Here is a 71,360-nt window from a genome sequence, read left to right on the forward strand (position 1 = left end):
AATTTCAATATTTGTTTATTTTATAAAAAACACTAAAATTGAAATTAAAATTTTAATCGTTGAAAAATTACGAAATGCCGTCGGCAAAATATTAAATTTTAATATGAAAAATCAAAAATATTCTTAAAAATATCTCAAGTTTCTAAATTTCTAAACAAACAGAAAATAATTTTTTTTTTTTAAATTTTTCACATGCCGTCGGCAAAACAGAAAATTTTAGTATGAGAATCAAAAATTTTGCTGCAAAATTAATAAAAAACATAAATAATTTACAAAAAAATGTTATATATTATAAAATTGTAAAATGCCGATAGCAAAACAAAAATTTGTAATATTTTTTTAAAAATTTTTCAATTGCCGTCGGCAAAACAGCAAATATTAATATGAAAAATCAAAAATATTGCTAAAAAATAAGTAAAAACATAAATATTTTACAAAACATTTATTTATATTATAAAATTGTAGAATGCCGACGGCAAAACAAAAAATTTTAATCTTTTTTGAAAAATTTTCAAATGCCGTCGGCAAAACAGCAAATTATAATATGAAAAATCAAAATTATTGCTAAAAAATAAGTAAAAAACATAAATATTTTACAAAACATTTATTTATATTATAAAATTGTAGAATGCCGACGGAAAAACAAAAAATTTTAATATTTTTTGAACATTTTTCAAATGCCGTCGGCAAAACAGCAAATTTTAATATGAAAAATCAAAAATATTGCTACACATATTTTTAGGATTATTATTAAATCATTATTTTCATTTTATTTGGATAAATAAGTGTAGCATATCCAATTTCTTTAACGTTTTTATGGTAGTGGAAATCTGCTTTTTACATTGTTGGCAATTTTCAAATTCACAAACCAAAAACACAAAAAGGTTGCAATTCTTGCTTTAAATTACAAAAAGGTTTGTGAATTAGACAACTAAAATCAAAATGTCCGAATTTTCAAAGCAAATTTCCACACCAAAATGAAAACCAACTGCTATTATTAAACAAATTTATAATTAAGTATAAAACAATAAAAACCAATCTCTTTTTTGAAAAATATTTGTGGCCCTGAGAAGGGCCGTTTTGTTGTAGTTGATGTTAAAGAAATTATTTATATAAACCATTTGTTGACAACAGCAAGGCAGAAAATTTACTTGGAGCTAGTGTATTTGGTGACAGCTTTTGTACCTTCACTGACAGCGTGCTTGGCCAATTCACCGGGCAACAATAGACGGACAGCAGTTTGAATTTCCCGACTGGTGATGGTTGAACGCTTGTTGTAGTGAGCCAAACGAGATGCTTCAGCGGCAATACGCTCAAAGATATCATTAACAAAACTGTTCATGATACTCATGGCCTTTGATGAGATACCAGTATCGGGATGTACTTGCTTCAACACTTTGTAAATGTAGATGGCATAAGATTCCTTGCGCTTACGCTTGGTTTTCTTGTCACTCTTGGTAATATTCTTTTGGGCTTTACCGGCCTTCTTTGCTGCTTTACCACTGGTTTTAGGAGGCATTTTTATTATTCACTTTTTTTTTCACAAACACTTTTTAAACACTGTTCACAAACTGTGAGTTTTTTTCTTGATGTGTGCGCATTATATACCTTTTTGGAATCCAACAAATACAATTGTATCTACAAAATGTATCTACACAAACCACCCTATTGTGTGTGTGTTCTTCTCAGAAAAAAAGTATAAATACCCATGGTAACAAAAAAATATTTTATCAGTTTGTGTTTACAGTGCTCTAGTGAAGTGTTTTAAATAATAACTAAAAAGTGAAAAATGTCTGGTCGTGGTAAAGGTGGCAAAGTTAAGGGAAAGGCAAAGTCCCGTTCAAATCGTGCTGGTTTGCAATTCCCCGTCGGTCGTATCCATCGTTTGTTGCGTAAAGGCAATTATGCCGAACGTGTTGGTGCCGGTGCTCCCGTATATTTAGCTGCCGTTATGGAATATTTGGCTGCTGAAGTTCTTGAATTGGCTGGTAATGCTGCTCGTGACAACAAAAAGACCAGAATTATTCCCCGTCATTTGCAATTGGCCATCCGTAATGACGAAGAATTGAACAAATTGTTGTCTGGCGTAACAATTGCTCAAGGTGGTGTTTTGCCCAACATTCAAGCTGTACTTTTGCCAAAGAAAACAGAAAAGAAGGCCTAAATTATTTTACACAACGACAACAAGAAAATGTAAAAATACTATACAGACCATCGTATTTAGAAGAAAACCAACCGTCCTTTTCAGGACGACAAATTTATTTCAAAAATGAGTAAAATTTTTTCAAAACTAACTTAAAACATAACAAAATAATAAGAATTTTCGAAAATTTACAAGTTTAAAATCAAATTGTATTGTCTTTTTATCGGTAAAAGGCATCAGTTTTGCTTATTTTCATTAAAATATGTATTTAAAACAAACATCTGCCTCACATAATCATCCCTCGTTTTAATTCTTCATAATCATCCCTCGTCTTATTTTTTATACACAACAAAAACTATGGTATACATAAAATCCAACAAACTAAAGAAAAACACATACACAACTATACAAATGCCTTTACATTTCAACAAACTTCCTCAAATAAGAATTTCTTGTGATTTTACAAAAACAAAAACCACTGTATAAACGAACAAACTAAAAAAAAAAAAAAAAACACTCACACAACTATACAAATGCCTTTACATTTCAACAATCTGCTTTTTTTCCACAAACAAAAACAACGATATACATAAAAACTAAGAAACTAAAAAAACACACACAACTATAGAAATTCCTTAACATTTTTTGCTTTAGTTAAAAAAAAACCAACAACAAACACATTAAGCAGATGTTCACAGAATAGTCTTGCAGTCGAGATTCCCACGAAGTATTTTTTTGTCTGCATAGAATTTGTTTGTGTTTGTCAGTATGTGATCGTTTTAAGTAAAAACTGGCTTGCTTCTTCTTTATTCTGTATGCGTTGATAATTTTTTGTTGTTGTTGTTGCGTACAGTTAGACTGAAAAGTTATTTTTTCATTTCAACTTTAAACATTGCATATTTTCATTTTCTATCAACTAATATTAACAATATTTTACTTTATTAAGTATTTTCTTCTATTTAAAACATTTTTTAGAAATTTTAGAACAAAAAAATAATTTTTTGCTAAAAAAAAGAAAAAAATTTTCTAATTTTCAAATTCCGTCGGCAAAACACTCTTTCATTATATGAATGTCTACTAAAAATCTAAAAAATATACTTTTTTTTGACAAAAAGATGAAAAAGTGTTTTGCCGACGGCATTTGATAATTTTTTCCTTTTATACGCATTTTTAGAATAAATTACTTTTTTTCTTTAGAAAATGTATTTTACCGACGGCATTTGATAATATTTTTCATTTATAAGCATTTTTAGTTGAAAAAGTGTTTTGCCGACGGCATTTTATAATTTTTTCTTTTAATAATCATTTTTTAGTAGATATTCCTTTTTTATTCTCATATTTCGGAAAAATAATTAATATAAACTAATATTTTCATTCAAAATATAACAAATATAAAATTTTTCCCAACATTCCTAATGATTTTCTTTGAAATCAATTTTTATGAATAAATAAACAAAAATACACACAGTAGAAGAAATAAACAAGCATGCATAAACAAACCACTATACGAATGCCTTTGCATTGTGATTACTCTCACATATTCTTGTTTTCGTTGTTCTCTTGTTAATACACAGTAGAGACTTTACCTAGAATTTGTTTGTGTTTTTATATGAAACTGGTTTCTTGTTTGTTTATATTTTTCATATGCGTACAGTCCCTACAAACATTTTCTATTGCGGAAGTTACCCGTGTGAAACTTCCAAACGTGCTAAAAGCTCGCCAGCGATGTTGCGGAAGTATAAGAATTCTTGTCACCAGTCGGGAAGAACTGATGCCGAGCTGGGGAACGTCTAATAGTAACTTGGAAGATACTTCTGGAAGACCCGCAGAAGAAACTTCTAGATGACTCTTGGAAGTAAGGTATTGCCAAAGACTCTTCTAGATGTGACTAGGAAGTCACTTCTTGAAGTGACTACCTAGTATCCTCTAGAAGTGTTCCTATCTTATCTTCTAGAAGATGAGTTTTCTCTTCTTCTAGAAGAAGAGTATTCTCTTCTTCTTGAAGAAGAGTATTCTCTTCTTCTTGAAGATGAGTATTCTCTTCTTCTAGAAGATGAGTATTCTCGTCTTCTAGAAGATGAGTTTTCTCTTCTTCTATTTGTATACTCACCAAAATAAAATCTATAAAAATAAATCTAAATAAAATGAAATTTTATAGTTTTTATTGAATTAATTGAAATTAAAATAGTAGAAAATATAATTGATTTAACAACTAATCTAAAAAAAGTAATATATGTACATTAGACCGACTCACAAAAAATGGTGCTTGAGTTACCCCCCTCATAATATTCGCTGTTATGTAATATGATGTTACCCAAAATATTTTCGGTTAAGTGTTGTCCATTCGTGAGCTGGACAGTTTTAAAGAAAATATCGTATGGGAACACGATTCTTCATGTTAAATTCAATATTTTATCCAGCTTCAAAAAATCTTTGTTATGTTTTATAATGGTTCCCAAAATATTTCTAGTCTATCGGTGGCCGTTCGTGAGCTGAACCGGTTACAAAAAAGTCCCTTTTTAGTTATTTTGTTTTAAATTATACAGCATTTCTTAAACAATATATACAGTATGTGGTATCATTTGAAAGGTTTTTTGAAGCCAAGTCTAGTGGTGCGCAAAATTTGCAAAATTGTGCATATATTTAATTTTTCTTAGTAAAAACCTAACAATTTTAAATATTTTGGAATATGACAATTATAAGCAAACGGTTATTTATGATTAATACATCATTGGACGCGACTTTAAAATACCTTTTAAACGATACCCCGTATTGGATATTTTGTTTCAAAACAAACAAAAATTTAAAAAAAATAATTCCAAAATACCTTTTTTTAATTTGGTTCAGCGGTCACTTAAAATATTTTGGGAATCATCATAAAACAAAACAAGGTAAATTTTGGGAGGGGTAACAAAAACACGTTTTTGCTTTCCATACAGAGGGAGTCGGTCTAATGTACATATGTATCAAAAATTTAGAATTATTACCTTATAATAAGATAATTTTCAGGGAATCTGTATTAATATTCCAACTGCTGACTGGTATACTTCCAAAAATTGTAAAACGTTGGACTCTAAAATATTTTTGTAGTTCTTCATCAATTTTATCATTAATCCATCAAATTGTAAGAGTTATATTATGGAACGCATTAATCCTTCAACGAAATAAACCAAAATATTGTTATAATTAATATTGAATATACATACTTTTGTATTTATTGAAATTACCAGTTATACTTTAGGAAGCAATAAAAATAGGATTCTCTCATGTCCAATACATTTACCACCAAAGTTTAAACGGTCAGATCCATTTTTTACATTTTATGCAAATAATCGACATTTTTAGTAGAACCACGTGATGAAATAAGACATTTATAACTTACCAGATCCCTTTTTTATATTTTAATTCAGTTAGAAGTATTTTAATATTAGCTACTGCTTTCTAAAAAATAAAATAATTAAAAATTAATTAATTTATTTATTTATTGTTTTGAATCAATAAAAACATTACCTTTCATGAACATTTTTTCAATAACTTGGAATTAAACCGTCTATAAAGATCTGAAATTACTAAGTCATGGATTATTTTTTAAATTATTTACAGTCACTAACGATAGAAACACCTTAACGACCCTAAACGGGATATTGCTTTTGACATTTTTTGTTTGCTCTCTTCTAATACTTAGGTTCAATATCTTGGGAACAGCATGCTAAATATTAAGAATATTAGTATCTTATGATAGGTCATAGAAAGACCTGGTGTTAATAACTAAAAAAGTACCTATAATTAGAATAATTAAATCCAAAGCTATATGGAAATTAATAAAATTGTATTTATTTAAAAAAGGTGGGTTTAAAACTATCTGATTTCAATATTAAATATCTTATATGGGCAATTTCGTGTCGAGTGACCCAAGTCAAAAAATAATTTATGTATAAAACAGTAGTATTAATTTCAATATAGTGATTCCAGACCTAAACGCGCAAATAGTTTTAAAAATATTGAAAGTTAAGATTTAACTCAAATAAATCTAAATATGTTAAAAATGCAATGTTCATCAAATGAAAGCCGAAATGTACAACTTGAAAAAGTCTTTAAATGCTTATACCTCCTAAACGAATTAAGAGAGAGTCGAAATTTAATATAAAAACATTTTTAATGAAACATATTAGACTTTTTTAAAAATAATGGAAATGGAAGCCGTTTAGAGTTGTTAACATATTCCTAAAATAGTATTTTAATATGACAACTTACTTTTTAATTTTATTTATATAATCCTTCCTTATACTTTTTGGTATATATTTAATACACTTCGCCAATTAAGAAAACCTTCATAAATGTTTATTAACAGTTGATTTTTAACACAACACTGTCATATTGTTTTTTATTACTTAAGATTCACAATATTTTAATTACACTATTTTTCTATGAACATTAAATTCAAGAACTCATTTAAGTTTTACGATGAATAATTAAAACTGAACATGACTGAACAAAACACAAAACATCACTGAACTTAACAAAATTTCTGCATTATTTATTTTTATTTTTTTTTCACGCTAAAAAGTCCGGAAGTAACCTAAAAGTATACTTCCAGACGGCGAAAACTAGAAATCAATGTATTTTGTTTTTGTAAAATGTGTGCTCTCGTCTGACAATTGTACAGAAGTGACTACAATCCACACTTCCAGATGAATAAAATACAACATTAATGTGAACACTCTTCAAACTGTCTTCCAGAAGTGACATAAACATACAAATCAAGAAGATACAAATTAGGAAACAATGTATTTTGTTATTGTAAAATGTGTGTTCTCACCCAACTCTCATACAGAAGTCACTAAAACGTATACTTCCAGATGAAAAAAATTCAACAGGCATGGTTTTTTGTTTAAGCAAAATGGATGCACTCTTCTAACTATCATCCGGAAGTAACTTAAAAGTATATTTCTAGAAGACGAAAATTCGAAATCAATGTATTTTGTTTTTGTAAAATGTGCGTTCTCGTCTGACAATCGTCCAGAAGTGTTTCTGACGTGGCGTCTGGGGTGATGCGCAATAGTTTTCTCTTTTAAATGTTTGAAGGGGTTTGACTAGAAAAATGTTTTCTTTTGGTAATTTTAATAAGTAAACAATTCATAATGATGATTTTGTTTGTAAATAAATGAAATTATGAAAAAATATTAAAAAAAATTGAAAATTCAAAAAATAAATGTAAAAAAAAAACTAAAAATGGTTTGTTTACCTTTTTTTTTTTTTAATACACATATATTTAAATTAAAAAAAAAAATTTAACCTATGGTAGTAAATTTTTGATTCAAAAATGCACTATCTCTTTTTAAATTTCATTTCGTGGTCCTGAAAAGGACCGATTGTTTTGTTGTTTGATGAAAAATATTGAATATTGTCGATGTTGTTGACTACTTTTACACAAATATTCTTCTCGATTATTTAACCGCCGAAACCGTACAAAGTGCGACCTTGTCTCTTCAAAGCATAGACAACATCCATAGCGGTGACGGTTTTCCTCTTGGCATGTTCAGTATAGGTGACGGCATCACGGATGACATTTTCCAAAAACACCTTCAAGACACCACGGGTTTCTTCGTAAATCAAACCAGAAATACGTTTTACACCACCACGACGAGCCAAACGTCTAATAGCTGGCTTGGTAATACCTTGGATGTTATCACGCAACACTTTACGATGACGTTTAGCGCCACCTTTTCCCAAGCCTTTACCACCTTTACCACGACCAGTCATTTTTAATCACTTTATTTTATTTTTTCACTTTTAAACACACTTCACAAAAGATTCACAAGAACTAATAATTTTCGCCAAGATTTCAAGATTTCAAGATTTCATTTATTTACCCATTAAAATTCATTACATAACATTTAGGTTCTCTTACAAAACTAAAACAATTAATACATTCTTCCTACATACTACGGTATTAATAATGGACTTTCCAATATTCTCATAAAATATAGCTATGCTATGACGCTTACTAAAACATTCTGTTCACTCTCGATACATTCCCCAAAAAAGGGATTAAAAAAGGGATACATTCAAAGCTTACTTACTAAAACTTACATCTAATAACAAAGAACTTACAAACTAGAATAAAAATATTCACAAAAGGATAGACAGATAAAAGATATTTACAAAAGACAAGAAATAGATAAAAATTATATACAAAAGGAAAGACAATCTCATTGTGCGGTATTATATACCGTATCACGAATATCCAGAGTGTGGATTCTCCTATGATAAAATAAGAGGTCTGCACTCTCATAGAGGAGGCCAGCTCCCCTAAGGGTCAACAAATCCACCGGCGATAGATATCTAAACATCCGAATGGCCTCCAAATCATTCGCCCTATCAAAACATGCCCTTACCAGACTATTCTCCAAAAAGCGAGAACCCTCCAAAAATTTAACTGCCAATTCAACCATAAAGATATCAATCCTGTTGAAATCTATGGCCCTGTACACCGACAAGCAGGATGGCCTGCGGAACACCCCATCCGGTCCCAATCGGCGCGTCAAACCCAGACAAGCGACCAGCACACCTCGCTCCCATCTCCTAAGCCTCTCCATCTGAGATGAGGAAATTCCAAACCAAGCTGGAAAAGCATAGGAGATGAGTGGGCGAATTACCTGCTTATACACCAAGAGTCTCAACCTTCTGTCAAGACCACCCTTGCGCTTCAGTATACCCTGATAGGTAGAGAACATTCTCTTCGCCTTCACCAGAATATTGTCAATATGACGATAATATTCGAAATTCTCGTGAAAGATGACCCCGAGATACTTCAACCTATCAGAGACACTGATAAGCTGACCGCCTATGGTCAACGATGGTATATATGACCTACAGTTAGGAAAAATATACTTGCGTCTACCCTTTATCATCATACACACAGTCTTACCCATATTCAAGTTCAGTCCCCATATCGAAAAATAGTCCGAAAGTAATCCTAAATAGTCATTCAGTCTTCCATTCACCGTCCGTGCACTAGCCCCCGAAGAGGCAACAAGAATATCGTCAGCATAAATCAAAAGTAAGTGACCCTCAGGTGGTTGAGGTATATCAGACATAAATATATTATACAACACTGGGCCAAGCAAAGACCCCTGCGGCACACCCGCAGTAATAGATCCTTCGTCCGATAAGACCTCCCCCACCCTAACTCTATACGTACGGTTCTTCAGAAAGCTGGCAACCATTCGGCAAAGACCAGCCCCAAATCTCATACCCATCATCTTGTACAATATGCCATCCTGCCAGACGGTATCAAAAGCCTTGGCAAAGTCCAAGCTAACTGCCATCGTCGGACATCTCCTATTGAGACCTCTCGCCACATAATCAGCAAATACCATCAAGGCATGAGAAGTGGAGTGGCCACTTCTAAAGCCGAATTGAAAGTCCTGAATCACGTTCCCGTCAGTTATCCTGTCGTATATCCTGTCCAGAATGAAATATTCCAGCAACTTCCCAAAAGCCGGCAGCAGAGAGATTGGCCTGTAGCTCCCTCCCTGACCAAGATCAGATCCTGGTTTCGGTATTGGAACCACTAAGGCTTCTCTCCATGCCCTCGGGAAGTACCCAATATTCATGCAGTGGTTGTACAAAACCGCAAGGAATTTCCATGTCACAACGTCCGTCTTCTTCAGTACAAAGTCCGGTATACCATCCACACCACTCGACTTCTTACTCGACCTCCTCTTAAGTGCACTCCCAATAGAGGCAGAGTCGATAAATGTCAGTCCCTCAAACGTCCTAGTAGCGTCAACATTCCTCCCGTCAGCAGTAAAATTGTCACAAAATGTAGTCAAAGGTGTCACTCTGTCCAATGAGGAAACCATGCCCTCGACCGTTGAACCAATCGGCCCAAAACGTCCCACTTGTCCAGTCTGATTCACTCGGAAAAAGCAATCCGCTAGCAGATTTGCTTTCCCGAGATCATCCGAGATGGTTCCTCCCTGAGCATCCACCAAACTCCTAACACTAGGTCGAGCATTCACACCTGCCGCAGTCTTAATGTTCCTGTAGGTCCTGTTATTATGGCGAATCCGGCCTAAGAAATCCGTCCAATAATCCCTCTCAAAGACAGCTATTGAACCCTGTATTATCCTGTCCAAGTTCCGTATCTCCGCCCGCAGGATATTACATCTACCCGGATCGCCACATGTCCTCAGTGTCCGTCTGAGTCTCTTCTTGCTGTCAATAAAGTGCAAAATATTCGGCGGAAGTTTCATCATGCCCCTACTCCGCATGGAAACTTTAGGAACCGATTGGTCCATGGCATCCACAAATGCCCTATTCATCGCCCCGATGCACTCATCGATCTCGCCCTCAGAAACATTACGGTCAACGGGCAACCTACAGTCAATAAGATTGACGGCAAGTGTAGTCCTAAATTTCCGTACGTCCATTCGGTCATAGTCGAATCTCGAAGATTGTTCCCGCGACACACAGTCACCTACAAAGATATTCATCTCCACAGCCTTATGGTCAGATTCGTAATCCAATGTATTAAGTCCGCCGTTATTTACCGTCATAACGTCAACAGAAGTCACAAAAAAGTCAATGTATGATGATAATACGTCGTTCACGTGAGTTGGTCCATTAGTCCTATGTATGTCCATATCAGGACATGTAAGTAAAAAGTCGCGAAGGGCACGACCGCTCGCATTCGTATGAGGATCCCCCCAATAGGGATGTCTTGCATTGAGATCTGTACCAATCACAACACTGCCATCCCTTGCCAAGTCCAGTATGGAGTCAAAGTCCCCAGCACTCAGAGTAATACCCGGTCGAAGATACATTGAGATCACAGTGATGTAATCACCGTTCACTTTCCGTATCCTCACGGCGGTATTCTCCACAGAACCTGTATCGAGAACGACCTCCCCAGATTGAAAGGTATCCCTCACGAGAACAGCCGTACCACGACCATGTCCAATTTGTCTGTCCTGTCTGTATATATCATACCCCCTTAGGGAAAATCTATGGTGAGCACTTAAAAGGTGCTCAGCCAACAATACAACGTCCGGTTTATGCTCCCTCAAGAACAAATTCAAATAATGTCTTCGATGTCTAGAGACAATCGAATTAACATTAATGAAAATGATCTTCATTGTCCTAGTCATTCTGTCCTAAGGTCATCAACATACCCAACAAAGCACGTGACTTGTCCCCGTCACAGTTCAATGTTTGGTATTCCTTCGCAAAACGTCCAATCTTCCCTAAACATTGTAGAAAACCACCCCCAAAAATTCGAGAGCAGTCCCTATCAATTAGGTCATACTGAGCCATAGCGCTCTCCATAGAAAGCCCGGCCCCAACAGAATTCGCAGACTTAGAAGGCTGCGATGCACTCACAGGTCGCTCACCCACCGAAGCGGACTTTGCCGCCGCCGCATACGAGACACCCTTGGACACCATATTCCTAACAGTAGGCATACTAGACGGACGTGGAACAGCACCAGTAGCCCTCTTCTCACGCAATTTGCGGAGAAGTTCCACCCTGCGCGGACAGTCGTTCGAACTAGCCACATGCCCCTCAATCCCACAGTTGACACACTTCACAGGCAAACCAACAGCCCGATTGATTTGACCAGTGACAGGATCAGTGGTCAATGTTTCCCTATTATTCTCCCCCTTACGAGGGACGGAACATTTACCCGGGCCATGAGACCCAGCACACTTCACACACCTATAAGGCATGTGGCAGTTCGATGAAACATGGCCATAACGCTGGCAGTTAAAACATTGGGTGATACCCCTCCTCTCAAATTTCCTAATATATACTCTGCAACGCAGAATATACCGAATCTCATAAAATTGCCTAACGTCAGAATCCCTAGACATCTTCAGCACCCATTTGTCATTACCAAGCCTGGTAACGCTGACAACCTTGACATTAATCTGGAGACCACCCAGATAATCAATAATATCACTCGGTTCGAATGAGCATGGAAGACCCTCAATCACCACCGAGAAAGGACGAAGACCCTTAGGGGTATAGGTATAAAAATCTACCTTATCCTCCTCAAGCAAGCCCTTAACCTTGTCGTAATCACCAAGAGTGCAAACCCCTATATTCGCCACACTCTTCCCTAAAACCTTCATATTGTAATTCTTATGACCTAACTTAGTGTCTATAGAACCAATCATCTCCTTCACATTAACCCCATATGTAGTCAAAACAGGTATGGACTTACTCTCATTCTTATCCTTGGTTGTCTTCACAGGCAATTTTTTGGCAGAGACATCCTTCACTTTGGGTATAGCACCTGTCGATGTTTTCCCCTTTGCAGCTTTAACTGGCATTGCCGCTCCAATAACACCAGCAGCATTCTCCTCACTAGGCCTCACATTCTGAGCTTCCGTCCCAGATTCGGCATCCATCTCACCTTCCGAAGATTCTAGGCTTTCAGCACCATTCACGTTCTCATGATACAGTTTGATGAGGTTATCCAATTTCAACCTCAAGTCATCGTTCTCCTTCACCAAATAATCGATCTTAAACTTTGATTCACTCTCCAATTTACTGATCGACTCAACAAGTTCCTCATTCCTCTTCAAGGATTCTTTGAGCCTCTCCTTCAACACCTCACCACCACCGGTCTTCTTCCTCTTTTTGGAAGTACTAACATCATCCGTGTCACTCATTACGGATGATTCAACAACCACAGTCTCATGCCCAATACGGGTCTTTAAATTCACACTGCCTACTATATCAGACAGCCTTCTCAATATTCAGAGTACGGTATAGAAAAACAAGCTGCCTACTATTTAGGTCAGCCTTCTCACACTTTCAAAGCACTGTTCAAAAAAGACAAGGACTACTATCACAGCCAGCCTTCTCACTATTCCGAGGACTATCCTCTAATCAACGCTGACTACTACAAAGGTCAGCCTTCTCACTTTCACGAGCACTGTTCTCATTAAACACTTATCAATGGCCTATCAGCCATTCAAATAAACACTTTCAATTTTACTTGTCCGTTTCAAGATTTACTGTTCACACACTTATAAAAAAAACTTCCGCTTAGGCACTGTTCACTTTGAGTGTTGACACTCAACTCCAATCAATAATTTTCGCCTCCTAACCACTGGTATTTATACCAAATTCAACTAAAATTAGAATGTATCAGAAATATCATGCTATACTATTCTTTTTCGTGTGTGCGTCTAAAATTTAGTATAATCAACCACCACTAAATGCAACACACACACTCACCCTTATATTTTCAATACAAAATTTTTCTATATAAACCCGGTACCATCGGCGAAACAAAAAGGATGATTAGTTTTGTGTATTCAGTGCTGAAAAGTTCAGAGTTCAGTGCAAACAGCCAAAGTGTACGGTGCTATAAGCGCATTAGTGAACAGTGATATTAATAAGTGCCTTGAAATATTGAGAAGCTGAAGAATTATAGTAGGCAGTGAAATTTCTTGTGCGGTGCTATGAAAAAGTGAGAAGCCTCAACGAAATAGTAGGCAGTGACACTTATATGTAGAATTGAGAAGCCTATCCAGTATAGTAGGCAGTGTTTTTGATTGTGGATAATTTAAATTTTGAGAAGCCCATAGGAGGCAACAATTTTTAATTTTGAACATAATTTTGGAACTTTTGTGGCCTAGCTGTATACAGTAGGCAGTGTTTTGTGAATTTTGACAAATTTTCATATATTTTGAATTTGTGTGGACATTTGAAAGACCCGTATTGGGCATGAAATTTAAGTGTACCATCATCTATCATGGGTGATGAAGATAACGTTGATTCCTCTAAAAAGAGGAAAAGGACAACTCATGAGGATGTGCTGAAGGAGAAGTTATCTGAAGCTCAGAGAGATAATGAAGAGCTTAAGAAAAAATTAATTGAGCTGGAAAAGCAAAGTGAATTCAAAATTGACTATCTAATGAAGGAAAATGACTCGTTAAAGAGTCAGATGGATCGACTTTTTGAACTTTATAAGCAAAATGTGGAAAATGCTGAAAGCCTAGCAACTTCCAGTGAAGATGATATGGAAGCAGATGATATAGTGGAAAATGCGGTAGTAGAGCCAAGTTCTAGCAATGTGAGTAAGGTAGCTGAAGCAAAGGCTGAAAAGAAGAAGGAGGTAACATTATCCAGCAAGAAAGCGGCAACAACCAGCAAGAAAGCTGCAGTTAAACCCAAGCCCAAGAGTACTTCATCCAGGAATTCAACTGTGACGGAGAAGAAAACCCAGAAGAGTGAAAGTAAGTCTGTACCAATATTTACTACATATGATATAGATGTTAAGAAGATGATAGTTTCCATTGATAATATACTAGGTCATAAGAATTACAATGTGAAAATTTTAGGAAAGAATGTAGCTAACATAGGGGTCTGCACTTTGGTTGACTATGAGAAGGTTAGAGGATTATTGGAAGATCAGAAGGTGAATTTTTATACCTACACCCCAAAGGGTCTTCGTCCATTTTCAGTTGTCATAGAGGGACTACCGTGCTCGTTCGAGCCGAGTGAGATAACGGAGTATCTGGGCGGTCTCCAGATTAGCGTGAATGTTATTAGCTTATCTAGATTAGGTAATGACAAATGGGTTTTAAAGATGACCAGGGACTCTGATTTCAGGAAATTTTATGAGATACGTTACATTCTGCGATGCAGAGTGCACATTAGACAATTTGATAGAAAGGGGGTGACTCAGTGCTTCAATTGCCAGCGATATGGACATGTTTCCACGAACTGTCGAATGCCTTTTAGGTGCGTGAAATGCGCTGGGTCTCATGGCCCGGGTAAGTGCCTTGTTCCCCGTAAGGGGGACAATGTTCATGAAACTTTGTCTACTGATCCTGTCACTGGACAGGTTATTAGGGCGGTTGGTCTGCCAGTCAGATGTGCTAATTGTGAGGTTGAGGGGCATGTTGCAAGCTCGAACGACTGTCCACGTAGAGCGGAGCTTCTCCGTAAACTGCAGGCTAAGCGGGCATCTGGGAACACCCCACGTACCCGTGACTTGCCTACTGGTAGGAGTGTGGTTTCGAAAGGGGTCTCATACGCCGCAGCAGCCAGGTCTGTTTCGGTAAATGATGGGTCTTTTGTGGCACCACGTGCCTCTGGTCATGCGAATTCGGTTGGTTCAGGACCCTCGATTGAGGATGCTATGGTTCACTATGATATGATGGATAGGGATTGCTCTCGACTTCTTGGGGGTGGATTCCTACAATGTTTGGGAAAGATCTCTAGATTTGCTAGGGAATATAGGACATTGGACAATGACGGTGACAAGACTCGCGCCTTGCTTGGGGTATTAATGACTTTGGGACAAGATGGCTAGGACAATAAAATGTATTTTTATTAACGTGAACTCGATTGTCTCCAGACATCGTAGACACTATTTGAATTTGTTCTTAATTGAACATAAACCGGACGTATTGTTATTGGCTGAGCACTGTTTGGGCTCTCGCCACAAATTTGACGTAAAGGGTTATAGAACATATAGACGAGACAGGCACATTGGACGGGAACGTGGTACAGCTGTACTAGTGAGGGATTCGTTCCAATCGGTGGAGGTAGTTCTTGATACTGGTTCGGTGGAGAATACTGCGGTCAGGATACGGAAAGTGAATGGTGATTATATCACCGTGATCTCGATGTATCTTCGACCGGGTATTACTTTGGATGCTGGTGTCTTTGAACCTATACGGGATCTCGCTAGGGATGGTAGTGTTGTGATCGGTGCTGATCTAAATGCTAGACATCCCTATTGGGGGGACCCGTATACGAATCCGAGCGGACGTAACCTTCATGACTTTTTACTGACTTGTCCTGAAATGGACATACAAAGGACAGATGGACCTACAAGGATAAACGCGGTATTATCATCGTACATTGACATTTTTATGACAACTGTAGATATAGTTACAGTAACTGGGGGTAGACTTAGGACCTTAGATTACGAATCAGACCATAGGGCTGTAGAAGTGAACTTCTTTTCAGATGACTGTGCGACACGTGTACCGACAACAAAGTACGACTATGACCGAATGGACATACGGAAATTTAGGACAATTCTTTCTGCTAATCTTGATGGCGACAGGTTACCTATTGATCGTAATGTCTCTAGGGACGATATCGATAGGTGCATTAATGCAATGAGTAGGGCTTTCACTGATGCTATGGAGCAGTCGATACCTAGAGTGTCTGTACGGGGTAGGGGCATGGAGAGACTTCCATCGCATATAATGCATTTTATTGACAGCAAGAAAGTACTTAGACGAAGACTGAGGACATGTGGCGAACCTGGTAGATGCAATATTCTAAGAGCCGAGATTCGTAATTTGGACAGAATCATTCAGGGATCGATAGCTGCCTTCGAACGAGACTACTGGACGGACTTTCTGAGCAGAATCCGACCCGATAATAAGACTTACAGAAGAGTGAAGAGTGCAGCGGGTATTAATACTCGTCCTGGAATTGGGAGTTTGGTTGGTGCGCAGGGCAGGATTATTTCTGATGATCCTGGGAAGGCAAATCTGCTGGCAGGTTGCTTTTTCCAGGAACATCATCCTGCCCAATCGGGTCGCTCTGACCCATTTGCTTCGACTGTTGCGGACAAAGTTGCTAACTTGGACAGAACGACGCCATTGACCACATTTTGTGATACTTTTACCGCTGATGGGGGAACTGTAGACCTTACTGGGACATATAATGGACTTAAATTTACTGACGCTGCATCTATCCGTGATGCACTTAAGAGGCGATCGGGCAAGAAGTCGAGTGGTGTGGACGGTATACCAGACTTTGTACTGAGGAAGACGGACGTTAGGACTTGGGAATATCTGGCAATTCTCTTTAACCACTGTATAAATATTGGGTACTTTCCTGCAGCATGGAGGGAGGCCTTAGTGGTTCCAATCCTGAAACCAGGATCTGATCCTGGACAGGGTGGGAACTACAGGCCAATATCCCTACTACCTGCATTTGGAAAGCTACTTGAATATTTTATTCTAGATGGGATAAACGAGAGGATTATTGACGGAGATGTACTGAGGGACTTCCAATTTGGATTCAGGAGTGGCCACTCCACTTCCCATGCCTTGATGGTATTTGCAGACTATGTGGCGAATGGTTTAAATAATAGACGTCCCACATTGGCGGTCAGCCTTGACTTTGCAAAGGCCTTTGATACGGTCTGGCATGATGGCATAGTCTGTAAGATGATGGACATGGGATTTGGAGCTGGTGTGTGTCGGATGGTGGATAGTTTCCTTAGGGACCGCGTGTATAGGGTTAGAGTAGGAGAGGACTTATCCGAGAAAGGATCCATTGCTGCAGGAGTGCCGCAAGGGTCCTTGCTTGGACCTGTCCTCTATAATATATTTATGAGCGACATTCCTCAACCACCTGAGGATCTCTTATTGTTGATATACGCGGACGACATCCTTGTCGCTTCTTCGGGAGCCAGGGCTCGGACTGTGAACAAGAGACTGAATGACTATTTGGACATTTTATCGGACTATTTTATTAAATGGGGACTGAACTTGAACATAGGCAAGACTGTGACAGTTATGTTCAAAGGGAGGCGAAAGTACATCTATCCGAATTGCAGATCATATGTACCATGTGTGAGGATAGGCGGACAACTGATTAGTACCTCTGATAGAATGAGATACCTCGGCGTTGTCTTTCATGAGAATTTTGAATATTACAGACATATTGATCATTCTCTGGAGAAAGCGAAGAGGATATACTCTGCCTATCAGAGGATACTGAGGCGCAATGGTGGCCTTGACAGGAAGCTACGACTTCTTCTGTACAGGCAGATAATCCGTCCTCTCGTTTCCTATGCCTTTCCAGTCTGGTTTGGAATTTCTTCATCCCAGATGGAGAGGCTTAGGAGATGGGAGCGTGGTGTGCTGGTCGCATGTCTTGGCATGAAACCTCGACTAGGACCGGATGGGGTGTTGCGTAGACCATCTTGTGCTTCTATTTATAGGGCAATAGAATTTGGGAGAATAGACGCTTTTATGGTGGATATGGGTTTGAAATTTTTGGAGAGATCTCGTTCATTGGATAATGAACTCGTGAGGGCATGTTTTGACAGGATATCTAATCTGGAGACCGTTCGGATATCTAGGTATCTTTCCCCTGTGGACCTATTGACCCTGAGGGGAGCTGGTCTCCTCTATGGAAGTGCAGACCTCCTATTTTATCATAGGAGAATCCACTCCTTGAATATTGATGACACGGTATACAATACCGCGCAATGAACTTCTACTATCAGCTTTTGTATATATATATTTCTTTCTAAATCTTTTGTTAATATTTCTTCTTCTATCTTTAGTTTATAATTATGTAGTTTTAAGTGTTTTTAGTCTTAAGTTTTGTTATGTGTCCCTTTTTAATCCCTTTTTTGGGGAAATACATGAGAATGAAAAGAATTATCTGTAACAATGGATATAGCTAAGCTATTTTATTGATGTATTTTGGATGTCCTTTATTGATACATTAGTATGTAAGGAATATTTTTGAAATTGTTTTTAGTATTAACTGAATTTTTATGTAATGAATTTGAAATGGGATCAATAAAAATGAAATGAAAATGAAATGAAATGGCGAAACAAAAATATTCGTGTGTGAACAGTGTTAAAGTGATTTTTAAAAAGTGAAGTGAAAAGTAATAATAATGGCTCGTACTAAGCAAACTGCCCGTAAATCGACTGGTGGCAAAGCACCTCGTAAACAATTGGCTACTAAGGCTGCTCGTAAAAGTGCACCAGCTACCGGTGGTGTTAAGAAACCTCATCGTTATCGCCCTGGTACAGTAGCTTTGCGTGAAATTCGTCGTTATCAAAAGAGTACTGAATTGTTGATCCGCAAATTGCCCTTCCAACGTTTGGTTCGTGAAATTGCTCAAGATTTCAAAACTGATTTGCGTTTCCAGAGCTCTGCTGTTATGGCTTTGCAAGAAGCCAGTGAAGCTTATTTGGTTGGTCTCTTCGAAGATACCAACTTGTGTGCCATCCATGCTAAACGTGTCACCATTATGCCAAAAGATATTCAATTGGCCAGACGTATTCGTGGCGAACGTGCTTAAATTTCTACTACAGACAACGACGTATACATATAACAAACAACATCATCTCGTCGTCTATTAACAAAACAACAATCGGTCCTTTTCAGGACCACAAAATAAAAATGAAAAAGAGATAGTGCATTTTTGAATCGAAAATTTACTAGGATAGGTTAAAAAATTTTTTTTTAAATTATTTTTTTGTTTTTATTTATGTAAACAAAACACAAGGAGGAATAATCGGTTCTTTTTAGAACCATTAAACATATCTATAAAGAGCATTTTATTTATTGTTTTGAAAAATTGCCGACGGTTTAACAAAACATTTTGCCGTCGGCAAGATTAGATATTTTTTTTCTTTTTTTATTTATGTAAACAAAACAATCAAAAGAAATAATAATCGGTTCTTTTTAGAACCATTAAACATTTTTATAAAGAGCATTTCATTTATTGTTCAAACATTACTTCTTCAACTAAATTTTAAAATATTTTATAAATATTTTGAAAAATTGCCGACGGCTTGACAAAACATTTTGCCGTCGGCAAAATTAGATATTTTTTAAAAATTTTTTTGTTTTAGGATCATAAAAGTTGTTTATATTTTTTTGTCAAATAATTATTGCATTGAAAATTTCTATAAATAATAGATAATTTAAACTTTATTTATGAGAAAATTATTGTTTTTTTTTTTATAATAAAATTTATTATATTTTGATATTTACAACGAGAGGCAAATGTTTTTGTATAATAAATATTAATAAAAATTTGAATTATTTGTACAAAATATATAAAATTATTTTAATTTAGCAAATTTTTAGAAAAAGTAGTTTTTGAAAGGACTTTTGTTAGGAAATGTTTATTTACAAAATTGAAAATTTGTTTATATTTTGTAAATAAAATTTGTTTATAATTTTTATTTTCAATTGAAATTTTATTCAAAATAAATGGGGAAAAAATCGCAAAAAATTAAATATTATTGTTATTTTTTTACTAAATTTTGCAAAAAAAATTCTTATAAACATAAAATTTTGATTTCGTAAATACAAAGTAATTTATTTATTAATTTGTAAACAAAAATAACAAATATTACAAATATTCTTATTAAAATTAGTAAATTTATTTGTTTACTAAATAACAAAGAAATATTTTCATGAAAATATACCAACTTAAACAGGTCACACAATTTAACAAGAAAATTTCATCGTTATATTAGTAAATAATGATTCTTATCAAAGTAGTATATTTTTCCTTAATAATATTTACAATTTGAAAAAAAGTCATTCAAAAACATTTGTACAATTGCATATAATGCAACAATATTATGAAAATAGAGGAATAAATAACAATTTGCTTTAAAAATAAAATCTCTATATTGAGTAATTTCAAAGAGTAAGAGTAAAATGAAATTGCTTGTAAAATGAGCATTTTTTGGATTATTTGTTAAAAATATTAAACAATTTGACTTTTAGAATTATTTAGTAAATAATGCAATAAAATATATGTAAAAATTTATCAATTTTATTGGAATATTTATTAGTGTAAAATTTTCACTCAATAGGATAAAATGAAAATACTATTGAAAATTTTGTCAATATGAGAATTTTTCGTTGACATAGAGTAAATTTTAAAATAATTTTTAAAAATCGAAAAAATTAAAAAAACTATATTTTCTTAATTTAGTATAAAGAAAACATATAAGAGTATCATCTGAAATAGTTTTCTTAAGAATATTTATGAAATTTGTTAGAAAATGTTCAAGTTTTCTTGATAATTTAGTAGAAATTTTTAGCAAACTTCTCAGGAAAATGCTTATAAAAATTGCCAAAATTAAGAAAAAAATATTTTCTCAATTTTAGCATAAACTACAATATCTAAGCAGGAAAAGTATTTAAATTGTTTTGAAAAATCTGTAAGAAAAACTTAAAAATATGAAAAAAACTTTTGTTAATTTGTTTACGTTTGCACTATAAACTAAACTATCTACAGCCATTGACTGCTATGAACTTCTCATGCTTACGATGAACCCTATGCTATTCGTGCTCAAGCTATTCAGTTGTTGTTAGTGGGCATGGTGGTGGTATTTAAAGGGTATAAGTGAACATTTTAAAATACATACATAAATATAAAAGTGATTGGAAGAGACAAATTTTTAAAGTATCATTTCCAAGTGAAGGAGAAGAATAGTTGTAAAGCTTGAAAATAATTTAAACAGTGAATATTTTGTGGACTAAAAATGGGTGACAACAAAAATTCAAGTTATGAAGTTACAACTGAAAAATCCTTTGAACAGAAAATTGTTCAATTAAATGTTGAAATTGATCTTCTTAATACAACATATAATTGTTTACTTGCTGAAAATAATAAGCTGAAAAAGATTTTTGACGCTCTACAAACGTGCGTAAAAGAGAATGATGCTGGCATAGTTGATAAAGAGCACTTCAGAAGAGTTTGTGCCATAGCTAAATTGGCGATTGGGAAACTAAGTCATGCTAATACCGCAACTAGCTTATCAACAAACACAAAGAAAGTAATGAAGGTGGTTCCTATTGATAATTTAAATGATGTTCCTAGTACGAGCCAAAGGACAATATCTGGCGATAATAATGTCAAGAATGGAGTCAGTAAAAGTAAGTCTGTTCTGGTTATTACTACATTTAATGTTAAGAATCTTTGTGAAAAGGATTTTTAGGTTGGAATACATATAAGGTGTGCCCACTCGATTTTTCTTAATTGTTCTTGACCTTTTTTATGGTGATTGGAAGAGACAGTTTGGTAGTAGTTTAATGTACTGCTTTGAAAAATGAGGGGGTCATCCTTAACTTATAACTATATGTATATGAATAAAAACGAAAGTAAACTCTCCTTGCACCAGAATGTTTCTTTTCAGGAGATAGATACTAACTGCTTTATGCAAAAACGATTATTAACAATGGTTATTAAAACCTGTTTTTATATGGAAAACGTGTGTAGTAAACCCTTGTTAACTTTAATAATCGTTTTTGCATAAGGCAGTAATATTGCATCAATGAATTTAGTTTTCAGGAAAGCGAATGATGAAAAAGAGTCAATTCCAAAAATACCTTCTGCTAACAAGGAACAAAGAAAGCTCCCACCACATATAATGCAACTAATATACGAAAAGAAGAGACTTAGAAGAATATTACACAGGACCGGCGATCCGCTAAGAATTCCTTCTCTCAAGTCTGATATTAGCAATTTGGACAGGATTATTAAGGACGCCATTGCCAAATATGATGAGAAAAAATTGAACAAATTGATGTCTAGAGTTACCATTGCTCAAGGTGTTGTTTTGCCAAAGAAAACGAATAAAAAGGCCTAAATTATTTTACACAAAGACAATAATAATATGTAAAAATGTTATGCAAATAATTGTATAAAAAAAAGACCCGTCCTTTTTAGGATGATAAATTATTATCAAAAAAGAGTTGAAATTTTTCAGACTACATATTTTTAGGATATAAAATTTTTTACAATTGGTTAAATTTTTTACAAGCTTTTACCTTTAGTTACCTATCTATGAAAACAGTCACAGAATAAAATATTCTGAAGTTTATAAAACAAAAACAAGTAAGAATTTATAGTCGGGCATGACTGACCATATCACACCCCACACCAGTGAAAATTTTGGTTATTATACCCTTCACCTTCGTGAGAAGTTTGTCATTCCGTTTGTAATTTCTATAATATAATTTTCCGACCCTATAAAGAATATATTCGGTATCCTTATAGATAGCGGGGTTGTTTTAGCCATGTCCATAATTCTATCAGACATACGATAGGGAAGAACGCTATTTAAAATCAGCATAATAGGTTCATAAATATCGGAGATTTGAGCAAAAATTGGAGACAACCTCTGAAAATTTCATCAAAAATTTAGATTTTTTTATTCATGCTCAGACAGAAACGTTAAACAACAACAACATAACACATAATCATACGGTAAATTTTTTTATTGTACTTGTTTATAAAAACAAAGCTGAACATGACGTCACGTTAAGCGATACGGACACACATAAAATTTGTTTGATTCAAACGGTAAGTATTTTGATTGTGTTAGTGAAAAAGCTCACATGTATATATGCGGTGTGACCCAGCAGTTCGAGCGGACAGTCCCGAACTCCCTATTTAGCCTACCACATAGGGTTACCCCTAGCCACCGACTGTCCAGGTGACTACCTATTTTAACATGTGCTCGTCCTACGAGGAAGTCAATCGTCACCCCATAGGTTACAAAGAGACAGACAAGTGTTTTTAAGTGTCCCCTCTCTCGCTTACAAAGGGGACACTAAAGTTACGATTACCTTTACCCTCGTTTGCAAAGAGTACATCCGTGACGAAAGACGAATTAGAGCCCACCATAACATAAGTGGAAATCACTGTCTTTTTCCTATGCATTGACTCTTTGTCGAACTGCAGGGGAGTTTTTTTTAACACAATCAAAAAACTTACCGATTGAGTCAAACAATTTGATGTGTCGCCAAGGCGCTTTACGAACGAAGCAGTATGTTGTTATTGGCTAAAAACATGCAATTTTTTGTACTTTTTCGTTCTCCAACAAGTACCTTTTGAATTTTCTATAATATTGAACCTAGAAACATAAAATTTATCATGTAGGACCTGGATTAGGTGAAAACCTATATAAGGGGATATTTTGATACTTTTTCGTTCTTCAAAAGGTACTTTTTTAATTTTCTATATTATTGAAACTAAAAACATGAAATTAAACATGTAGGACCCGAGATTAGTGAAAACCTTTAAAAGGGGATTTTTTGGTACTTTTTCGTTCTTCTAAAGGTACTTTTTGAATTTTCTATAATATTGATCCTATAGACATAAAATTAAGTATGTAAGGCCCGGAGTAAGTGATAACCTAAAAAATAAGATTTTTTTTGCCTTCTTCAAAAGGTACTTTTTGACTTTTCTTTAATATTGAACCTAGAAACATGAAATTAAGTATGTACCTAGGGCCCGGATTAAGTGAGAACATATAGAAGGGGACTTTTTGGTACTTTTGCCTTCTTCAAAAGGTACTTTTTGAATTTTCTATAATATTGAACCTAGAAACATGAAATTAAGCATGTAGAGTCCGGATTAGGGGTATAGGGTTATTATGGTCATATCCTTATATATGTTATATATTATTTACGTCTACAATAAAGTTATTTATGCAGAATATCATAGTGATATTTGTTTTTATAAGTCAATTTTGGGCATCAATTCATTTTCTGAAGGGGACTTTGTATGGGGAATATGGTCAAATGAGGCCCGGTCATTACGAAAATCAGCAGTATCATTAACACTTATACAAAGTTATACTGATTTTTGGATTAATACAACAACATTTAACATATTTATGAGCTCAGAAGCCCTATTCGGGGGGTACGATGTATGGGGGCTATACGAAATAATTGACCGATTTTAACCATTTTCAATAGGCTTCGTCATTGGATCAAAAGAAGAGTATCAGCCAAATTTCATCATTATCTTGGAAATTGTGATCTGTTGAATGCGCACAAGGTTTACATGGACACACAGAAGGACTGACAGGCGGACATAGCTAAATCGACAGAAAGTGATTCTGAACCGATTGGTATACTTATGCAAATATCAGCAAAAACGTAAAATACCTTCTCCACTATAGTAGTGTAGGGTATAAATAGAAAAGAAAAAAAAACATTAATTAAAATAAATTGTGGTTTCTGTGAAGATTTTTAGTTATATATTCGGCTGTGCCGAATCTTATATATCCTTCACCATAGTGTGTTAAACAGACAGTTAGAACGTATTTTATTACAAACAAGCAAGCTACTTTTTTATTAAAACCCAATGTGTTTTATAAATTGTTAAAGTTTAAGGGCCGGATTAATAGTTGATACTAAGGGAAGAAATTTTACTTAAGAACTACAGAACTTTAGTTCCCTTATTAAGAACTGTAAAGCCAGGCATATGTTTTGTTTCTATCATGAGGATACTATTTGTCATTTAGATTTCAGATATAGACCTTTTACGGATGCTATAGCCTATTGTGTGCCGATCCTGCCGATACCGAAAAATTTTGAAGTACGACTTTATATGGGAACTATTCGAAAAAATTTAAGCAAAATTATTCATAAATACACGGAACATACTCATGTCTAATTTTATCCGGATATAATTATTTAGTAATAAATTATGTGGTATTAAGTGATTTTCAGAAGAGAACCTCATATAACAGCTATGACCAATTATGGATCGATACTGAAAAAATTTCATATAATGATTTATATATACAAAAAATGTATTTTATTTCGATAATTTTGATTGCCAATGAAATTGTGCTTATAGGTAATTTTCGAAAGTGGACCATATATGGAAGCTATGACCAATTATGGACCAATGTGAAAAAATTTCGCTGAATGATATACAGTTAATCACAAAAATAAGTATACAGAAATACTGATGATTGGTTTTATTTAAAAAAACATATTATTTTTTCAAAAAACAAGTAAGTAACACATTTATTTATTAAAAACAATTATGATAATTATTATTCACTACTTTTTTTCTTCATATTTTGGTTCTTTGAGATCTCATTTAAGCTAAAGTTAAAAAGGTGCAAAATTTACGTCACAAAAGTAAGTATACAGATCATTTCAGTATATATTTGGTTTAATGATATTAACAAAATTTATGAAAATTTTACTTGTATTAATATAATTACTTTTTAATAAAATATTTTTTACACAATAACTTGGAAAAAATCTACTTTTAGTTCCGAAATCTTTAAATTTGGGCCGATTGGGTCCGGAATTAGAAGAATTATTTAGTTTTTTCTCATTTCTACGATTTTTTTCCACTTTAGACCCAGGATTGTGGATCTGGTGGTCATTGAACCCTCCAAATGATGCATTGGAAATAGAATTTTTAACTTTTGAAAAGAGTTGTTATTTCGAAATTAATGTTATATGCATGGATTTGGCCATTTTGAACACAGTACGTTCTTAAAAACCCGAAATTTAACTCCGATTTCTTAAGACTTACAACATAAACTTTAAAATTTGGATAATTCTAAATATTTTCTTTAATTTAAACAGGTTTTCCAAATACTCCGATTTCCAAAGCATACAATAATGCTAGCAATCATATCTTGATATACTCGATACAATAACCATGTTTTATGGATCGGACATTTTATTTGTTCTAGCAACAAATTAAGATGTATCCGTGTTCAAAATTGTTCAATTGGTATTCATACCACCAATTGAGCCTGATTTAATATAAAAATCTTACTATTTTGGACAATAAACAATTTCAGAACCGATATGTAGTGTAAGTTATTGACATGGTCACCATTTGACGATTATTGGTAGTATTTAGGAGTGTGTAATGGATGATTGGAACCAAAAAACTTGTTTTAATTAATGGATACTAGTTCAAATATTATTAATATCGCATTTTAAGATATAAATTTTAGGAAATCGCCGTTAAATATCGAATATGAACTCTATACTATGTTAAAAACGGCAATGTTCCGCAATGGATTGTAATTATTGTAAAGAAACAATTAATTTAAAAGTTAAAATATCGTCTTCCAATGCTTCATAATGAACAAATGAGGGATATTATTGAATACCCGATCCAAAACTCCGGGGGTTAATTGTTCTTAAATAGGAAAAAATGCTCCTATAAATAATATTCAGATCAATTACCAAAAATTTAAATTTTTCGGAACAAGAGTGAATTTTTTTCCATGTTATAGTGTACATAATATTTTATTATAAAATAATAACATTCAAACAGGTAAAATTTTCATGAATTTTGTTAATATCATTAAGCCAAATACATATTGAAATTATCTGTATACTTACTTTTGTGACGTAAATTTTGTACCTATTTAACTACACCTTAAATGAGAACTCAAGTAACCAAAATAACCCGGAAAAAAGTAGTGAATAATAATTATCACAATTGTTTTTAATAAATAAATATGTTACTTTTTTGATTTTTGAAAAAATAATATCCTTTTTTAAATAAAACCAATTGTCAGTATTTCTGTATACTTATTTTTGAGATTAACTGTACGTCTGAAACTAGAAAATTAATGGAGAAAAACTACGTTTTTAATTTTTCATTTCGTGATCCTGTATCCTCTTCAAAGGACTTCACAGTTTTAAAAAGTGCATTTTTCAAAAAATATTTAAAAATACTTTTACTGATCAAACAATACAAAATTTGATGTCAAGAGAACAAGAAGAGTTGTAAAATATTTTGTTTAATTTTTATTTTATTCCGCCAAGATCAAAAGATGTTAAAATTTTTTTTGAAAAAAATAATATTGAAAACCTTAATAGATAATAAAGGATAAACATTTTAAAAGACATTTTTGACATATTTTTATCGTGACAGTATAAAATAAAAATTATGAAAAATATTTCCCAACTCTTCATGTTCTATTGACATTAAATATGGCATTGTTTGATCAGTAGAAGTATTTTAAATTTTTTTTTTGAAAAATGTTCTTTTTAAAACTTTGAAGTCCTTTAAAAAGGATACAGGATCACGAAATAAAAAAATAAAAACACAGTTATTCTCCATTAAATTTATAGTTTCAGACGTATATCATCCGGTTCATGTCTAACGAATTTTTTCTCTTTTTGTTGGACGGTGATTCCGGTTCATTTTATGTTAATATGTACAGAATTTTCATGTCTAACGAATTTTTTCTCTTTTTGTTGGACGGTGATTCCGGTTCATTTTATGTTAATATGTACAGAATTTTGTGTTAATACCGATTTATTTGGGGAAGTTAATAAATTCATTTCCGGGAATATGTACCTTTGTATGGGGTATATGGATTATTTTGGATAGATTGTTACAATTTTAAACACAGGTTCTCACTTAATCCGGGCTCTACATGTTTAATTTCATATTTCAGTACCTTTCGTAGAACGAAAAAGTACCAAAAAGTCCTCTTTTATATATTTCGGGCTCAACATGCTTAATTTCATGTTTCTAGGTTCAATGTAATAGAAATTTAAATAAGTAAGAGTTCTATATTATATACCTTATATACCCTTCTTATATACCCTTCACCATGATGTGTAAAAAACAGCCAGTACGAATTTTATTACAAAAATCAAAAAATACCAATTGTATCCCATTTTATACGTTCTAACTTAATCCGGGCTCTACATGCTTAATTTCATATTTCTATGTTCAATATTATAGCAATTTCAAAAAGTACCTTTTAAAGAACGAAAAAGTACAAAAAACTTCCCTTTTATGGGTTCCCACTTAATCCAGGCTCTACATAATGTTTCTAGGTTTAATATTATAGAAAATTCAAAAAGTACCTTTTGTATAACGAAAAAGTACCAAAAAGTCCCCTTTTATGTGCTCTGGCCTAATCCGGGCTATACATACTTGATTTCATGTTTCTAGGTTCAATATTATAGAAAATTCAAAAAGTACCTTTTGTAGAACGAAAAAGTACCAAAAAGTCCCCCTTTAAGTGTTCTGGCCTAATCCGGGCTCTACATACATAATTTCATGTTTCTAGGTTCAATATTATAGAAAATTAAAAAAGTACCTTTTGTAGAACGAAAAAGTACCAAAAAAATTCCTTTTTATAGGTTCAATATTATAGAAAATTCAAAAAGTACGTTTTGTATAACGTTTTGTAAGTAACAAAAAGCCCCCTTTTATAGGTTCTTACAATAACAAATAACAAAAAAAATTTACCGTTCGATACTGTGTTTTGTTTTTGTTTGTTTATTGTTTTGTATAAGCATGTATAAGTCTCACGAAGGTGAAGGGTATAAAAAGTACCTTTCGTAGAACAAAAGATACCAAAAAGTTCACTTTTATATGATTTCACTCTGGGCTCTACACGCTTAATTTAACGGTTCTAGGTTCAATATTATAGAAAATTCAAAAGGTACCTTTTAATTCTGTCTCTACAAGCTTAATTTCATGTTTATAGGTTCAACATTATAGAAAATTCAAAAAGTGCCTTTTGAAGAAGAAAAAAAGTTCCCTTTTATAGGTTCTCATTCTACATGCTCAATTTCATGTTTAACATTAAATATGAGCCATATCCCATTTTCTGTTTGAGTCACTGTACATCACTATATATGTACATATGTACGTTGTTAATATCAATATTTTACTACATATGTACATACCTACTATACAAAAAAACGTAAACAAAACAGAAACTTGCACAGCCATGCATAGACATTAAAGTAAAATATCGATTAGATATGACGTGCTAACCCAGCAGTTCAATTAAGAGTTTATGAATCTATAAAAAACAATAATTTCTATAATGTCTTGTTGAATCTAATTTGTATAAAATGTACATACATTTTACATACATATTGAGTTATTCGTCAGTGACGAATCGTCACTAAAGTGCTCTTGCTAATACAGAGCAGAGACAGTCGTATTAGATAGTTTTGTGCTTAGCGGTATGTTAAATAACTACATAGTTCGAGGCAGGGCCCCCAGTACAGCTGGGATAGTTATCAGTAATTCTCAAAGTACATATAATATGAGCATAATAGTACCTCTCATTCTCATTTGTTTTTTACGTTATATATTTGTGTATATTTGTATTTAAACCGGCAAACTTACGAAAAATTTTTCATTATTAAATTGCACCAGTTAATTGTAAGTAATGGAGAAGCACAACAAAAAGAGCACCGTTAGAAAATCTCGTTCAAAAAAGGCTAATTTAAAGTTTCCCGTTGCTCGCATACATCGTTATTTACGTAAAGGCCGTTATGCAGAACGTATTGGTGAAACAGCTCCAGTATTTTTATGTGCCGTTTTGGAATATTTAACTTCGGAAGTAATAGAACTGGCGGGCAATATTGCAATCGATGGATATAGAAAAATAATTGAACCGCGAGATATAAAATTTGGCATTGAATTGGATCCTGAGCTAAGAAAATTCCTACCAAATATAACTATACCGAATAGTGAAAAACTTTTGTATATTGAACCTGCTTTACTTAATAATTGTAAGGGTTTTAAAACTATATATATACATAAAAACATTTCTTGGGAAGTCTCAAATGATGTTAAGGCTAAACATTAGTGTTTAGTGACTAAAGATCCACATAGACTACGCAGGAGGAGCGGAAACATACATATGTACATACTTTTTCATTTGTACACACTACACAAACATTGTACAAGCACAATCCTGGATTTGTGTTTGTAACTTTTTTTTCAAAACTGTTCTAAAAATACAACGCTGCAGAAGGAAATTCAAACAAATATTTTTTTTAAATAAAAATTTTATAAATACCAAAAATATGAATGAAAAGTAAATTGTAAATAAAGGATAATGACATTTATAAATGTATAATATAATTAAACAATAAAATAAATATTATAAATCTCTTTGGAAGTTTAGTTATTTGCTTGATTTTTGATTATGCGTCAATCACGCCTGAACGGTTGGACTTGAAATTTGAAACAAGAATAGATCATTACCTGGAAGGGTTTTTTTTTTGAAAATTGCCCGAAAATGCGTCATAGAAAGAAAAAAGCGAAAAACCTACTAAATTAGTATTTATGGTCTTAAATTTTGATTATCTGTTGGAATAATCCAGTTGGAAAATGAAAAAGTATTTTCATTCAATAAAGAGGCTGCGTGTTTAATTCTATGTTTCTAAGATTAATATTAAAAATATTCGAAAAGTACCAGTTGAAAAAACACCAAAAAAATTAATCAGAGTTCTAGTTGGATAAACAACCGAATATCTAAAAAGTACTAAGTTTATATATATATTTTTGTCGATAAGTTACGAATGACCCAGCAAAAACTCGGTAATGGGTTGTACTTCCATAACCACTTACTTTTCAATGACTACTACTTACCGTCTGCATTACATAGAAGTACTCTAGTAATGACTTTCTTATAATCTGATATAGAAGTACTTTATTTTCGGCTTTGTCATTTTGTTTGTCATTTGCGTTTTAAGAATTGTGTTTTAAAAAAATAAAACAAAATTAGTTTTGTTTATGAAAACCATTATTTGACGCGCAATAAAATAGCTAAGCAGTGGTGCAGTGTGTAGAACATTTGACTAACAAACCGAAGCCCCTGGTTCGTATTCTAGCTGTCTCTTTTTATTATTAAAAAACAAAACAACTTACTCAACAACTGTTTTGTAAGGGAAATTGCAAGTACTTCTTTAAGTCCCTATTTGTAAGCGTGCGTAGAAGTACTTGCCTCCAATGACATCACCGTGTTAAAATAATGACTTAAAATGCTAATGAAGAAGTAGTGAAAAGAGGTTTTATTAGCTATTTAACTCATTACTTTTCAATGTAAGTTTTTCCTGGGGAATTAATAAATTTTTTATTTATTAAAAAAGAAAAACAAAATACAGTTTTTACCTGTTTCAAAAAACTACCAGATAGCTTATTGTAAGTTAAACATTTAATTACATACATATATTTTTTTTTTAAATCAATAAAATTCAGCAATTTTTGCCAGACACTGTATACATTATAAATATAAACAATATGCTCTTTATCTATTATACAAAAAAGCAAAAGTATAATCAAAAAAACGTAAACAAAACAAAAGCTTGCTCAGGCATGCCAGAAAATCATTGGCACTTGATATGACGTACTACACGATTTCCAAATGCATTTCTAATGACTAATTTTATTTCAAAACTAGTTGTTTTTAAGAAATTTTCAATTTTATTTTAGAAAATTTTATTCATATTTTAGGAATCACCTATTTAATTTCAGAATTTTTAATATTTTATTTAATTAAATATAATTATAATTATTTTAAAAAAATTTATTAAAATAATTACTAAATAATAAAGAATTCTGTTGTATATAACTAAAATAAAATTACAAAATTTTAAATTTCAAATGGAAATTGCTAAAATAGAATTGCAATTTAAGTTAAGCTAAATTTTTATTTGCTAAAATACAATTGGAAAAAAAATGTTTGAGAATTTGAATAATAAATTTCTGAAATGTAATGGAAAATTTATAAAATACAATTTGCATTTTTTGAAATACAATTAGAAAGTTCAGAAATACAATTGGAAATTGTGTAGTTATTAGTAATTCTCAATTATAGCAAATACTGAGTGTAAAATACCTCTCATTAATTGTTTTGTTTTTGCGTTGGTTTGGGTATACATAAATATGTATTTAAACCGGTAGAATTACCAATAATTTTTCATTGTTAAATTTCATTAGTTTATCGTAAGTAATTTCGCGGCAGAGCAAAAAGAAGACCGTTAGAAAATCTCGTTCAAAAAAGGCTAATTTAAAATTCCCCGTTGCTCGTATACACCGTTATTTGCGTAAGGGTCGTTATGCAGAACGTATAGGTAAAACGGCTCCCGTGTGTTTGAGTGCTGTTTTACAATATTTAACATCAGAATTAATAGAACAGGCCGGCTATATTGCAAACGAGCGTAAAGGAAGAATTGAACCGCGAGATATAAAATTTGCAATTGCCCTAGATGAAGATCTGAAGAATTTTTTACCAAACATAACCATTCCGAAGAGTCAAATGTTTTTGTATGTGGAACCGGCTTTATTTAATAAGAAGTGAATATATGTACATATGTATGTAGATTTATGGTGTTAATAATTTTGTTTTATTTTTTAATAAAATATTTAAAGTTTTTAAAAATTGAATAGTGTGTTTTTATTTGAAAGAAAATCCTAACAAAATCAAATTTCGATACGGATTGAAAATGTAAAAATTTTATTTAAAAGTGTTACCTTTAGCACTGTTATGGTCTACATGTACAAAACAGCTCTTGTCATCATCCCAGCATCAAACTATTGGGAACTTTCTTGAAATTTGTCAGAAAAGTTAAAATTAAGTACGATCTGAGAAATGTTATTTTATTCTTATTTAAATTAGTTTTAAAAGTGTTACATACCTATATAAACAGTCCTTGTGATTGTTCCAACTTAAGCATCAAACTTAGGGAACTCCTTTGAAATTTGTCATATACATATGTAGGATGTTTGAGGATAACATTGTCTTATATACAAACTCCAATAACATTCATAGGTACATACATTGTGGGTATGGTATCCGTCAGGCAAATGCCGAATATCATACTTTTAGGTCGCCCGTATGTGTCCCAAGATATATTCAGCTGCCATTTAAGGTTCAAACGATGCTACTCATATCGAGCCATACTAATATCGATGTAGAACATCCCGGCAGTCCGGTTTATTTGGTACAATAAATACTCCTATTATTTCACAATATGTCAAAAAATTAACTTTACAATATGTGTGTTTTATTGATCTAATTCCAAATAATCAACAAATTAAATTTAAAATAATTACTTTTTAATTTTTTAATTATTTCGCTAACACAAAATGTATTTTTAATGCGAAAACTATCAAAAAAAATACATTTTCCATCATCTCTAGTATTTATAATTTTGCTCTCTCATCTCTGATTTAACATCTCTAATAAAAATATTTAAAGCGACATGGCCACACATCAAATTTGTTGACTCAAACGGTAAATTTTTTATTGATTTTTGAAAATTACAAAAGTCGATAAATACTAAATAAAAAATATTGTATTATAAATTGTTTTTATTAAGAAATTATACCTGTTTTAGAAAAACTTCCAAAATATTTTCGAAAATATATGATGAATTGTTACTTAAATTGTATTTGTTATTTAATGTTTCTCATTGATATCTAACAGCCGGCATAAAGATGCCGCTAACATTTTTATAATCGAACGGCGTTGTAAAATTTGTTGCGGCACGAGTCTTTTCTTTTCTATTACTCTTAATTTTTCTAGTGAAACGTGAGAATCTGATGCAATTTTTGCAAAAATAAAAATTGAAAATTAATAAATAAATAGCAAATTAATCATAAAGAAATCAAACACTATAATGCCAGCTGACGAGATGGCCAACTTAACGTTGGGTAAGTGTAAAATATTAAAGGAAAATATGTCAGCGTTGTGCACGTTGTTGAGCTGGCAACCGATGACACACGTCTATACTATGTATCAATACATGTGAACATATTTTAATTTGAAAAATCCATTTTTCTCCAGGAGCTATATATACCTCCGAAAAGACTGGCAGTGATGAAAATGGTGATGGTTCTGAATTGAAGCCGTACAAAACCATTTTGCAAGCCATGAGACATGCTGGCAAGGAACCTTTCCCGGTCATCTATGTCGATAGCAAAGATCCTGAAGCGGCTGAAAAATACGAAGCAGCTGCCAAGTCGCAATTGAAGAAAATCCAAAAGATTTGGGTACGTGAAAGTTTTAAAAATGCCGATAAGGAAAAACGTGAAGCTGAAGACGCCGAAAAGCGTAAACAAAATTTGGATGAAGCCAAGAAGATTGTTATCTCTGAAGATCCCAGCTGGCCGGCAGCCGAAAAGATACGCATCTTTGAAGGTACAGAAAATCGTGAAAAACGTGTAAAGATCTTTGGTTGGGTTCATCGTTTGAGGCGTCAAGGCAAAGGTTTAATTTTCATTACATTGCGTGACGGTACTGGTTTCTTGCAGTGTGTATTGCATGATCGTTTGTGTCAAACGTATGATGCTTTAACTCTGACTACCGAGAGTTCAGTACAATTGTTTGGTACTCTAAAACCTGTGCCAGAGGGTAAATCGGTGAGTTTGTTTCTAATAAATAACAAATTTAAAGCTAACATATTGTATTATACCTATAATTAAGGCTCCTGGTGGTCATGAAATGCATGTTGATTATTGGGAATTAATTGGTTTGGCTCCTGCCGGTGGTGCCGAAAGTATTCTCAACGAAGAGGCTCATCCCGATGTTCAACTCGATAATCGTCATATTATGATTAGAGGTGAAAACACTTCGAAGATATTGAAAATGCGTTCCGTTGTAATGCAAGCATTCCGTGCTCATTACTTTGATCGTGGTTATTGTGAGGTTACCCCTCCCACTTTGGTACAAACTCAAGTTGAAGGTGGTTCTACACTTTTCAAATTACAATATTTCAGGTGAGTGGGACTTTATCTATGAGTGTTGTTTATCTATATATATCACATAAAAAGTCAGCAAAATACCTATTATAGGCACAAGAAAATCCTTTTCCCAATTATTCTTATTCTCCTTTATGCTTTCGCTTATTTACAAAAATATGTCATTTCAGTAAGCACATAGGGGTCAGCGGACATCGGTCCATATTTGATCCGAGCCGCCTCAAAATATGCCCTTCATCAGATAGATCTAAAGTTCATAACAGGCTTTAAAATACCAGTGATACATTTCGACATTGTGGCTATATTGTTCTAGTTCATGTTTAAACTTCAGTAACTTTTGTTTAATTGCATCATTGCCTTGTTAAGAAACAAAAAGAAATCCTAAGTACAGTCAAAATTTTTTAAATGTTTACTTTTGTTACCCCTTGTACGAACTTCACAAACCGAGACTTTCTATAAATATAAATCGGTTTATAATTCATATTTCGGGAAAATTCAAACCAAACAGGAGGTATATAACATCTTTTAGGATTGCTCCATATTCCAACGGACATAAGTCCGTATGTTCCAACTCCTTTTATAATTAGTTTTAGTTTATTTATGTTCATCATTTATGTGACATTTTCGAATGATTTGAAACTAAAATAAAATCATCTTCATTATTACAGTGAAGAGGCCTATCTTACACAAAGTTCTCAATTATATTTGGAAACTTGTTTACCAGCATTGGGTGATGTTTTCTGTATTGCTCAAAGTTATCGTGCCGAACAGAGTCGTACTAGACGTCATTTGGCTGAATATACACACATTGAAGCTGAATGTCCCTTCATCACTTTCGATGATTTATTGAATCGTTTGGAAGATCTTGTCTGCGATGTTGTTGATCGTGTTTTAAAATCTCCTTGGGGTCATTTGGTTCATGAATTGAATCCCGATTTTAAGGCACCCAAAAAACCATTCAGACGTATGAACTATGCCGATGCTATTAAGTGGTTAAAGGAAAACAATGTTACCAAGGATGATGGTACATTCTATGAATTCGGTGAAGTATGTTTTATTAAGAATAATTTGTTCTTTAGATTTATTTAAATAAATTTTGTTTCTAGGATATACCAGAGGCTCCTGAACGTAAGATGACTGACACCATTAATGAACCCATTATGTTGTGTCGTTTCCCCAAAAACATTAAATCTTTCTATATGTCTACTTGCCCTGAGGATCGTGAACTAACCGAGAGTGTTGATGTTTTGTTGCCAAATGTGGGCGAAATTGTTGGCGGCTCCATGAGGATTTACGATAATGAGGAATTACTTAAGGGTTATGAACGTGAGGGTATCGATCCCAAGCCTTACTATTGGTATACCGATCAACGTATCTATGGTGCCCAGCCTCATGGTGGTTATGGTTTGGGTTTGGAACGTTTGCTCTGTTGGTTACTTAACCGTTATCATATTCGTGAGGTATGTTTGTATCCACGTTTCTTGGACAGATGCAAACCTTAAGCAGTTAACAGCGTGAAAGGAATTTAATTTAAATTTAAAAAAAATAATTATAAAAAGAGCATTTAGAATGTTTTGCATAAAAAACGTATATTTATTTGTTATGATGAACAAAAAAATTAATTGAATATTCTTACATTAATAAAGAACTAAAGCATATAGCCGGCTTAACTCATAAATAAAAAAGAAATTTATTATGTATTTCCTTCACCTTCTAGTTGCATTTCATCTAAAATTTCCACCAATTGTTCGTCATTCATCATGCTATCATCCATTTCTTCATCTTCTTCCTCCTCCTCTTCGGCATCTTCGTGTTCCTGAATGCAAATTAATCTTACTATTTGCAATTTATTAAACAGAAATATAACTTACCTCATTTTCATATGAATCAACTTCTGCATGAATTTGTTCTTTACGATAGTAATTTTTCAATAAATCCTTTATGGAATTACTTACAATCTGGCGCACTTGTCCATCAAATCCCTGAGGTAACCAGCCGGTACGTTCATTACATATAGCTCCCGCCATGGGAGAAGGTATTTTCTCCAACATTTCTTGTATTTTGTTAATGCGTATATCACAATACTAAGATGTATTGTTTATATAAAGTGTTTCTCTTCAAATTGAAGTATAATACTTACCCTCATCATGCACTGTCTGGATCTGGGCAATTTATGTTCATCAAAATATGGATAATTGATGTCTTGTACTAAAGCATTTATTTCATACGGATTTTCTTGTAGCTTTTTAATCGTTGTTTTACGATCTGAAACCTGTATAATGTTAAAAATTTGTGTATCAATCTTAAAACGTCTTGACTACTTTATAGAATAGTTTATAGACAAGAATATCGGTTAATCTGTTGAAAAGAGTTTCGACTAGTATATAGATTGAACATTTGATTTCATTTAGATTAAACATTCATCTAGTCTAAAGAATAGACATTCGGTTTGCGTAAGAATTAGATATGTGAAAGAATTAGTCTATAGACTAGACATTTAACTAATAATTATACATTCTATCAGTCCATAGACTAGTCGAAATTATAATCTTATAGAATATTCTATAGACTAGACAAAAAACTCTTTAAATAATAATTTTTTATGTGAAACTATAATTTCAATATACCTATACTTACAAATTCTGATACACCCGATCTAAATCTCAAACGAAAATCAAAAGTTTGATAGTAGCGTGAATTAAAATCTTTACGTGGATCATAGCCATAGCGTACATACATAGTACGCCAGGGCCCAGTAGTAAAATAATAAGCCAATGAGGGTGTTATACATTTAAGCTTATCGTGTGATACGCCAGACTCATACAGCAAAGCAATGCGGGTCCAAATGGGACATTCTTCAAATAGCTGCAAATAGAGTTAAAACTGGTTCATGTTCTCTATTATTATTAAAGTTTTATTTTAATACCTTTTTAACTTTTTGCAATTGTTCATCGGATACATATTTCACTTTCATTTTCTTTAAAATTTGCGAATCAGGTCTAGTGGGAAATGCATCTATCATACTAAATGTAACAATATCACGACTTTCATAACTGGATTTACTTAAAACGCCCAATGTTTCATTTTGACCATCTTCTTTGGAGAAATCACCACGAAAGATCGTTGTGTGTACAACATCCGAACGGGCGAACATTGTTGGCAGCGACATTAATTGTACATCCTGACGTCTAACAAAATTAAGTATTTTCTAATATATTAATTTGCCCCTTGGTTAGCGTAAAAATAATAAGAGAAGGTAAAGTAACGTACTTGAAATAATCAAAATCAATTACTGATTTCGGCACTATGGTATCCAAGACATTTTTTAATTCGCCATTAGGAGATTTCGCTTCCGAAGCTAAAGGTAAATATTGAAAATCACACAGAGCTGCGAAAAATGAATTCAAATTGAATGTTTGCTTAAAAATTCGGTTTAAAAAACGTGGACTAGAATTAAATTTATAGACTAGACTTTGAAATACATATTCGACTAGTCCATAATTAGACTTTCGATTTGTCTATAGACTTGAATTTCTACTAGTCTATATACATACTAAGACTTTCATTTCGTCTAAACTACTCTTTCGGCAAGTCTATAGACTAAATTTTCGATTAGTCTATAGACTTGACTTTCGACTAGTTTATAGACTTGACTCTCGACTATGTTAGAGGCTTGACTTCCGACTACATGATTTTCGACTAGTTTATAAACTAGACTTGAGGCAAGACTTTTTGGATCCTATGGACAAGACTTTAAAATAGTCTTCAGAATAAACATTACACTAGTTTATAGAACAAACTTTAAGCTTGTTTATTGTCTTGTTGACACACAAGTTAAAATTCTATACTATAAGCTGGCCGAATTGCTAGTCTATAGATTAGACTTTAAACTAGACTTTATGCCAATAGGTTTCTCATTTGATTGACTCTTAATTTTAATACACAGATATGTACCTAGTTCTATTTTAACAATTTCTTAAAACTTACATTCAAACGTAAAACTCTTATTTATATAGCCCATAATTTTTATGGTATATTGTGGTGGCTTATTGGGGTCACGTTTTGATTTTCTTACTTTAACCGATAATAGAAGACCTGCCCGTTTACTGCTCTCGCCACAGAGTGGTTTGTTAAATGGATTATCTGGATGATAACGTAACTCCAAGCGTTTAGTATCACCTCCCAGTGCCTAAAATGTTTCGAAATTATTTTCGGTTAACCACAAGTCACATGAACTTACTCTTGATATTTTGTTTATACCACCCAATGTGCTTATCATGTTATCAATATTTTTAACCATTCCGGGATATTCGATAAGTTCATATTCTGTAGTTGTACTAAAATTTAATTGTACAGACATTTTTTAATATTTTCATTTAATATGGTTGAAATTTATGCAAAAAAATATTTTTATATGAAACGACGGAATTATTGGTAATGTTTACGCTAGTGATGTGTGTTTATCCTACAGCTGTTTTTGTAGTCATCGATAATATCAATAAATTCTATTTGCAGTTTGGTCAACACTGTTGCCAGATAATTGGCATAAAATCGTCAAAACTAATCTTATAAATCGGCAAAATATTTTTGAAATCGTAAACAAATCGGAAAAGTGAAAATATCCTGTTTATTGTTAAAGATTTTTCGATATTACAATGAAATGTATATTTCTAAAATTAGGTTACTTCTTCAATTATTTATACACAACGATATTCATTAAGAGCGAACCCGTTTGTCCAGGGGAAAATATAAAATATTATATGAAAATTCGTTCTTCAGCCGGACTGCTGTATGTTGAACAAACTTGTTAGTGTGAAGACTTGAAGTTTATATTATTTGTTATACTAATCAAGTATTCAATGTTTTATAGTTGAAATGTATTTCAAATATTCTTTTTTTACTTTTTCAATAAACCTTAATACATTAAAACATCCTGCAGACGAATTTTTAGTCACTTACGATTTAAATAGGTTTAAATTCCTGCAGCAATTTTCTATATGATTCTATGAAATTAGACATGTAAACCTATTTTTATCATATGGAGAAAGCATTTTTGGTTGAAATCGATCAGATTAGGACTAGTATTTCTACTAAAATCAGTACAATATACTTTGTATTTGCCGATTTTCGTAATGATAGTACTAGTTCTCTCCAATGCATGTACGAAATACATACATATGAACTAGTTCAGTTTTATAAAAGTGCATCTGTAGCTTTAATTTCAACAAATTATATAAGGAAATCTGATTTATATATGCCTCTTCATAAAATCGGCATTTAATAGGCAAAAATCGGCGAATCTGGCAACAGTGGTTGTCTTCGATATTTATTATCAGAATAGTACTGCCAACACTAAACACCGGTGTTCTCTTTGTTTTTGTTTTGCTCGCACTATTTAACTTTTTTTTAATACCAAACATGAGCTCTTCCAGATTTTACTCCAAATTGGCCAAAGAAATCTATCCAAATAGTACAGTGAAAATATTTCGTAAAGCAAAAGCTACAACAAAAATTGAAAATAAAATAAAAACAAAAGAAGAAGTAAAAATATTAAACAATAAGCCACTAGATAAAAATGCAAACCTGGAAAAAGTTGCACAAAGATCAGAAGTTAAGGAAGAAACTATTTCGAAAAATAATGAGAACCATGAAGAAAATAAGGATAGTTTCTTATTATACCAAGAATATAATGAAAATGTCGTAAAAATACAAATGCTGTCGGAAAATCTACATAAACAACTTTTTCCCGATACTCCCCGCTTCGTAAGTAAAAATGTGGAGAATAACTCCATGAAAATGACAAATGATCTACAACGTCATGGTATAGACATTAGTAGCACGGAAAGATTGGCGGATGTTAATTTAAAGCTGCCACCTTTAAGGGGTAAAAATATTGAAGAACATTTTCTAGAGATTGGAAAAGAACAAATTGAACCCTATAAAGAGTTACTTAAGCCCTTAGTAGAATTAAAAACATTGCCTAGTAAACCTAAGAAATGGTCCCTACAAGAAGGATGGACTATATACGATCCAGGAAGCGGTGAGGCACGTTCTATAGAATTTCCCCAGGAAAATGGTTTAATATTTGATGTGGAAGTTTGTATGAGCGAAGGAGCCATGCCAACATTAGCTACTGCAGTGGGCTGTAAATACTGGTATTCTTGGGTTAGTCCTCGTTTGGCAGCCGATATTTTGGAAATGAGAGTTAAACAGAAAATGCCGCATTACACGTCAGCAGAACTTATACCATTAGGTGTTAAAGGGCCAAAATTAGTAATAGGTCATAATGTTTCCTATGATCGGGCGAGATTAAAAGAACAGTATTTACTGCAAGATACTAAGGTACGTTTTTTGGACACCATGTCTTTACATGTGTGTGTAAGTGGTGTGACCAGCTATCAGCGTGCTCTTATGAAATCTAAAAAAGATCCTGCCCCCGAAGATTTGGACTGGTTAAGTCAAAGTTCCTTGAATAGTTTAGGTGAAGTACATCGACTTTATTGTGGTGGGGAGCCAATTAGCAAAGAGGAACGTAATATTTTTGTGGAGGGTACTTTAGCAGATGTACGCCAGGAGTTTCAGTCCCTTATGACGTATTGTTCCAATGATGTGGCTGCCACACATAGAATTTTGCAAAAACTTTATCCCTTATTCGAAGAACGTTTTCCTCATCCGGTTACTCTGGCCGGTATGTTGGAAATGGGTTCAGCTTATTTGCCCGTTAACAAGAATTGGCTGCGTTATATAGAGGAATCAGATTTAACCTACGAAGATCTTAGTATAGAGGCAAAATATCATTTGGCTAGAAGAGCTGATGAGGCTTGCAGTCTTATGAAAGATGAACAATATAAACAAAATTTATGGCTTTGGGATGAAGACTGGTCTACTCAGGAATTGAAACTTAAAGCCACAAAAAACAAATCTAAAGCGAAACTAAAGAATGAAACGAATAATACGAGTGAATTAACAGAAACTACTAATGAAGAAGAACGCTTGCAAAGGAAATTTCAATATTTATATGATTTGAAGGAGCAATTGCCCGCCCGACGTCCTTTACTACCCGGTTATCCGGCTTGGTATCGTAAACTTTGCCAAAAACCTCCCAAAGATAATAGCAATACAGACTGGACACCCGGACCCTCAGAAATAAGTACCGGTATGCAAATCGCCCCCAAATTACTATCACTCTGTTGGGAGGGATTTCCTTTACACTATACACGCGAACATGGTTGGGGATTTTTGGTGCCATTTACCGCCAAGATAACCGAAACTGATAATGAAAATAAAACTATCATACCCATTGAGAAATTGGTGGCGCAATGTCCCATACCGGAATTTGCTCAATTATATGCTTCAGAACAAGAAAGTGATTATGCTTTTGGTCATTTACAAAAGGAACTGGATAGTAAATTGGGTAAAAGGGAGTTTTATGGCAAAGCCAAGAAAACCGATAAGACAGAGGGTCACTATAAAGGTTCTGGAGTATGGTGCAATCAGATTTTAGATAATTGTTGCTTTTTTCTTAAGTTGCCGCATAAAAATGGCAAGACATTAAGAGTTGGCAATCCCTTGTCAAGAGACTTTCTAAACAAATTCTCCGACAATGTCTTAAGCAGTGGAGAGTCTGAGAGTAATATTGCCAAACGGGTAATCGAGATAGCTCGCATGATGTCTTATTGGCGCAACAATAGAGATCGTATTATGGGCCAGCTGGTAGTGTGGCTGACACCGGAAGAATTGCCACAAGAATTAAGTAACAAAAACTACGAGTATGGAGCTATATGTCCACAAGTGGTAGCCTGTGGCACGTTAACACGTAGAGCTATGGAACCTACTTGGATGACGGCCTCAAATTCTCAAAAGGAACGTATAGGTTCAGAACTAAGAGCAATGGTACAAGCTCCGCCTAACTATCGCATTGTGGGCGCTGATGTTGACTCTCAGGAATTGTGGATTGCTTCCGTTTTGGGAGATGCTTATGCGTATGGGGTACATGGCGCTACTCCTTTGGGTTGGATGACTTTAAGTGGCACTAAATCGAATGGTACTGATATGCATTCCATAACCGCAAAGGCAGTCGGCATTTCTAGAGATCATGCCAAAGTAATAAATTATGCACGTATTTATGGAGCCGGACAAAACTTCGCCGAAGGTTTGCTCAAACAATTCAATCCCACATTCTCAGCCAGCGAAGCCCGCGCCAAAGCTATGAAAATGTTTGCAATAACTAAGGGCAAAAAAGTTTATAGACTTAAAGAAGAGTTTCAAGAGGAATTTGAGAATAGAAGGTAAATGTTAAATGATTAAATAAACACGATTTATGCATTTAAGTTCTTTTTTATTATTCTTTTCATAGTTATTCTGGTTACGAGGCCTTAAGATTGGCTTCCAGTAACAATAAGGCGGTAGATGAAATGTTTGACCGACCTTGCTGGGAGGGTGGTACAGAAAGTGCCATGTTTAATCGTCTGGAAGAAATTGCTACACGCGATGAGCCTGTTACACCTTTTCTAGGCTGTCGACTCAGTCGTGCTTTAGAAACTCACAATACTGCCGATGAAAATCGTTTTCTACCCACCCGAATCAATTGGGTGGTCCAAAGTGGTGCTGTAGATTTTCTGCATTTAATGTTGGTTGCAATGCGTTGGCTTTTAGGTGATAAAGCACGTTTTTGTCTAAGTTTTCATGATGAACTCAGATATTTAGTGGAGGAAAAATATGCTTATAAAGCTGCTTTAGCCATGCATATTACCAATTTGCTGACACGTTCTTTCTGTTCATCACGTTTAGGCCTTAAGGATCTACCCATGTCAGTGGCATTTTTCTCGTCGGTTGAGGTTGATATTGTGTTGCGTAAAGAATGTACGATGGACTGTAAGACGCCATCAAATCCTCATGGTTTACAGTTGGGCTACGGTATACATCCGGGCGAAAGTTTAAGCATATATGAAGCCATTGTGAAAGCAGGAGACAGTGATTTAAGTAAATGGAAATGATAAACTTCTGGGTAAATCGTATACATACATAGTATGTACGTATATCTAATAAGCATATGTGCATATATTATGAAGATCATTAGTTTTAAGTTATTTTTATATATGTACATACATATGTACATATATATATTTTTTTGAAAAGAACCATTTTTGTTGATTTTTATTTATTAATAAAGATATTGTTAAACTATCCGCCATTTGTTAACGATATTTTTTCTTTTTCGTTACATACTTAACTTATGTATGTACATTAGGGATATAACTATTGACATTCGTTGCATATATGCAAGTTGGCATAGCATAGTCAAATAGGTCATTAAAAAATGGGAGAAACTACGTTAATTCTCGGGAATTTAAATCTTAAACAATTCAATTAAATATGCTTTTAAGAATTTAGCTGCCTAAAATAGTAAAATCGGTCTATAAGAATCGAAGATATGGTCAAAACAAATATGGTCAACAAATATATTATGGACTTTTTGATTTAGGGATGTAAAATAGTATATTTGCGTAAAAATCAAAAAGTCCGGAGATATAGGCAGTGATGAGTCGCGCTATGATAAAAGTATAGTTTTCGTTAAAAAAAATTAGCGTATATAAATATTAAAATTTGAATTCAAATTTTAAAATAATAAAAATTAAAATTTTTAAAAAATTTGGTTTATATCATGATACAACCATAGAAAGGTAGAATCAGTAGGGAGAGTTTTATTATGGTTTATATTAGAAATTGGGGTTGGTGCGTGATGTTTTTGATTCCAATTGACCTAAAAACAATATTTTCATTACTTGTACAACATTGGTAATCATGTGGTGGTATGTCAAAAATTTCGCCAAATTAGTTATACCTATCACTAATGTACATATCATTATGAAGTAAATAGTTAATCTTAAGTACGCTTTATATTATATCTATGATCAATTATGGACCTTTATTTCAAAAATCCATCGATATAACGATGCCGATAAATATTGAAAATATTGAAAAAATTGTATAAAGATGATATTTATATATAGTCTAAATTGTTCCACTCAATTTTTTAATATATATCGGTACCGTTATTTCGATGTATTTGTGAAATAACGGAAATTTTATTAAATAACTCTATATAAAAAATACTTTTGTGGGATTGCTTTTCAATGGGTTAATAAATGGAGTCATATTATATATTGTTGAGAAGGTATTCCAAATTGAGACTATCTTCTTTATTTATACTATTAATTACATATAATTTGCTAATAGCTAATGTAATTCAACAGAAAAGATTTATATATACATATATAATTCATCTTAATTTCTTTAAATGAAATGAATTAGAGAATTGATCCTCTTGAAGCTTTGTTTAATGATGCCACCATTCCACATCAACATTTTAACAAACCCCGTTAAATTGCAAATAAATTGTTTTTTATTTCTACACAAGATCAAAGTATATTTATAAAGTGACGACAATACTTGTTGTACTATGAACATCTACAACATGAACGATTTTCAAATTTGCCTGTTTTTGTTATTTTAACGGTCGAAAAAAAAAAAATCAGCTGTGCTTTTGTTGCCACCGTATATATACACTTTGCACAAGATTAATTGTAATTTACGGTGTAGTCTCGGCCTTCAGTAACTGACATTTGACAGGTGTTTTTCTCTTTCTTGACATTCACTGATGACGTTCTTTTTTCTCGCTCTTGTGTGTCAATATCGTGATAAAAAAATTTTCACTACTTGTAATTTTTACTTAATTAAAAGCGATAAAAAAGTTATATATTTTTTAATTTAATTATCTTAATTATATGGAAAATGACTTTCCGTACGCAGTTAACAGAATGAGGAAAATGTATTGAATTATTTTGTGAACGTTAACAAGAAAAGAGAAAAAAGAAATATACTAAACGGTGGTGTTGTGGTTTTTTGTGTGTGTGAGAGTTGTGTTGTGCCAGTCATATTGACACATCAACCCAAACGACGACGAAAGCCCCAATTTTTCGATTGAATTTCACATGCAAAGACCTTGATGCATAATGCAAAGTTTTTCCACAAAAACTAAAGAAATGTTTATAGTGCGTGCTTTAGAGAAAATCCTTGCCGATAAGGACATTAAACGTTCCCAGAATTCACAATTAAAGAAATCATGCGACACAGCTTTGGAACAAATCAAAGCTGAACTAATCAATGCTGGTCAAATAGCAGAAGGTAATGAGCTCCCCTGTGCTGCACTGCCACTGCCGAAAAATGATGCAGCCAGTATTATAAATGCGGAGACGTATTTTCTGCCATTTGAGTTGGCCTGCAAAAGTCGTTCACCCCGTATTGTGGTGACAGCTTTGGATTGCTTGGAGAAGTTAATAGCATATGGCCACTTAACCGGAGCCATTCAGGATTCTTCGAGTCCGGGACATTTGCTAATTGATCGCATTGTTAATACCATATGCGGGTGCTTTAACGGGCCTCAGACAGACGAATGCGTTCAATTGCAAATTATAAAAGCTCTGCTCACTGTGGTCACCTCACAGCATGTGGAGATTCATGAGGGGACGGTATTGCAAGCTGTACGCACTTGTTATGATATTTATTTGTCCAGTAAAAATCTGGTCAATCAGACAACAGCCTGTGCTACCCTGACACAAATGTTGGATGTGATATTTTCACGTATGGAAAATCAAGTATATGAGGTGGCAGCTCAAGCTGCCCAAGCTGCGGCCGCCGCTAATAATGGCAATACTGATGCAAACACTTCACAAGCTTCAGAGGCAAGTGTAAGTGTTAAGAGTGTCAGTGGTACCGAGGAGGAAACACCCGAATCTGTGGCAGCTGCTGTTGTAGAGGAAATATTAAATGGTGAGTTTCGCTATGTGGGTAACTGGGGAGTTTTTAATCTCTTCTGAATTTCTTAAAGTAGTTTAATAAATTGTTTTCATTTTAAAAGATATAACCTTCCAAACAAGATTAGAATTAGTAAACAAAATCGATTTTTTATTGGTTCTCTTGTACGCTATGAAAATATATGTCTAAAAAGAATATACAGTAATTTCAACAGTTAATTCAAATGTTTTAGTCAAAATTCTGTGTACATTAAATGTTCTTATATCATTTCACCTAGAAAATAATAAGAATTTTTGTTAATAAATTAATTTTTTTAATAGAGCTTATTTTCACCCCTTTATTGAATGATGAACCCTATTACTTTATTGTCAATTAAAGGAATAAGAGTTTTTTTCAACGTTATCCTATCGAACTTTATTGCCGTAAAACACTTTCAACCCTAAAAACATAAATATTCCCTAAAACAGTTCATAATATTCTTTGTAAACACCATAAAATGGATAGTAATTCTTGCCCTATAATTTTTTGACCAACTTTATGTTTGCTAAAGGCTCTTAGAATCGTCAAGTTTTTTTTGTGAAAAATTGCTTTTGAAAAGTGCAACCACTCGGAGACCTTTGTGATTGCCTTTGTAAAGTGTGAAGATCCAAAGATAGAGAAAACACTAGAAAACAAAATAATAACGAAGTTAAGGCGTTACTACTTGGAATCGAATCGATTACCTAAGAAAGAATTGTGAGAGAATTTGAGTCACCCTATAAAACCCAGTAGAAGAAATGAATAGTAGACTGCGAGGATTGAATTCTACAATTTCGCTCAGTTCATAATGGAACATATTTCCCAGACATTTAAACCAGAGATCCTGTTTTAAATGGCTGGGATTTATAGATTATATGACAGTGGAAATTTATGTGCTCAATCGACTATAGTTTTTCTGTATCTTCGCATATCCTGCAATAGTACGTATAACTGTCCCACTTACTGGCAAAGCCCCTAATTGTACAATGTCCAGTTAAGATCCCTGCCAGCCAATGCTGTAAGAGCAGCTTGACTATCGACATAAAATGTCACAACCGACCCTAGATCTATATGAATCCGTAGCATTTCCGTCGCTTTTCAGATCGCCAGGATCTCTGCTTGAAAGAAAGTTCATAAGTCAGGGAGTCTTCAGTTTAATTTTTTTCTTTATTCTTTTCTATTCTAGCCGCTATAAATGAAGTTCTCAAAGAAACTTCTCCCGAAATTGTCATAAACGATGAAGAACAAACAGCTGCTAATAATAGCAATAGCACCAATAATAACAGCACCAATAACATATCCACTACGGGTTCTGAAGGCAATGCAAATCATGCATCATCCGAAAATAATCTGCATCTCAACTCAGAAGAAAGTGCTGAAATGCATAGTGAAAATGATGCTGTAGTTACAGCTAAATTTACACATGTCCTACAAAAAGATGCCTTTTTAGTGTTTCGTGCTTTATGTAAATTGTCCATGAAGCCATTACCAGAAGGACATCCCGATCCCAAATCACACGAATTAAGATCGAAGGTATTATCTTTACGTTTGCTGTTGTCTATCTTACAAAATGCTGGTCCAGTTTTTCGTTCTAATGAAATGTTCATCATGGCCATTAAACAGTATTTATGTGTAGCCTTGTCTAAAAATGGTGTAAGTTTGGTGCCGGAAGTATTTGAGTTATCGCTGTCAATATTTGTGGCCTTGTTGTCCAACTTTAAAATACATTTGAAAAAGCAGATTGAAGTATTTTTCAAAGAGATTTTCTTAAATATTTTGGAGGCTACCTCCAGTTCTTTTGAACACAAATGGATGGTCATACAGGCTTTGACTCGTATATGTGCTGATGCCCAATCGGTGGTGGATATATATGTAAATTATGATTGTGATTTTCAAGCGGCAAATCTCTTTGAACGCCTGGTAAATGATTTATCGAAAATTGCTCAAGGCAGACAAGCCCTAGAGTTGGGTGCTAATCCTATGGAAGAGAAATCTATGCGTATAAGAGGTTTGGAATGTTTAGTTTCTATACTTAAATGCATGGTAGAATGGAGTCAAGATTTGTATGTTAATCCAAATATGCCCTCTTTAAATGCCCATGAGGGTACAGCTCATAATCGTTCAGCCAACTCAGCTGATTTACAATCACCCACTGACAACACAGATGCTATATCACAAACTAATACCATAGGTGTACGCTCTACCCATGGTGGCTCCAGCCATAGTTTAAATTCCTATGGCAGTGTTAAAAACACAGAAGTTCTTGATTTGCCAGAAGCTTTGGAAGAAAGAAAAATGCGCAAGGAGGTCATGGAGGCGGGTATAGAAATTTTCAATCGTAAACCCAAAAAGGGAGTACAATTTCTGCAAGAAAAACAGTTACTGGGTTCTACACCCAAGGATATTGCCAAATGGCTGCATGAGGATGAACGTTTAGACAAAACTATTATAGGCAATTATATCGGAGAGAATGATGATCATTCGAAGGAAGTTATGTGTGCCTATATAGATGCTTTTGAGTTTCATAATCTTGAGGTGGTTTCTGCATTACGTATGCTTTTGGAGGAATTCCGTTTGCCGGGAGAGGCACAAAAGATTGATCGTCTTATGGAGAAATTTGCCAGTCGTTATTGTGAATGTAATCCCAATAATCCTCTATTCCAAAGTGCTGACACTGTTTACGTTTTGGCCTTTTCCATTATAATGTTGACTACCGATTTACATTCGCCCCAGGTGAAAAATAAAATGACTAAAGAGCAATATATTAAACTTAATCAAGGTGTTAGTGATAGTCGTGATGATCTTCCCGTTGATTATTTGTCTTCAATTTATGATGAAATTGCTGGACATGAAATTAAAATGAAAAATACGGTGGTTAATAAGCCAGGCAAACAAATTATTGCCAATGAAAAAAGACGTAAGCTTTTGTGGAATATGGAAATGGAAGCCATATCGACGGCAGCCAAAAATCTTATGGAATCTGTTTCTCATGTTAAGTCACCGTTCACTTCGGCCAAACATTTAGAGCATGTACGTCCCATGTTTAAAATGGCATGGACACCCTTCTTGGCGGCCTTTTCAGTGGGTCTGCAGGACTGTGATGATCCTGAAATAGCTTGTCTTTGCTTGGATGGTATACGCTGTGCCATACGTATTGCTTGCATTTTCCACATGACTTTAGAACGTGATGCTTATGTACAGGCCTTGGCCAGATTTACACTGCTCACCGCTAACTCGCCCATCAATGAAATGAAAGCTAAAAATATTGATACCATTAAAACGCTTATAATGGTTGCACACACCGATGGCAATTATTTAGGTTCCAGTTGGTTGGATATCGTCAAATGCATTAGTCAGTTAGAATTGGCGCAATTAATTGGCACGGGCGTGCGTCCAAAATTCTTATCTGGTGCTCAGACTACTCTTAAGGATTCACTAAATCCCAGTGTTAAGGAGCATATTGGCCAGACAAGCAGCCAAAGTGTTGTGGTCGCAGTGGATCGTATTTTTACCGGTTCTATACGCTTGGATGGTGATGCTATTGTTGATTTTGTAAAGGCCTTGTGTCAGGTAAGAAGAATATTAGTTTTTAGTTTTATAAAAAATGCTTTTATCGTAGCTTTTAGACAAAAAGGCTATTTGGGACTATCTTAAGAAAAAACTTTATATAAAGCTTATCTTTTAAACTTTTTTTTAAATATTTTTTAAACTGTTTTTCATTAAAAAGCTTTTTAGCGAGTTTTTAGCGCTAAAAGATTGTTTAAAACTTAAAAAATATTTTTTTTGTAACTTTTCGTTAATTTTTTAAACAAAAAAGCATTTTTAAAACTTTTTACCAAGATGCTTTTAGGAGTTTTTGAAAGTTTTAATACATTTTTTGAACTTTTTAAACAAAAAGCTTTTTAGGAACATTTTACCAAAGAAGCTTTTTACGAACTTTTGAGACGTTTTTTTTGGATCATTTTAAGAAAATTTATCTTTTTAGCAAAACATCTTTTTTGTAAATTTTTACCAAGATGGTTTTCAGAAATTTTTCAATGTTTTAAGAAACCATTTTATTTTTTTAACTTTTCTAACAAAAAGCTTCTTAGGAACTTTTGAAAATAAGTTTTTTTATCATTTTAAGAAAAATTTCTGAAAGCTATGGTTTTCTATACAACTTGTCCGCTATTCCACCAAAAACTCATTTGAAACTTTTAAAATAAAGTTTTTGTACCTTTTTTTTAATTAAAAAAAGCATTTTAAAAAATTTCTAACAAAATGGTTTTAGAGACTTTTTAATGTTTGTTAGGAACGTTTTTTAATCATAAGCTTCTCACGAACTTTTTACCTGAGCAAAAGAGCATTTGAGAAAAAAGGTTTTTTTTTGACTTGAAGCTTTTAACTTTCTGTCTTTTTAGAAATAAGATTTTTCCTTAACATTTTGTTAGAACTTTTTCTTTACAAAAAAGCTTTTTGGGAACTTTTTAAGAAAAAGACAAATTTGAAAGCTTTTATAACAAATTTATTAATTATTCCTTTTGCCAAATAAAAATATCTTTAACTTATAGTCAAGATCTTATTTGTAAATCTATTTCATTCCAACAACTAATTCTTCTATTTGCAGGTCTCTATCGAAGAATTACACAATACCCAGCCACGCATGTTTTCGTTACAGAAAATTGTGGAAATTTCTTACTACAATATGGAACGTATTCGTTTGCAATGGTCTCGTATTTGGCAGGTTTTAGGTGAACACTTTAATACGGTCGGTTGCAATACCAATGAGGAAATTTCATTCTTTGCCTTGGATTCGTTGCGTCAATTGTCGATGAAATTTATGGAAAAGGGTGAATTTGCAAATTTCCGTTTTCAAAAGGATTTCTTACGACCATTTGAGCATATAATGAAAAAGAATCAATCACCTGCCATACGCGATATGGTTGTGCGTTGTGTAGCGCAAATGGTTAATTCACAAGCTCGCAATATCAAGTCTGGTTGGAAGAATATATTCTCCATTTTTCACTTGGCAGCAGGTGACCACGAGGAAGCTATAGTTGAGTTGGCTTTCCAAACCACCGGGAAAATCATAGGAGAGTTGTATCAAAAACAATTTGCTGTTATGGTAGATTCCTTTCAGGATGCTGTCAAATGTTTATCGGAATTTGCCTGCAATGCTCGTTTTCCCGATACCAGTATGGAGGCTATACGTTTGGTAAGAACATGTGCTCTGTGTGTACATGAATCACCCCAATTATTTGCCGAACATGCTGGCATGGAGAATGATATATCGGTGGCAGAAGAAGATCGCGTTTGGGTTAGAGGCTGGTTCCCCATGTTGTTTTCGCTGTCCTGTGTAGTGAATCGTTGTAAATTAGATGTGAGAACCCGTGGTCTGACAGTTCTCTTTGAGATTGTTAAAACTCATGGTGACAGCTTTAAACCTAATTGGTGGAAAGATTTATTCAATGTAATTTTCCGTATTTTCGACAACATGAAACTACCGGAACACGTAACCGAAAAATCTGAATGGATGACCACCACCTGCAATCATGCTTTATATGCCATTATTGATGTCTTTACGCAATACTTTGATGTCTTGGGTCATCTATTGCTGGAAGACTTGTTTGCTCAGTTACATTGGTGTGTTCAGCAAAATAACGAGCAATTGGCCAGATCGGGTACGAATTGTTTAGAGAATTTGGTTATATCGAATGGATTTAAATTTAATGAAGCTACATGGGATAAAACCTGCCAATGTATTTTGGATATATTTAATGCTACGCTGCCCGGAGAGTTGTTGACATGGCGTCCAAATCCCCAACTACAGCAACAAATGCAATTACAACAGCAACCACACCACCAGACACAACAAGGTCAAGTACAATATCAGACAGCAGCTCATAATAATCCTCAAACTCCCCACTTACGCAAAGGTTCTAATCCACGTGCGAACGATACTCTAAATCGTTCATATTCTCAACATTCCGTTTATAGTAATTCGGGAAGTTTTGATGATGATCACACCCATCAAACCCACCATCAACACCATCTCCATCAACAACATCCGCATGCCACTCCTCAGCATCCAATAGTACCACAAAATCCAGCTTTGTTTGAGAGTCTCAATATCAAATGTGTTGTACAACTTGAGCTAATACAAACTGTTGATAACATCATCTTTTTCCCGGCTACTTCACGGAAAGAAGATGCTGAAACTTTGGCGCAGGCCGCCGCAGATTTAACAGGAAACATAACAACACATCCCATGCTGGATTGTCAACGTGAAGAACAGGGCATGTACAGTTATTTACGTACTCGCCAATTACTCACTCTAGCCGATTGTCTTATGCAATCGCATCGCTTTGCTAAACGTTTTAATGCCGACCAAGAACAACGTAATATTTTATGGCGGGCTGGTTTTAAGGGTTCCATCAAGCCGAATTTATTAAAACAAGAAACCGCTTCATTGGCCTGTGTATTAAGAATTTTCTTTAAAATGTATGGCGATGAGAATAGACGCAGCGATTGGCCAGGCATTGAACAGGAATTAGTGCAAGTGTGTAAGGAAGCATTAACATATTTCCTAAGTTTACAGAGTGAAGCTCATCGTGATGCGTGGACATCGCTGTTATTGTTGATTTTGACAAGACTACTTAAAATGTCCGATGCAAGGGTAAGTACAATGTGATATTTCGAATTTTATATGTTGACTTCTAGTTTATTTCGAGTTCAGCTCAAGATCCGTTCTAGTTCAATTCTAGATCCGTTCTAGTTCAGTTCTAGATCCGTTCTAGTTCAGTTCTAGATCCGTTCTAGTTCAGTTATAGGCCCGTTATAGTTCAGTTCTAGATCCGTTCTAGTTCAGTTCTAGTTCAGTTATAGGCCCGTTCTAGTTCAGTTCTTGTTCATTTAAATTTCAGTTCTAGATCCGATCTAGTTCAGTTCTAGTTCAGTTCTAGTTCAGATCTAGTTCAGATCTAGTTCAGTTCTAGTTCAGTTCTATTTCAGTTCTAGTTCAGTTCTAGTTCAGTTCTAGTTCAGTTCTAGTTCAGTTCTAGTTCAGTTCTAGTTCAGTTCTAGTTCAGTTCTAGTTCAGTTCTAGTGCAGTTCTAGTTCAGTTCAGTTCTAGTTCAGTTCTAGTTCAATTCTAGATAGATAGATAGATAGATAGATATAGAGATAGATAGATAGATTAGATAGATAGATAGATAGATAGATAGAGATAGATAGATAGATAGATAGATAGATAGACAGATAGATAGATAGATAGATAGATAGATAGATAGATAGATAGATAGATAGAGATAGATAGATAGATATAGATAGATAGATAGATAGATAGATAGATAGATAGATAGATAGATAGATAGATAGATAGATAGATAGATAGATAGATAGAATAGATAGATAGATAGATAGATAGATAGATAGATAGATAGATAGATAGATAGATAGATAGATAGATAGATAGATAGATAGATAGATAGATAGATAGATAGATAGATAGATAGATAGATAGATAGATAGATAGATAGATAGATAGATAGATAGATAGATAGATAGATAGATAGATAGATAGATAGATAGATAGATAGATAGATAGAGATAGATAGATAGATAGATAGATAGATAGATAGATAGATAGATAGATAGATAGATAGATAGATAGATAGATAGATAGATAGATAGATAGATAGATAGATAGATAGATAGATAGATAGATAGATAGATAGATAGATAGATAGATAGATAGATAGATAGATAGATAGATAGATAGATAGATAGATAGATAGATAGATAGAGATAGATAGATAGATAGATAGATAGATAGATAGATAGATAGATAGGTAGATAGATAGATAGATAGATAGATAGATAGATAGATAGATAGATAGATAGATAGATAGATAAATAGATAGATAGACAGTTTTCATTATTAAGCTCTTTTACAAAAGTGATTTCCCTAATATATTTCTTTAAATTTCCAGTTTGCAACGCACGTCTCTAACTATTATGCTTATTATGTGAAATAATGTGTTTCGATTTGAAGCCCGAATTACGAAGTGTCCTTAGGCGTGTTTTTACGTATTGGTCCAGTGTTTAATATATTAAATGTAAAATAGTGTTACTGATACCATAACTACTACTACAACCAATTCCATTAAAAATTCGACTTTTAATTAAAAACGAAAAGATAAGTATACATAAAAACATAAAACATTTGGGGGAGATTTACGAAATACTATTCAAATAAAATTGTTTTTAAACATAATAATTTAATATACAATTTATATACATACATAATATATTTATTTATCCTTTATATTAATATATAAACTATACAATTTAAAACAATATTGTAAATTGGTCATTTATTAAACAAAAATACATTAAAACTAAATAAAATATGTATTACAAGAAATTGTATACCTTCTTGGTCTTGGCAATATAGATGAAATTTTTTAATTTCAATTTAATTTAAAAATAATCTTTATTAATTTGTTGTGTATGTTTCAAAGAATTCCTTTAGTTTAGTGTGTTTTTTATTTAATAATTTGTTTCAAAATTTGTGTTATAAACAGAAAACAAGTAAGATAGTAAAAACAAATTTAAGTTAAATTTTATTTTAGTTTAACAAAATTGAAATTTTGAAATAAATTTTTTTTGAAAAAAATTATCATTTATAAATCGTTTTAAATAAGAAAAAATTCTTTTGTTAGAAAATTCCAAAAAAATAAGAAAATAATTCTGTTTTTTGCATCTTAAACTCGAATAAAAGTAAAATTTTGAAAAAAATACATTTAAAAGGTTTGAATAATTGCAAAGCAAAAGATTTCTGAATATTCAACAAATGAAAATTATAAAATTCCCTTAAAATTTTACACAAAATTCGTTAGATATTTCATAAAATTATACAAAAAGTATTGTTGATTAATTTTATTAAACATTCAAGAAGATTTTGAGATTCAGTATGAGATTTGGCCTCAAAGAACAGTTTATTATTATAGCCTTATTATCCGTTCATATACTATATATATACAAATTAATCATTTACTAACATTACTTCATCTACTTATTCGACTAGTCTAAAATCTAATACATATTTAAATTTCTACAAAATATTAACACTAAATCTACTCTTCTACTAGTGTAATTGTTAAACAAAATTTCTCACACAACTATTACAGCTAAAAATAAAGAAAATTTCTTTATTTTACTCTTAAAATTCCTGTATAAATCATTACAATCAAGATCTGTATACAAAGTTGAACTTTTATCGATAAATATAGAAAAAAATAAGAAAACTTAAGAGTGTGTGATTTTGTGTGACTTGTTAATAAAAAAAATAGTTTGTTGTTTTTATTCTTAAAAAAAATTTACAACACCAAAAAATCACCGAAAACTGTCCATAGTTTTGCTGTAATTTGAATAATTCATTGAGAATTTTTAAAAGTTATTTCTGTTTAATAACAATAGCGAAAACTATAAATATTTAAAAATAATAATAATTAAATAACTATATACATACATACACACACACACACTGAAATATATACATATATATAAATATATAGAGTGAATAATAATTAAAAAAATAATTATAACAATAAAATTAGTAATAATAATAATAATAAAAAAATGTATATTACATAGTAAAAATGAAATTTATTTAAATATAAAAACGATTATTCTTACAATAAAATTATTTTAAAAACAACATCTTGTGAATATTTTTTTAAGTTGTCGAAATTTCAATAAAGTTTAAAACAATTTAATGAAGATTTCGATCGATTTCGAATACCGTAATTTGCTTGCAGTTATCTCCTTCTCAATTGAATTAGTAATCTGATAACTATCTTCGAGTCTGTAGGACAATTTTATATTTCGGATTCAAGCCACTCCTCCTCATACGGTAACTTTATTAAAGGCATAACTATGGCATCTATAAGATTTTTTAAGCAATAACGTTATGACTATGTTGCAATTGCAAAAAAAAAAGCTCCACATTTTTAATATATTACTCGCTGGTGTAGGTTATCATATGGTCGGCTATGCCCGACTATACATTCTTATTTGTTTTCAATATAAAATAAGCAGGAAATGTTCGTTTACATTTAGATGAACAGACCCTAAATACACTCCCGCTCACTTAAATAGGTTCACTATTTTGTTTACATTCAAATTAATTTTTTGCAAAAAATAATGGACTAATTGCTTATATTAAAATTTTAATTAATAGCATAATGTCTTATGTATCACTAGATAGACAAACATTAGTGCAATACTTAATAACTGATTTGTAATAATTTTTTTTCTAAAACACTACGTTTTTCAACAATATTTTTTTGGCTCATTTGAATAGGTTCATCATCTTTGATTTACAAAAACAACAACAAAATGTATTTTTCAATAAATTTTTTATTTTTATAAACATTTTTGCAAGGTTTTAGAAAAGATTGAGTAAGAAACATATCCGCCGTTACTTGAGATAACTTCGAAAATTCGAGGTGATAAAGAGTTATTAAGATTCTTAAGTAATGACAAGGAAATTTCGGTCCAAGCCTTTTAAGTTCCTTCAATTTAGGCTTCTTTTGTGTCGTACTGTCTGCCCGACCTATACACTTTACGAGAAAGAATATCTGAAACATTTTCAATAATAAATAGGTGAGAAGATTATGGAGGCTACTCAAACATTTTTACATTCTGGCATCGAATCCATCCATTTACAGCCCTGGCGGTATGGATCGGGGCATTATATTTTTGAAATATCCACGGCAAGGGTTCAAGATATCCGAAAATGTGAAAAAGCTGTTTCCAGGCATTACAATTATTACAATTCCTACTAGATAAAAGAAATTGAAGCTCACATGTTTATACCCTACACCACTATAGTGGGGAGGGTATTATACGTTTGTGCTGATGTTTGTAACACACAAAAATTAAAGTATACCGATCGATTCAGAATCATTTTTTGAGTCGATTAAGACATGTCCGTTCGTCCGTCTGTCCGGCTGGCTGGCTGTCCATGTAAACCTTGTGCGCAAGGTACAGGCCGCAATTTTAAGATAATTTGATGAAATTCGAACCAAGCATGTTTTTTGACACAGGGACGAAGCCTATTGGTTCAAATGGTTCAAATCGGTCCATTATTTCACCTAGCCCCCATACAACCGTACCTCCCGATTTGGGCTTTTTTGCCATAATTACGTAATTACTATTATCTCTCTAAAAATTGGCACAAATAAGTTTTATATAAGTAGATTTTCGTAATGATCGGTCCATATTTGACCCTAGCCCATATACAAACCCCCCTTCAAAAAATGTCTTAAACGTCTAAAATTGACTTGTAACCATTTGTATCGCAATGAAACTCAACAAAACTAACTATTATTTAAAAATATATCCTTTTCCCAAATTTAATGAGGATTGGCCCATGTTTAACCTATACTCCTATATTTAGTTTTTTATCAATAAATTGCTTAAATACTTTGGAATTAAGGTAAATTTCAACATAAAAGTTTCTTTATGAAAAAAAAAAATTTTAAAAATATACTCATGGTGTAGGGTGTTATATGGTCGGCCATGCCCGACTATACTTTCCTACTTGTTTTTCAATTGGAAAGTCTTTCATTAATTTTTTAATATTGTTAAAGCCTTGGCCCTTCTTACAATACGTTTTACTGCAGCTAGGCTTCCTGTAACACCCACTTTTTATTAAATTTTTGCTGCAGAATCACTTCTGTCCTCTTTTGTTATGACTCCATTTGTACGTTTATTAATGTTTTCTTAACATTCAGACTGTTTTCTTATAAAATTGCGAATAACATTCTGAATTTGCCCAATTTTTTTTGCCAAATTCCTGTGATTTTGGACAGTTTCCAAAAACGCTAAAATTTTGCCGTTTTATTCTTCAGTCAATGGCTTACCGCGGCCTATTTTTTAAAAAATATGTATATTATGTCTATATTCACAGACACCAGAATATGAATGGATTTTTTCCACTGCCAGCAGTAAACTGATTTTATTCTGAATGAACCTAATCAATTGAACCAAAAAAATATAGCTAAAAAACGTAGTATGTTAGAAAAAAATTACTAATAATCAGCTATTAGGTATTTCGCTAATTTTTGTCTTACTAGTGATACCTAAGACATCATGTTATTATTTAAAATTATAAAATTACTAATTAATCCTTTACTTTTTGCAAATATTTAATTTGAATGTGAACAAAACAGTGAACCTATTTAAGTGAGCGGGAGTGTATATTAATAATTACACAGGCCAACAAATTTTGAAAAAAGTCAAGACCAAGAGATCAGAGTGTACTTTTCTAAAGAAATATATAACAGAGATTAAACCTTCATATTAAAGCAGACAGTTGTTTTGACGAGATACGAGTATATTAAACATAATTATGAACTTTTCGGCGAGTTCAGTTGTACGGGAGCTAGATGAAATAATGGACCGATGTTAACCATTTTTGTCTCTGGTACAAGACCATGTGCCAAATTTCATTGAATTATCTTCAAAATTGCGACCTGTAGTTTGACTACAAAGTTTACAAGCCCTATTCGGGACTTCAGTTGTAATATACCGTTCTTGACCATTTTCTTGGTCCCTAGAATAATATAAGATCAGCACCAAATTTCATCGAATTATCATTTACATGGACGGGCGGACAGACCGACATAGCTAAATCGACTAAGAAAATGATTCTAAGCCGATTGGTATACACCTTATTGTACGTTACAAACATCAGCACAAACACAATATACCCTCCCTTTATTGCCGCAAACGATAAATTCTAATTTTACCAGCTGTTACTTAATTGTCTGAATCTTAAAAAAGTCGTGATACATTTACGATTTATGATGTTTATCATATCTTCAATTTTTTTGTTGCAATTTATTCAAAATTTGTTTAGTTTAGTTCTATTAAATTATTGCGCAACTGTAGCAAATGTAACACGAGACACATTTGTACTATACTATTTTAAAACAGAAACGACACAATTATTTCTTAAATAACACGTAATGTAAATATTTACATTTACAATTTTTAGACAACATTATATTTTGCAAATACTTTATAATAAATTCATATATTTATTTACATTATATTCAACTGCAAACAACGAGATTTCTATCTCAATTTAGATTTTTTTGTAGAACATATGTACTACGTTAAGTTGAAGAAAGCTTATACATCACGGTGATACTGAAAAATGTAGTGATAATAAAAAAATGTGTCAAAATTTTATATTTTTTGAGATAATTTTATAAGTATTTTAATTTTTTTATCAGTGCACCGTCCGACAAAACAGAATAAAATAAAAATAACACAAAATATTTTACAACTCTTCTTGTTCGTTTGAAATCTAATATGGTATTGTTTGATCAGTAGAAATATTTTAAAATATTTTTTGAAAAATGTACTTTTTAAAACCAAAACAATTTCCTGTTATATTGTCCCTATAAAAAGAAAGACACATCCAAAGTTGCAACATGTAAAAACGGCAATATACATACATATGAGGAATTTCATGTCTAGTGACCCAAATTTCAGATAGCTATTTCTTTATTCTTTCCATTTTTATACCCACCATCAAAAAAGATGGGGGGTATATTGTTTTTGTCATTCCGTTTGTAACACATCGAAATATTCATCTAAGACCCATAAAAGTATATATATTCTGGATCCTTATTAAATTCTAAGACGATCTAGCCATGTCCGTCCGTCTGTCCGTCGGTCCGTCTGTCTGTCCGTCTGTTGAAAACACGATAGAGTCCAAACGGAAGCAGCTAGCGAGCTGAAATTTTGCACAAATATTTTATATTGATGCAGTTTGTTTGGTATTGAAAATGAGCAATATCGGTCCACGATTTCGCCTAGCCCCCATATAAGGCCCCCTTCAGAAAACGACTTTAACGCTCATAACTGACTAAAAGAAACATTTATAGCGATGAAATTCGACATGAACATATTTTACAGGAACCTTAGTATCATTGTAAAATTTTTTAAGGATCGGTCCATAATTGACCCTATCCCCCATATAAGGTCCCCCTCAGAAAATGATATTAACGCTCATAACTGACTAAACGAAGCAGCTATAGCAATGAAATTCGACACAAGAACATATCTTATAGGAATCTTAATATCACTGTAAAATTTTATAACGATCGGTCCATAATTGACCCTATCCCCCATATAAGGTCCCCCACAGAAAATGACATTAACGCTCATAACTATCTAAAAGAAGCAGCAATAGCGAAGAAATTCGACATAAACAATTTTTATAGGAATCTTAAAATCATTGTAAAATTTTATAAGGATCGGTCCATAAATGACCCTATCCCCCATATAAGGTCCCCCTCAGAAAATGACATTAACGCTCATAACTATCTAAAAGAAGCAGCAATAGCGAAGAAATTCGACATAAACAATTTTTATAGGAATCTTAAAATCATTGTAAAATTTTATAAGGATCGGTCCATAAATGACCAAACGTCCCCCCCTAAATAAGGTCCCTCTCAGAAAATAACTTAAACGCGTTTTACTACCTTAAAAAAGCAAGTATAGCGACAAAATTCGACAAAAATTTCTCTATACATAGATGTAATAAATGAGAAAATTGTTTGGATAATAAAAGCATGGATTCTTAAATATCAAAGTTTATTTATAAAGAAGCATTCCTTTTTGGCAATGATTTGATGGTGGGTATACAAGATTCGGCACAGCCGAATATAACACTGTTACTTGTTTAAATTTTTTTATACCCTACACCACTTTAGTGGGGAAGGTATATTGGGTTTGTGCTGATGTTTGTGACATACAAAAATATTTGTCCTATACCCACCTTAAAGTATACCAATCGTCTTAGAATCGTTTTCTGAGTCGATTAAGCTATGTCCGTCCGTCCGTCTGGCCGGCTGTCCATGTAAACCTTGTGCGCAAGGTACAGGTCGCAATTTTCAAGATAATTGGATGAAATTTGGCACACGGACGAAGCCTATTAAAAATGGTTAAAATCGGTCCATTATTTCACCTAGCCTTCATACAACAGAACCCCCCGAAAAGGGCTTCTGAGCTCATAATTATGTTAAATATACCTGTATATCGATAAAAAGCTGCACAACTAAGTTTTATACAAGTCTTGATGACCTCACCAAATTTCATAAAGATCGGGCCACATTTGCTTCCATACAAAGTCCCCATACAAAGTCCCCTTTAGAAAATTACTTGAATGCCCAAAATTAACTTATAAACACAAATACCGCTATGAAGTTCAGCACAAATAAATATTATATAAATATATTCACAAAACTTTATCGGGTTTGGTCCATATTTGCCCCTAGCCCCCCTCAGAAAATTAGTTTTTCATCCATAAATAGCTTAAATGTATCGGAGAAAGGTAATATTGAAGATAAATGCTTTATTATGAAAAATAAATCACATTTAATATTCATAACTGGTGTAGGGTATCATATGGTCGGTCACGTCCGACTATACTTTCTTACTTGTTTTAAAATAATATTTTTTTATTTTTTTTTTTTTTTGAAAATGGGCCCCTTTTTTTGCTTAGAAGAAAGCTTATACAATTTCCTTTAAGGTCTTTACAGTCCCATAATGGGATGCGAGTGGGATATCTATCAAAAAAATTATATTTTATTTCAAGAATAATTTTTTTCAATACATAGTTGCCACTTAATTTTCCCCTATTTTTTCAAAATAGACGTTTTGTTGTATTTTTTTTTTTGCTCAAAAGAAAGCTTAGACCATTGCCTTTAAGAGCTTTTAATTACTTAGAGATGCGAGTGGGATATATATATACATATAAAAAATATTGTAACTCCAAAAGCAAAGATTTTTAGTTAAAATATTTTTTTCTTATGCCCACTAATTGACCACAAAGCTCTTAAAGGAAATGGTCTAAGCTTTCTTTTGAGTAAAAAAAAAAAATAGAACAAAAACGTCCATTTTGGAAAAATAGGGGGAAATTTAGTGCCAAATATTGAAAACAAATTTTTTCTTGAGTTAAAAAATAAATTATGGAACTATAAAGGCTTTCAAGGAAAGTGTATAAGCTTTCTTTTAAGCAAAAAAAGGACCCATTAAAAAATGGAAAGAAATAGCTATCTTAACTCCTTAGGACAATTTTTGCTAGGATCAATAGGTGAAAAGTTACATTCATTTGAATAAAACCCTGTATGACCAAAATGTCCAACTTTGACCCCTTCTGACTCTGGCAGTTCTTGACCGATAGTGCTAATTTCATGACTTTCAACAAGTACTATGATGTTCTTTCCTTCTGAAATCCAGTGACTTTAACGTTCAAGTAACTTTTTGAATTTCTGAGAGATGCCAAAATATACCTGTAGTCTTATTATGATGATTCAATGATGTAACTTTTATATTTTTGTGGGATAACCTGGTAGTTTGTGAGAATAATACTCCGCCAAATTAAAAACAATTAAGAAAGTATAGTCGGGCGTGACCGACCTTATGATACCCTACACCAGTTATGAATCTTAAATGTGATTTATTTTTCATAATAAAGCATTTATCGTCTATTACCTTGTTCCGATACATTTAAGCAATTTATGCATGAAAAACTAATTTTCTGAAAGAGGCATTATTTGGGGGCTAGGGGCAAATATGGACCAAGCCCGATAAAATTTTGTGAATATATTTATATTTAAATAATATTTATTTGTGCCGAATTTCATCGCGATATTTGTGTTTATAAGTTAATTTTGGACATTCAAGTAATTTTCTGAAGGGGGACTTTGTATGGGAGCTAGGGTCAAATATGGCCCGATCTCTATGAAATTTGACAAGGTTTGTATAAAACTTAGTTGTGCCGCTTATCGTTATACAGGTATATTTAGCATAATTATGAGCTCAGAAGCATTTTTCGGGGGTTCTGTTGTATGGGTGCTAGGTGAAATAATGGACCGATTTTAACCATTTTCAATAGACTTCGTCCTTGGGCGTGTGTGCCAAATTTCATCCAATTATCTTGAAAATTGCGACCTGTACCTTGCGCACTACAGCGCATGGACAGCCAGCCAGACGGACGGACATAGCTTAATCGACTCAGAAAACGATTCGATAAGGTGGGTATAGGACGAATATTTTTGTATGTTACAAACATCAGCACAAACCCAATATACCTCTAACCCAATATAATGCGGGTACCATCACCATTCAAACATGGTCAATTTTGGAAAATTTTTGGTTTAAGTGAAAAATTTTAAAAACGCTAAGGCCCCGATCATGTGTACAAAGTTGTTTTATTATCACACGGTAAATAACGTCACAGTGGGCACATTTATCAAAAAACTAAATCTTTCAAACAATTTTTTCCCATTTTAGAATTTCATGTATTCGGTATATAGAAAATGAGAAAACTAGTAATGCTGCTCCATTAAAAATATTTGGGTCTATATAAATCCAAAATTTTGTTTAGATATATTTATCCGTTCAAATTTAACATAAATTCAAATTTGATATTTGTGATATTAAAAATTCTCTATATTATAATTTCTTAACTTTTTTCGTAAATAGTGTTCTGAATCCGTTATATTATATATCTATTGACGGCATAAAGACTTAGGGATTGTCTTTATGTTTTCATCGATACCAAATACTTGTATAAAAACTATAGCATTAATCACCAGAAAGTCCCCAAAGTTATATTTATATTTTTTAAAATCCATTAAAATGCCTACTTGGCAATATCACTGGTTTAGGGTATTATATGGTCGGTTATATTTTCAAATAATTCAAATCTAATAATACATTTTAATTTAATAAAATCTTTTAATAAATGTGTATTTATATCATGACGAATATTATTTATATTTATAATCATTAAAATTTTTAAACATCAATATTGGCAAAAAACAAATGTTTATTTATTATTTGTTTATTGAAAACATCATGTATTTTGCAAAATTCAACAGCACGTGATAAAAGCATTTTTTCAACACTCATGAATATGTACATACATATGTATGTATGCGGATGTTTCCAAATGAACTAAATCAAACTAAATTTCTTGTTCTCGAAATGTTCTTAAAGATTCTAATGTTAAAAGTACAAATTTTGAATGACTTTTTTTCTATAAACACTAAATACCCGTGTATTTATTGACATGCCAGACCTACACTTGACTTTAGTGAAATGTCCTAATATAATATATTTTTTATGTGTGTTTTAATATATTTATTTTTAAAATTAAGAAAAATGTATAAACAATTTCTTAATAAAAATATAAATAAATAAAAAACACAAATCTTTTCATTCGCATAAACAACAAACTATACTTGTTTATACGGAAAAAAACAACAAAATTGTGCATGAAATGTTGATGATGATCGCTGATCATTCATTCTATCATCAATTGTCTGCTCGCAACATCTCAAACGCGTTCGCCCATTATTATTTGTATTTTATTTAAATGAATGGAATTGAATTGCTTTATCGAAAAGTGTCAAAATGTTAATTTAATTAAAGAACAATTATTCTGGCTTTTAATTATTTTGCATGCATTTCAGTTGTGGGTTTGAATGACCGCATATACATAAATTTATTATTACTTGTCGATCCATTATGATAATAGGCATACATATTTTAAATTTAGATGGAAAGTATATCGATTGTAGATATCCATAGATGTTGTGCTTGTTAACGGCATTGTGAGTTGAACTTGAAAGTTTGTACTGTTCGACCGTTAGTTAGTCAGTCAGTTAGTCAGTCAGTCAGTCAGTCAGTTAGTTAGTTAGTTAGTTAGTTAGTTAGTTAGTTAGTTAGTTAGTTAGTTAGTTAGTTAGTTAGTTAGTTAGTTAGTTAGTTAGTTAGTTAGTTAGTTAGTTAGTTAGTTAGCTAGTTAGTTAGTTAGTTAGCTAGTTAGTTAGTTAGTTAGTTAGTTAGTTAGTTAGTTAGTTAGTTAGTTAGTTAGTTAGTTAGTTAGTTAGTTAGTTAGTTAGTTAGTTAGTTAGTTAGTTAGTTAGTTAGTTAGTTAGTTAGTTAGTTAGTTAGTTAGTTAGTTAGTTAGTTAGTAGTTAGTTAGTTAGTTAGCTAGTTAGTTAGTTAGTTAGTTAGTTAGTTAGTTAGTTAGTTAGTAGTTAGTAGTTAGTTAGTTAGTTAGTTAGTTAGTTAGTTAGTTAGTTAGTTAGTTAGTTAGTAGTTAGTTAGTTAGTTAGTTAGTTAGTTAGGTAGTTAGTTAGTTAGTTAGTTAGTAGTTAGTTAGTTAGTTAGTTAGTAGTTAGTTAGTTAGTTAGTTAGTTAGTTAGTTAGTTAGTTAGTTAGTTAGTTAGTTAGTTAGTTAGTTAGTTAGTTAGTTAGTTAGTTAGTTAGTTAGTTAGTTAGTTAGTTAGTTAGTTAGTTAGTTAGTTAGTTAGTTAGTTAGTTAGTTAGTTAGTTAGTTAGTTAGTTAGTTAGTTAGTTAGTTAGTTAGTTAGTTAGTTAGTTAGTTAGTTAGTTAGTTAGTTAGTTAGTTAGTTAGTAGTTAGTTAGTTAGTTAGTTAGTTAGTTAGTTAGTTAGTTAGTTAGTTAGTTAGTTAGTTAGTAGTTAGTTAGTTAGTTAGTTAGTTAGTTAGTTAGTTAGTTAGTTAGTTAGTTAGTTAGTTAGTTAGTTAGTTAGTTAGTTAGTTAGTTAGTTAGTTAGTTAGTTAGTTAGTAGTTAGTTAGTTAGTTAGTTAGTTAGTTAGTTAGTTAGTTAGTTAGTTAGTTAGTTAGTTAGTTAGTTAGTTAGTTAGTTAGTTAGTTAGTTAGTTAGTTAGTTACTTAGTTACTTAGTTAGTTAGTAGTTAAATACATAAATAGTTGTACTAGCAGTTATACCAATGCAATGTGATGTTTTTTTTAAATATTATGTTAGGTTAGGTTGAGAGGAGGATTAAAAACAAAAATCATTGTTGAGAACGTTCCTTACCTAGCGTATCAGTATTCCTGTGGTAAATTTATAATATCTATAATATTACTACTCCTAAAATATTTGGATCTAATTTCGACCAACGCCTAGCAGTAATAGGGAAAGTGTTGCAGTGTCATCTGTGCTCCGAATGTTGTACATTCGTATCAACAGTTCATTTTTGTATATTTGTGTCCGTAAACCTGTGTGCATACTAACCTCGGACTTTTTTATTTGGAGAAGGCTTCTCGTCATGCTCTCTTTACTCTTGTTGTTTAATACCCGAAAATTATTCGGTTATGAATCTCTTAAAGTCTGATCTTTTATATAACCTTATTGACTGTTTTGAAGAACAACTTACGATCCTGATCATGGTCACACTTACATCCCAGCAAAATATACGCTGTAATTGTACTATTCCCGATATTTGGGTATTTATCATCAGCCCTCTCGGTAGAGCCTATCCGAAAGGCGAAATATATAGTTTAACTATTAGCTTGTAAGCTCAGTTTACTCGTGTGTTAGACAAAGAAGTACAAACCATTCAAATTTATTTTTGGTTTTTCTTTACTCAATTAAACTACTGGCAGAATCAGTACCCCACTCTGAATCCAAAAATAAGAATAAACCTTAGACCTATACTTTAATGAAGATTTTCCAAGAATTAAACTCTTTTCATTCTGATATTTAATAAACTTATTCAATAATTTTTCTTTCTTTAATATTTAAAGTTAATACTAATACATTTGTAATTAATATTAACAATAACATTACATTTAAATTTTTATTTAATTAATTAAAATAAAATCCTAGTAAATAATGAAAAATTGCATAAAAATTATTATCTTAAATATACATATAAATTATATAATATTATATAAAAGTTTTTGTATTAAAGATAAATTAAATTAATAATTAAATTAAGTTATCAACTAAATATACCCTACACCACAAATCGGTTCAGCATAACTTTCTGATTGATTAAGCTTTGTCCGTCTGTCTGTAATATTTTAGATTATTTGATGAAATTTGGCAAGAACGCTTTTTTTGGTCCAAAGACAAACGCAAATGAAAATGTTTGAAATCGGCCTCCTATTTCACGTATCCCCCATACAACCAGGCTCCGAATTGGGCTTTTGACTTCATAATTCTGTTAAATGTTCTATTATCTCTACAAAAATTGGCAACACTTAGTTTTATATAATTCTAAATAATACTGCTGATTTTCGTAAAGATTGGGCATTATTTGACCCTAGCGCCCATACTAACAAAAATTAGTATCGGCGTGAAATTCGGTACAAATAACTTTTACATAAACATAAATCCCACCAATGAATTTTATAAGTATCGACACAATTTTTTCCCTAGCCCCCATATAACCAGACCTTCCGATTTGGACCTTTTAGCTGATAACTGAATGAAATATACTACTTACTATTTTTCCAAAAATCGACACTTCTAAGTTTTATATAAGCATAACACTTCCAATTTTTGTAGTGATCGGGCTTCATTTGACCCTAGCCTCCATACAAAGTCCCCTTCAGAAAATTACCACCTTTTTGACTTTTAGCTCATAACTACTTCAAATATCGGTACAACTATGTACCGATAAATATTTCATTAATTTCTTTACAATCAATTTATTTGCAATTAAAATCGTTTATTTTGACAGTAATATTGAATTATTCCCAACTGTTCAAATAAAGTACTGCTCGCCTATTTACTACAAGACTGGCATAATCCACAAAAAAGTCGTTTCGAGAAAAAATGGGTTTCAATAAACTATATTTTAAAAAATTTTTAAACAAATCCATGAATTTGAAAAGTTAAACCCGATACAGATAATATTTAGTATTTATTTGTCTAATATAGAATACTTGAAGTTTTTACGTTTGTAACAAAAAATCGATTCCACATCGAAAGTAATAGACATTGAAAATTTGTTTTGTTGGCCTCTATTCAAAAAACCCGTATTTTGGATTATGCCAGTCCTGTATTTAAAGAACGACAAGTACTTAAATAGGCTTATTTGTATTACAAATTAATAAATGTGAACGATTTGGGTATATTTATTTCTTATATGTATGTAAGCAAAAGTTGTATTAATTTTCATATTAAAAATGTTATTCATAAAAATTAATTATGAAATATTCTTATTTTTAACTTTTAATTTTCTAGATAATGTAGGTATTTGTATGTACTTGTTTGTACTTTTTACCATCTTTTACTTAAATTCTGTTTTATCATTCAATCAGCAGATAAACGCACGTGTCGGAATACAGAGTTTAAATAAATTAATTTATTAAATTGGTATAAATTGTTTGATTTTATTATTAAACAACTTTGTTTAAAAAATCCTATGACATATGAAGACAATTCAATATCACTTATGGAATGTTAAATTTCTACCGAATACTAAAGAAATTTGCTTCATTTAAGTCACTATTAAAATAAGTTATTTAGTTAGTTATTTATTTAGTTAGTTAGTTAGTTAGTTAGTTAGTTAGTTAGTTAGTTAGTTAGTTAGTTAGTTAGTAGTTAGTTAGTTAGTTAGTTAGTTAGTTAGTTAGTTAGTTAGTTAGTTAGTTAGTTAGTTAGTTAGTTAGTTAGTTAGTTAGTTAGTTAGTTAGTTAGTTAGTTAGTTAGTTAGTTAGTTAGTTAGTTAGTTAGTTAGTTAGTTAGTTAGTTAGTTAGTTAGTTAGTTAGTTAGTTAGTTAGTTAGTTAGTTAGTTAGTTAGTTAGTTAGTTAGTTAGTTAGTTAGTTAGTTAGTTAGTTAGTTAGTTAGTTAGTTAGTTAGTTAGTTAGTTAGTTAGTTAGTTAGTTAGTTAGTTAGTTAGTTAGTTAGTTAGTTAGTTAGTTAGTTAGTTAGTTAGTTAGTTAGTAGTTAGTTAGTTAGTTAGTTAGTTAGTTAGTAGTTAGTTAGTTAGTTAGTTAGTTAGTTAGTTAGTTAGTTAGTTAGTTAGTTAGTTAGTTAGTTAGTTAGTTAGTAGTTAGTTAGTTAGTTAGTTAGTTAGTTAGTTAGTTAGTTAGTTAGTTAGTTAGTTAGTTAGTTAGTTAGTTAGTTAGTTAGTTAGTTAGTTAGTTAGTTAGTTAGTTAGTTAGTTAGTTAGTTAGTTAGTTAGTTAGTTAGTTAGTTAGTTAGTTAGTTAGTTAGTTAGTTAGTTAGTTAGTTAGTTAGTTAGTTAGTTAGTTAGTTAGTTAGTTAGTTAGTTAGTTAGTTAGTTAGTTAGTTAGTTAGTTAGTTAGTTAGTTAGTTAGTTAGTTAGTTAGTTAGTTAGTAGTTAGTTAGTTAGTTAGTTAGTTAGTTAGTTAGTTAGTTAGTTAGTTAGTTAGTAGTTAGTTAGTTAGTTAGTTAGTTAGTTAGTTAGTTAGTTAGTTAGTAGTTAGTTAGTTAGTAGTTAGTTAGTTAGTTAGTTAGTTAGTTAGTTAGTTAGTTAGTTAGTTAGTTAGTTAGTTAGTTAGTTAGTTAGTTAGTTAGTTAGTTAGTTAGTTAGTTAGTAGTTAGTTAGTTAGTTAGTTAGTTAGTTAGTTAGTTAGTTAGTTAGTTAGTTAGTTAGTTAGTTAGTTAGTAGTTAGTTAGTTAGTTAGTTAGTTAGTTAGTTAGTTAGTTAGTTAGTTAGTTAGTTAGTTAGTTAGTTAGTTAGTTAGTTAGTTAGTTAGTTAGTTAGTTAGTTAGTTAGTTAGTTAGTTAGTTAGTAGTAGTTAGTTAGTTAGTTAGTTAGTTAGTTAGTTAGTTAGTTAGTTAGTTAGTTAGTTAGTTAGTTAGTTAGTTAGTTAGTTAGTTAGTTAGTTAGTTAGTTAGTTAGTTAGTTAGTTAGTTAGTTAGTTAGTTAGTTAGTTAGTTAGTTAGTTAGTTAGTTAGTTAGTTAGTTAGTTAGTTAGTTAGTTAGTTAGTTAGTTAGTTAGTTAGTTAGTTAGTTAGTTAGTTAGTTAGTTAGTTAGTTAGTTAGTTAGTTAGTTAGTTAGTTAGTTAGTTAGTTAGTTAGTTAGTAGTTAGTTAGTTAGTTAGTTAGTTAGTTAGTTAGTTAGTTAGTTAGTTAGTTAGTAGTAGTTAGTTAGTTAGTTAGTTAGTTAGTTAGTTAGTTAGTTAGTAGTTAGTTAGTTAGTTAGTAGTTAGTTAGTTAGTTAGTTAGTTAGTTAGTTAGTTAGTTAGTTAGTTAGTTAGTTAGTTAGTTAGTTAGTTAGTTAGTTAGTTAGTTAGTTAGTTAGTTAGTTACTTAGTTAGTTAGTTAGTTAATACAGATGTATAAACTTCGCCAGTTGTGCGCCTTTTAAAATTTGGATTAAGACTACATTTCAGGACTATGGTCCTGCTATATACTACGTGGTTTTCACGTTATAGTTAACCATCAAGAATTAAGCCAATGTATTTACCATGTCGGTCACTGATATAGTCCAGTCCAA

The 71,360-nt window shown here is 32.5% G+C and overlaps 10 protein-coding genes across 10 annotated transcripts; 7 read left to right on the forward strand and 3 right to left on the reverse strand.

Moving 5' to 3' along the window:
- Positions 1–1,064: 1,064 nt before the first annotated feature.
- On the reverse strand, positions 1,065–1,587 carry LOC119600143 (histone H2B). Its single transcript, XM_037950232.1, has one exon. It carries the CDS (start codon positions 1,517–1,519, stop codon positions 1,148–1,150), a length of 372 nt encoding a protein of 123 aa, XP_037806160.1. The 5' UTR covers positions 1,520–1,587; the 3' UTR covers positions 1,065–1,147.
- Positions 1,588–1,711: 124 nt separating this feature from the next.
- Positions 1,712–2,257, forward strand: LOC119600142 (histone H2A). Its single transcript, XM_037950231.1, has one exon. It carries the CDS (start codon positions 1,790–1,792, stop codon positions 2,162–2,164), a length of 375 nt encoding a protein of 124 aa, XP_037806159.1. The 5' UTR covers positions 1,712–1,789; the 3' UTR covers positions 2,165–2,257.
- A 5,245-nt stretch (positions 2,258–7,502) lies between these two features.
- LOC119600144 (histone H4) lies at positions 7,503–7,969 on the reverse strand. Its single transcript, XM_037950233.1, has one exon. It carries the CDS (start codon positions 7,904–7,906, stop codon positions 7,595–7,597), a length of 312 nt encoding a protein of 103 aa, XP_037806161.1. The 5' UTR covers positions 7,907–7,969; the 3' UTR covers positions 7,503–7,594.
- A 10,818-nt stretch (positions 7,970–18,787) lies between these two features.
- LOC119600171 (histone H3) lies at positions 18,788–19,246 on the forward strand. The gene has a single exon (XM_037950262.1). It carries the CDS (start codon positions 18,832–18,834, stop codon positions 19,240–19,242), a length of 411 nt encoding a protein of 136 aa, XP_037806190.1. The 5' UTR covers positions 18,788–18,831; the 3' UTR covers positions 19,243–19,246.
- Positions 19,247–29,824: 10,578 nt separating this feature from the next.
- Positions 29,825–30,564, forward strand: LOC119600168 (histone H2A-beta, sperm-like). Its single transcript, XM_037950257.1, has one exon. The coding sequence runs from the start codon at positions 29,897–29,899 to the stop codon at positions 30,317–30,319; it is 423 nt and encodes a 140-aa protein (XP_037806185.1). The 5' UTR covers positions 29,825–29,896; the 3' UTR covers positions 30,320–30,564.
- Positions 30,565–31,037: 473 nt separating this feature from the next.
- On the forward strand, positions 31,038–32,888 carry LOC119600139 (histone H2A-beta, sperm-like). Its single transcript, XM_037950228.1, has 2 exons — positions 31,038–31,056; positions 32,469–32,888. The coding sequence occupies exons 1-2, from the start codon at positions 31,038–31,040 to the stop codon at positions 32,816–32,818; spliced, it is 369 nt and encodes a 122-aa protein (XP_037806156.1). The 3' UTR covers positions 32,819–32,888.
- Positions 32,889–33,948: 1,060 nt separating this feature from the next.
- On the forward strand, positions 33,949–36,905 carry LOC119600148 (asparagine--tRNA ligase, cytoplasmic). The gene is made up of 5 exons (XM_037950237.1): positions 33,949–34,173; positions 34,307–34,881; positions 34,946–35,238; positions 35,889–36,267; positions 36,327–36,905. The coding sequence occupies exons 1-5, from the start codon at positions 34,140–34,142 to the stop codon at positions 36,720–36,722; spliced, it is 1,677 nt and encodes a 558-aa protein (XP_037806165.1). The 5' UTR covers positions 33,949–34,139; the 3' UTR covers positions 36,723–36,905.
- LOC119600149 (general transcription factor 3C polypeptide 5) lies at positions 36,789–39,690 on the reverse strand. Its single transcript, XM_037950238.1, has 8 exons — positions 39,461–39,690; positions 39,208–39,409; positions 38,491–38,608; positions 38,147–38,408; positions 37,858–38,085; positions 37,361–37,492; positions 37,092–37,304; positions 36,789–37,036 (listed from the first exon to the last, which is right to left on the reverse strand). Exons 1-8 carry the CDS (start codon positions 39,578–39,580, stop codon positions 36,914–36,916), a joined length of 1,398 nt encoding a protein of 465 aa, XP_037806166.1. The 5' UTR covers positions 39,581–39,690; the 3' UTR covers positions 36,789–36,913.
- Positions 39,691–40,560: 870 nt separating this feature from the next.
- Positions 40,561–44,406, forward strand: LOC119600165 (DNA polymerase subunit gamma-1, mitochondrial). The gene is made up of 2 exons (XM_037950254.1): positions 40,561–43,508; positions 43,577–44,406. The coding sequence occupies exons 1-2, from the start codon at positions 40,639–40,641 to the stop codon at positions 44,214–44,216; spliced, it is 3,510 nt and encodes a 1,169-aa protein (XP_037806182.1). The 5' UTR covers positions 40,561–40,638; the 3' UTR covers positions 44,217–44,406.
- A 1,472-nt stretch (positions 44,407–45,878) lies between these two features.
- On the forward strand, positions 45,879–55,177 carry LOC119600132 (brefeldin A-inhibited guanine nucleotide-exchange protein 1). Its single transcript, XM_037950221.1, has 4 exons — positions 45,879–47,052; positions 48,242–50,625; positions 51,662–53,710; positions 55,026–55,177. The coding sequence occupies exons 1-4, from the start codon at positions 46,236–46,238 to the stop codon at positions 55,068–55,070; spliced, it is 5,295 nt and encodes a 1,764-aa protein (XP_037806149.1). The 5' UTR covers positions 45,879–46,235; the 3' UTR covers positions 55,071–55,177.
- The last annotated feature ends 16,183 nt before the right edge of the window (positions 55,178–71,360 follow it).

The sequence above is a fragment of the Lucilia sericata genome, unplaced genomic scaffold, assembly GCF_015586225.1.
Source record: "Lucilia sericata isolate MDLA Ls3-8-SP2 unplaced genomic scaffold, ASM1558622v1 Contig000105F_arrow, whole genome shotgun sequence".
Classification (NCBI taxonomy): domain Eukaryota; kingdom Metazoa; phylum Arthropoda; class Insecta; order Diptera; family Calliphoridae; genus Lucilia; species Lucilia sericata.

What these genes read in the sequence shown, in the direction of transcription:
- LOC119600142 (XM_037950231.1), top strand. Translation starts at nt 1,790, where the DNA reads ATGTCTGGTCGTGGTAAAGGTGGCAAAGTTAAGGGAAAGGCAAAGTCC.
- LOC119600149 (XM_037950238.1), bottom strand. Translation starts at nt 39,580, where the DNA reads ATGTCTGTACAATTAAATTTTAGTACAACTACAGAATATGAACTTATC. An exon ending in GATCGGGTGTATCAGAATTT is followed by an intron (nt 37,493 to 37,857) that starts GTAAGTATAGGT and finishes AACATTATACAG; the next exon opens with GTTTCAGATCGTAAAACAAC. An exon ending in TTGATTCATATGAAAATGAG is followed by an intron (nt 37,037 to 37,091) that starts GTAAGTTATATT and finishes ATTTGCATTCAG; the next exon opens with GAACACGAAGATGCCGAAGA.
- LOC119600132 (XM_037950221.1), top strand. Translation starts at nt 46,236, where the DNA reads ATGCAAAGTTTTTCCACAAAAACTAAAGAAATGTTTATAGTGCGTGCT. An exon ending in TGTAGAGGAAATATTAAATG is followed by an intron (nt 47,053 to 48,241) that starts GTGAGTTTCGCT and finishes TTTCTATTCTAG; the next exon opens with CCGCTATAAATGAAGTTCTC. An exon ending in TTGTAAAGGCCTTGTGTCAG is followed by an intron (nt 50,626 to 51,661) that starts GTAAGAAGAATA and finishes TTCTATTTGCAG; the next exon opens with GTCTCTATCGAAGAATTACA.
- LOC119600143 (XM_037950232.1), bottom strand. Translation starts at nt 1,519, where the DNA reads ATGCCTCCTAAAACCAGTGGTAAAGCAGCAAAGAAGGCCGGTAAAGCC.
- LOC119600144 (XM_037950233.1), bottom strand. Translation starts at nt 7,906, where the DNA reads ATGACTGGTCGTGGTAAAGGTGGTAAAGGCTTGGGAAAAGGTGGCGCT.
- LOC119600171 (XM_037950262.1), top strand. Translation starts at nt 18,832, where the DNA reads ATGGCTCGTACTAAGCAAACTGCCCGTAAATCGACTGGTGGCAAAGCA.
- LOC119600168 (XM_037950257.1), top strand. Translation starts at nt 29,897, where the DNA reads ATGGAGAAGCACAACAAAAAGAGCACCGTTAGAAAATCTCGTTCAAAA.
- LOC119600165 (XM_037950254.1), top strand. Translation starts at nt 40,639, where the DNA reads ATGAGCTCTTCCAGATTTTACTCCAAATTGGCCAAAGAAATCTATCCA. An exon ending in GAGGAATTTGAGAATAGAAG is followed by an intron (nt 43,509 to 43,576) that starts GTAAATGTTAAA and finishes TTCTTTTCATAG; the next exon opens with TTATTCTGGTTACGAGGCCT.
- LOC119600148 (XM_037950237.1), top strand. Translation starts at nt 34,140, where the DNA reads ATGCCAGCTGACGAGATGGCCAACTTAACGTTGG. An exon ending in GATGGCCAACTTAACGTTGG is followed by an intron (nt 34,174 to 34,306) that starts GTAAGTGTAAAA and finishes ATTTTTCTCCAG; the next exon opens with GAGCTATATATACCTCCGAA. An exon ending in CTGTGCCAGAGGGTAAATCG is followed by an intron (nt 34,882 to 34,945) that starts GTGAGTTTGTTT and finishes CCTATAATTAAG; the next exon opens with GCTCCTGGTGGTCATGAAAT.